The sequence below is a fragment of the Sceloporus occidentalis genome, unplaced genomic scaffold (genome assembly GCF_023333645.1).
Source record: "Sceloporus occidentalis isolate IW3139 unplaced genomic scaffold, rSceOcc1.0.p SCAF_82, whole genome shotgun sequence".
Taxonomy (NCBI): domain Eukaryota; kingdom Metazoa; phylum Chordata; class Lepidosauria; order Squamata; family Phrynosomatidae; genus Sceloporus; species Sceloporus occidentalis.
In genome coordinates, this window is record NW_028317062.1 from 3,691,423 (window position 1) to 3,763,511 (window position 72,089).

Sequence of the window (72,089 nt, forward strand, 5' to 3'; positions counted from 1 at the left end):
TCCGGGTAAACGACGCACAAACACCCCGCCATCCACGTAATGTAAAAGAAAATGTGATTAATCAGACCAGGCCACCTTCTTTCATTGCTCCGTTGTTCAGTTCTTACGCTCACGTACCCATTGTAGGCTCTTTCGGCAGTGGACAGGGTTTCAGCATGGGCACACTGACTGGTCTGTGACTCCTCAGCCCCATACGCAACAAACTGTGATGCACTGTGTGTTCTGACACCTTTCTATCACAACCAGCGTTAACTTTTTCAGCAATTTGAGCTACAGTAGCTCGTCCAATGAAATTGGCCACACAGGCCAGCCTTCCCACCACGTGCATCAATGAGCCTTGGCCGCCCATGTCGCTGGATCACCGCTTTTCCTTCCTTAGACCACTTTTGATAGATACTGACCACTGCAGACTGGGAACTCCCCACAAGAGCTGCAGTTTTGGAGATGCACTGACCCAGTCGTCTAGCCATCATAATTTGGCCCTTGACGCTTGCCAATTTTTCCTGCTTCTAACCTCAACTTTGAGGATGAAATGTTCACTTGCTGCCTAATATATCCCTCTCGCTGACAGGTGTCATGATAACAAGATTATCAGTGTTATTTACTTCACCTGTCAGTGGTGACAATGTTATGGCTGATCGGTATACATTATTAAGCAAATAAATGAATTTTTGCTCGAAATAGAGCCCTAAACAAGGACACTTGGTAAGTATGTGTTACTCTGCCAACAACCTATAACTTAGCCTATACCTGGCCAACTTTGGAGATTAGTTACAAAAACAACTATGTTACCAGTTTATTAAACCTGGTAGAGAAATATAATATATATTTCATAGAACCTGTCACATACACTGTATGTACCACAGGGGGATACCCAGAAGATACCTAAAATGGCTTTCCCCCAGGTATGCCATACAAAGAAGCCTTATAAAATTCCCTTCCTGGTTTTGTTTCATATGTTGATTTAATGTAATTCTTTATTTAACTAAATTTTACTTGGAGTTATCTTACTTGTGATTCAATAATTTAATGATATTCTAGATTTTTTCAAGTATTATAGAAAAAAATAACCTGAAAATGTAAAATTGTATTATTTTTATTATTATTACTATAATAATTTATTTGTATAGCACCAACAATTTACGCATAACAGTGTATAAGTGCAGCAACCATCATATTGAACAAGAAAACCCTTGACCCTGAAGTAATATTGATCTTACAAAACAGCTGTCACCCTTCTTATATTAGTTAATATGGGGTAATCAACGGGAACTTACAGTGGAAGCCAATATGGTGTTTTTGCTTATTGTTCAAAAACTTCATAGTTTTACCTGATAGTGTGTTCTGTTGTGATTTGTAAACTGTAGTATATTATATGTGTTTGTCTTTTTGGACACACAGCACCCACTCAACACGTGGACTAACGCATGGTTTTTGCTCTTGAAGCTCATGGAGATCGCAGAGTGGTTGAGCATCAGCTCTCATTACACTTAGAGAACTTCATCAGTCTCTTAACTGGTTATCTTTTCAGGTCACAGGGTCAAAAATATATATGACCCCTCTTCCAAAACTGCCATATGGACCAACTGCTGTTATTTCTTTTACCTAGGGTCATCCTGCAGATGTATCTTATTTCCAATGTCTTTAGCACAAAAGGGGACCTCTTGTTATGAAAGTAAAATAAACTAATGCTGCTGTTTAAATACAATTTCACACTATATTGTAATAGATAATAGAAACATTACACACATTTTATTTAGAAAGTATTTTACCTGGATACATTGAGATTTCATTTTCAAGTTTGTCCTACAAGAGGAAAGTAAGACCCGTTCACCTAAACTGTAAGTGTTGGAGTTCCAAAAAATATACCTGGTCATAGTTGGGATTTGAAAATTAGGACTGGGGGAAGTCTGAAAAGTCCTAAAATGGATCAAATTGGCCAGCTGCAAACTTGGGGTAGATCCCGTGATGATCATTGATAACTACACATTAGAGAGAAATATTAATGATCCAACTCAGTAGAGATTATTAGAATCAAAGGACCATGGAGCGTATAAACAGGGGAGAGTTGGCATCATGTCCATCAGAGTGGCCCTGTTATAAAGAGACAAAACCACATCTGGCAGAGAACACACTCCTGTACAAAATGCATTTACAGAAAGAGAATGCCTATAAAAGGTACAGAGAGAGGATTTAGTCAGATTTACTATAGACATCCTGGTGGTTAGATTTAGAACTGCTAGAATACACTTGCAAGTATTTCAGGTCGTAGCCCAAAATCTATAAATCAGGCCTGCAATGGGCCCCCTTGCCAGCCCTCTCCACTTATAAAGCCACAATACTATGCAGCATACACATATGCTGGATGAACCTTTAACTATCAGTGAAAACCAGTCTACTTCTTCACTCTTGAAAGCAATGGAACAGTGCTGTTGAAACATGTTGAGTTCATCATTGAATGGGTTAACAATAAAAAGGTCCAGTCTGTATAATAATACCAAAGCTTCCCTTTAAATCCTGATTTAAGTGCAGTAATTCTGATATTGCTTGTAATCTCATAACACCATGAGCTGCAAATGTTCCTGCCCCAGAACACAGCAAGCTGAGGTCTAACATAGGATACATTCCTGCCAGTCCTATTTAACCCATTGACTTCTGGATATGGGAAATATTACCCTAGAGTTCCCATATTATATTGGTGTGGGTCTTGCAATATATATATACAAAATGATATAGTTGGGAAATGGACAATAAGTTAAAACCAAGAAGTGAGATGCCTTAAAATTTGACACACAGAGTTTAAACTATTCTGCTAACATAACACTAATTCTGGGTAAACAAGTTTTAGAAAGAATATTTGCCTGGTTGCATCAGAATACTTTATTAGTGCGTAAGAGATTTGGAATTTTTCAATTTTAAAGAATAGATAGACATGTACTATTAATCTGTTGCTCTTGGGTGGTCAAATGGAGTTCCTGAGACTGATCTGCCGAATTCTAAGCCGACCCCCAAGGAGTTGCTCCATTCATGTTAATTCCGTTGACCAGGTAAGGTATTTGACACTTATTTCTCCAGCCCTGCAAACTGGATAAAAGAAGATGCAGTTGGGGATCTCCCACTCCTCCTGATGGTTTCTGTTTACTGTTTGCTTGATAGCAGGAAGCTTACTTTAACACATTGCATGCTGGTGTCATTTTGGGGCAGCATTATAGCGTGCGCAATGTCATGAATAGTGGGAAGAGGTCCAGTTTCTTCCTCTGTGGTTGGAACTCATATAGTCATGCCTCTCATTCTTCATTTATCACGGCCCTGATAGGAAAACCCTTCTCAACCAATGCCATGCAGGTTGCTCTAAAAAAAAAAAAAAGGAATTCTGATGCAAAGTTTTAAAATGTATCTTTTCACCATAGAAACAAATGGGATGGTTGTACTTATTAGCTTTTTCTATTGATTGCTGGTAAAAAGCATACCTGGGAACTTTATGGCTCCAGCTCCCCGGAGCTCCCCTTGCAGGATGCGGGCAGGAAGTCCCGCTGGCGTCAGTGGGCAGTCCCGTTGCGGGACATGCTGCTAGTTACAGGGGACATGGCGGGGAGTGGGGCTTGTCAGAATGCTGCTCCCGCGACCTGGAGATTTCCAGTGGCGACCTGGAAAAGCAGAGCTTCTCCCAGAGTCTCTGGGCAAAGCCAGGGGAGTTCCCAGCTATGCTGATAAGACCACTTTTAAAACCGTGTACCAGAATTACTTTTTATAAATCACCTTCTTCTATGAAGTTATAAAATAAAATCAAACAAATAATGTGTTATAGTTATATTCTACCTGGGGTAAGTAGACATCTTTTCTTTCACTGACACCATGCATGTAATGAAAAGAGATCTGTTTCAATGTAACCAACAGTACTATGTTTCTTATGCTATCCTGATACCTTAAGTTAATATTTTCGGACAGGCATAGTCAGGGCCGGCCCGACAATGGAGCTGAGTGGGGCAACCGCTCCAGGCGGCACTTTTGAAGGGGCGGCACTTTGCTGCCCCAAGTCCTTTTTTTTTTTTTTTTTTTTTTAAAAGCGAAAGAGAGAGAAAGGGGCGCCGAGTGGTTTTCGCTTACCAAGCTGTCAGTACCCGCTCGGCGCCCCTCTCTCTCTCCTCTGCGGCGAGTCTCCCTGTTCGGTCTCGGTGCCGGCTTGTAATGCTGAGTGCCGGAAGATTTCCGGCGCTCAGCATTACAAGCCGGCACCGAGACCGAACAGGGAGACTCGCCGCAGGACTGCTGAAAGGTAAGTACAAGAAGGGGGGGCGGCAGGGACGGAGGGAGAGGAAGGGTAGATAATGGGGGGGGGCGGCATTTTAAAATTCGCCCCAGGCATTTTGCCTTGGGCCGGCCCTGGGCATAGTCTAGGACACAGTTGAAGAACTGACCTTAGTGAGCTTCTACTGCAAGAATATCTTGGTTGGCCCCTTATAATACATAGTGAAATCAATGAGATTTATTGAAACTCATTGAATTATACATTATATTGTACAAGGTCAGCCAACATATTCTAACGAGATAAGCTCACCCAGGTTGGTCCTTCATCATGCATAACAAATTCATGTGCAAGACTCCTCCAGAGTCTCTTGCCAACTCCTGCTTTAGTGAATGAACCACTCTTGATTTTGGGTTTCCCCACCAATGTAAAATGTTGGAGATAAAAATAATAAAGTATATTATAAATAAAATGTGTCTTGCGCTGCCGCTAAGGACACACAGATTGGGAGGGCTGTTTAGCTTGGGTTGGAAAACAGCTTTCTTCTGTGCTCTTTTCTTTCAGTTAAAACAATCAAAGCTGCGGACACAAAACCGGAAAGGTTAACGAGAAGAACATAGTCGTTAAAAAGTGGGAGTGAGACACAAGGGAGGGAGAGTGAGGAGATGCATGGCCAGTTTAAAAACCTAAAAGCTGACAGATGGGACTCTTTCACTTCAGTATTCCCCTGAGAAGCCCTAAGTAAAGCAATACCTTTTGATCAGGCCAAGGAGAAGGGGGCATGACAAAGCAACAGGGCAATGATTCAGGAGGACTTTCAGACTCACTATGATGCAAATCCAGATATGTTCTACATTTATACAATATAAGCATTATGCATTGGTATTAGACAATAATAAAATGGGTGTGATTAGAAATGTAGTGAATGCAGACTTCCAGTGTGGAAAAGTATATTTGAAATATCTAAAAATAAGAACACTCCTCCAATCCTGTTTATACATGGAAAAAATTATATAATTACGGTACTTATAATTACTGGATTATTGTCAATTTATATGTCACCAGTAACATTTGAGAGCATTGAAGAAATTATGTAAGTTGATACACCTCCTATGCCATGTGTTTACTATATGTGAGTATACAGTATATATATATATATATATATATCTGTATATATATATATATATATATATATATATATATATATATATATATATATATATATATATATATATATATATATATGTGTGTGTATATGTGTGTATATATATATATATATATATATATATATATATATATAGTCCACAGCAAAGTGTTTTTATAAAAGGGTCCTCTTCTAGCAATTATGAAATATAAAAACAGCATGTCCACCACAATTCTTTGTGTTTTCTGTTCTAATATCATTTTATTTGTAATACACAATTTCAGGAAACAGGTAAACAGACCCCATGACACATGTATGTACTCATCATACTCTGTATAATAATATAGTTGACATAATTTGTCCATTGGCTTTTGGCTTATTTTCAATATTGTGTCCATACATTTCTTATTAACAATAAAGAAATGTAATATTCCTTATTCTATGAGGAATGCTTAGGTATACAGGGGAAGACTTTGGGTAATAGTCACCCGGGTATCTAGAGTAAGAACTTTAGGTAGAATTTACTTCTGTAGTGGATCCCTTCTGTTCTCTTCAGCAAGTGCTTTATGTCATATGTCCTCCTGTGCATGTCCTATACATTTTATTCACAAAGTATCAAGATGGATGAGGTATACGAGGATTTTACCCTCTGTAAAGACTTAAAAAAAAGATTACATGCAGATTGAGGGCCATCAAAAGCTTCCCCAAGTCACTCAAAGTAGGCATTATATAAGCACTCACATGTGTCAAGTAACAAAGCACCTATATGCGGAGGCACTCGACTCATTCATGTGTTCTGAGTGCTGATTGTGGTTAAGATTAACTCCTTGCACACTTATGGTTTTGCAGGCTGCACTTGCAGATGAAAACAGTAATATAACATTGTTTCTCTACTCCATGACACTGACGTTTCTGTGCCGCAGCCAGATCTATGAGTCTGGGTGATGTTTTTGTTATCATTAATATGTTTAGCGAATAGAAATTACAAAAATAATGAATAGTATATTGTATAGTATCCATCAAAGGGAGGCAACATATAGCAATTCTTCAATGCAGTAAATTCATTGAGTGTATCATCCAAAGTAAAAAAAAAAAAGAGACTATGTAACATAAGGATGTTTTACTTTGCTGAGATGGTTGGTAGATAACCGCAGGAGCGGTAGAGTTTAACGCAGTAATGGAATTTAAACATGCATGTGATGGGCATATGGCTATGCTGAACATAGGAAGATATAAAGGACTGATTAAGGCTTGAGACTTTGCAAATGGGCAGACTAGATGGGCTGAATGGTTCTTATTTGTTGTCAAATTATCTGTTTCTACAACAAATGAGTAAAATAAGCATGTTGATTTATGGGATTACCTATTTATGTTTCTAATTTGTCACTGCACACTAAACGTTATACAAGTTGCTGATATAGTCATTGGAATTTCAACAAGGGTGCTTCCAAGGGTTAAATTGGCAACAGAAAATGAATCGTGTCACATCCCTGAGTTGATGGCGTAGGGGACGATAAGTGGCGGAGAAAAGGGCTGGTAATGAATGGACTTTCCCCTTCAGAAATGTCGCTGGAGCCACAGCCAGGAACAGATGTGGCGGCCTTAGGACAATAGGTTTTAGAGAAGAGGCACGGGCAGGGACATGGGGAAGGGAGACAAAGGGAAGACAGGCTGACTTGTCAGACAGAAAGCAGTATTAATAGCAGTCCCATATGCTCTCCTCCACCAGTTGGGGAAAAGACATGTCATAACACTGCAGGCTGTTTTTTCTAACAACCCCATCCTGCCCCCCTTTTTTCTTCATCACCTTTATTGCACCATCATTATCATATGAAGCGGGAAAGATGAACCTGTTGATCCCATCTGCTCAGAGTTTGAAGGGAAAAGACATTTTAAAGAACAATTTATGGAAGCTAGCATGATGTTCCCAACAACTCAGGGCACATGAGTTTTCTTGGTGGCTTTTTTGAAATTTTTATGTCTTTGCTAATGAATTAATTATTGCTGGGTGCCTAGAAGGGAAAACAACTATGTACAAAGCATTTGCTCTAATGATGTAATAAGCATGGGGAAGCATGGGGAATCGCTTGCCTTCCTGTAATTACACACATATAGATGGAAAGGGGGCAATACAATTTCAGGCACTACTGTATGACCCGTTATCCAACAAATACCCATTGTATCTGCTTTCTGCAAACCAGTACCCCGAGTGTAGAACTATACTGTCTGCAAGTTCCCTATAAAATACTACTGACTACTGACATGGAACTAAACAAGCTTTCAAGTACAACCATACATAATCCAGAGGTTGCATTTACCACAATTTATCAAAAACCCTCATATTTTAAAGTTTTTGTGTCATTTATAGCTTTGGGTGTGCAAGTACAGTAAAAGTACAATGGTAGCCACCTCCTACTCAATGCCAGATTTAATTTCTGGAAATGCTTTGGGGAATTTGAAGTTTGACATCAGGCACATCGAAATTTCTTCTATTTTCCCAATTTTCCCAATTTTCTCACTGAAATCCTCAGAGACAGCATGGCATAAATTGTTTGAGCAGGTGCCCAGAAGATCTTTGCTTAGGGCTTACCAGATAGGAAGTAGGACATGATATAACCAATACCACCTCACTCCTTTAGGTGTAAATAGCTGTAATTATAGACCACTTTTATTATTATTTTCATCATTAGCTTTTCTTTATATAGCTTTTTATATAACAATTTATGCTGCTCTTCTTACAGTACAAACACAAATTGATGCATTAAGAGGGCCTTGCAAGCTTACGATCTGGAGGAAACCATTAGTTCCCTTGCTACAGATTGTGTTTCTCAGCAACAGCAAGTGTAACATTTCAATTATTCCATTTTTACTTTATTGCGGTACTAGGCTTGAAACCTAAATCATAGCGGAATACATAAAGCATGCATGAGTTAGCTGATTTTGTTGATAGATGTAAAATTGGTGAATTACTGTGTAAGCACCAAGATTAAAATTGTAAGCTTGCGAGCAGGGCTCTCTCCACCTAATGTATCGGTTTGTCTTAGTCTGTCAATTCTTGTCTGGTTATACCCCTTGAATATATGTATTGTATTGAGCGCTGCGTAAATTGTTGGCGCCATATGAATAAAAGATATTAATAATAACAATTGCTCGTGGTGGACGTTTACTGGGGTCCGTGATGGACATTTTAATGATGTTCTATGACCTTCACAAACCTTGCCACGGACTCTGGTGTCCTTGTATTGACACTTTGCCTATCCCTGGTCTAGAAGTTAGTTGGTATTTAACATCTGTCAAACATTTAGGCACATTGTACTTGGTAGTCATATTTTTTCTAATATCTTACCTTTGCAATTATTTGGTTATTTATCAATACCACTGTCTAGGTGACCATGTTTCTATAACTACATCTATAAATCAGTTTTCCTTTGTAATGTTATCTATTGTAGTAATGTTCCTCCCTCATTTACATGTTGAAATTCCTATGTTTGGTATTTCAGACATCTTCTGGCTCCTGTAGACAGGAGACATCTCTTGAGACTCTCAAGATTTTGACCTTTACTAGCCCTGGTAATATGCAATTACCAGTATTGACAGATACCATTCTTATAGATGTCTTGAGATTTGATGTATTCATTGGATTAAACCTGAGTGATAGGGTTAAATAAAAGTCCCCTTACCTGTCAGTTTTTGGGTTCCTCTATATTAATAATAATGTTTAATTTTGGATAAATATGTTTAAACATTTAAGTGTCAGAAAAATACACAATAAACAAATACATGAACAAAAATTACAAAAAAGTATGACATTAAAATATAGACTGCAATTTAGTTCCTTGGTGCATAGGAGATCTTAAAATTCTGGGTATATCCGTGTTTGTTGATATAAATAATTTGAGAATTCCCACTTCTTAGTCCTTAGCATTATCTTGTTACTTAAGAACACAAAACAGCTTAGCAGATAAAAGTTAAATCATTATTGGCATTGTAAATGGTATCCTACTAGTTACCATGAATTTTACCATCATAAATTAAAATGAAATACCTGGTATATACTTCTTTTTTGAATCTCCTCTTAACCTCACCAATTTGGTATACAGAATTTTGTGTTTGGTTAAAAAAATATTTTAAAAGAATAAAAAATATATATAACATTACTTATAATACTTGGTTTTAATGTAGTTATAGGTAAAGTTAATTCCTAAAATGTGAAATTTTAAATGTACTCTTGCTAAGTTAAAATATGCTCCATAAATCTCAGCACAATCAGGGTGCTAGTAGAATAAAATTGTTAAAAATTGTTAAAATGTTTTTTGACCCCATTCTTGAAATTATTATTGCTTTAATGTGCACTATAGCTGCATTGCATTGAAATGCTGTTTAGCATGGCATCATATTTGACATGTGTTATTTGGCATATTTTCCATATTTTAACAGACTGGGAAATAAAATCCCAATAAAAAATATGACCAAAAAATACGACAAAACCTGAGTATAAAAAGTAACTAGGACTGGACAGTGGTATGTGCATTAAGGAATTAAGTGTATTTTCTGCACATTGATAACATATCCTGAATTTATTTAATTACATAGATAAAAGCAACTGATTACTTTCCTTATATTATAAACGAAATGGTTAACTGAACCATCCTACAGAAGGCGAATGAACACTTTATGGCTTGTCCATCTGTCCGGGACATACCAATGTGGTGTTTTATTCCTTCTTTGCAGATACAAGGTTGAACTATTTTGAATTCATAGTCATAGGCAAGTATTTTAGATTCCTTAGAATAAAATATTAATCATTAATTTTGTCATCACTGAAAAAAATTGTCACAATTTCAATTATATATTTATCTTAATATAGAGTACTATATATATATATATATATATAAATAATAATTATTATTTTTATCATTACCAAAAAACATACACTTAGGAAATACTGGGTTTATTCTAGTTACAAGAAATTAATTAATTTAGATTTTTTTTGCTTACAGTCTGTTCTTTAAATCACACAAGAAAACACAAAACATGATAATCTTTATCTGAAAATGTAGATTCATAAATCTTGGTGCATTATATATAAATTGATTTCCATCATTATACATATATAAATAGATCTAGCATCATTAACATGCAGATGGCAAGTATTTTTTTCCGTTTAGTTTTTGGTTTTTTTCCGCGATGTGCAATTTATGCTTCTTATACAAAAGTAAATTAATAATGGTATTAATCAAGTGACCTTTACAGCTATATTACCTGGCTCGGTAAAGTGCAGCGGTGGGTAGGCAAGGGTTAAGTAAAGCGCTGTAACGGGAGAGGAGGCTCGGATTTTGACCCTTTAAAAAGGGGCGGGGCTTAATCACACTAAGTCAGTGAAAGGAGTCCGTGGTCCGGCAGACAGGAGCCGATTGCGAGTCAGGCACGGAGCTGTCCAACCTGCAGCATCCTGATCAACCGTACAGACCGACACTCCCGAGCTAACACGGACGGCACCGAGACACACAAGACTAAGGTGAGAAGTGGCTTTTTTATTTTATTCTAACTAAATCACTTTTAATATAGATTTAAGCACCTGGGGGAGTATAGTTTTATCTATTTATCTATCTATCTATCTATCTATCTATCTATCTATATCTCTCTCTCTCTCTCTCTCTCTCTCTCTCTCTCTCTCTCTCTCTCTCTCTCTCTCTCGCTCTCTCTCTCTATCTATCTATCTATCGAGATAGATAGATAGAGAATATATTTCACAGCACTGACTTTAGGTAAAGTCCAGAACTCCAGATATATCTACATCTATCGAGAGGTAGATATATCTGGACTTTCCCTAAAGTCAGTGCTGTGAAATATATTCTACTTCTTACCCTACCTTATTATAGTGTGCACATAATGCATGTTTACACCTTAAATGTTCCATTGACACAATGTACCTGATTTAATCAATTATATAGGCTTTCTATATTCATATTTTAACCGTTATGTGGAAAATACTGCTAATAAAGTACAATAACATTACCTAGATATAAAGTCAGGTCGCAGTCCCTGGTGTGTTTCAGAGGATAAACTAGTTGAGCCATCATTGTTTGCATAGTGTTTCAGTCTGTAATTAGCTCAGAGCATCTTTAAGACTCATGATCCTAGTTCATATAATTTTTAAGACAATATTCGTTAAACTGCCAAACTTTTTGTACAGAAAACAAGTGTTCCTTTAAATCACCCCTCTATTCACCCTTTTAAATATTTTGCAATTTTTTACATAGAAATATATAATTTGACAACAGATAGGAAATTTGATTCTTTTAGTCTGCCCCAAAGTTTTGATCCCAATATTTTGGTCAAAATAAAAAATCTATTTCAAATCTGTAATGTAATCATTTCAGCTGAAGTCTGGCTTTTTGTGAATTAGAAATGTTTAGAAATGCAATTTAGAAATGCCTTTTTCATTTGAAAACCATGCTTTGAAATAAAAAAAAATATGTACAAAATAGAAGCACATTTATCTGTCTTTAGAGGATTTAAACTTACCCCGGTTTTCTGTCCGTTTAGATCTCACCCAAAATATATTTTACAAGGAATTGTCCATAGAAGGGTTAATATTGTAGATAATTCTGCTCTTCCTTCACTTCCCCAAATAATGTTAACTTGTGTGCACTAGGCACAATAGATTTGCCTATTTATACTTTTTATCTTATTTCATCCCAATCTCTTAAGAGAAAGAAAAGGGTCTTCTCCTTCTGTATCCAGTAGGTCTTAACATGCATTAATTTTGTATACTCTGAATTCGAATGCTTGAATAGAAATATTTCAAAAGAAAATGAAAAATGTTAGATAGCATATAGTAGTATTCTTTCAGAGCTGTACCTTTTAAAACAAGTATTGTTTGAGCCCAAAGAATGGCTGTTAAATATTCTATTACAGAATTGATAGTATCCAATATGGAATTTGGTTTATAAGTAGGACTGTATACACTGCATATGAGGATATGCTAATGTTTTTATGTTTTCATAAGAATAGCTAAATACTAGACAAACAATATGTAAAAACAAGATCACACAGAATCAAACCCACGTAAATTTAATATAGCTATGGTTACTGGCAGTTTCCATAGTAGTCATTGAGATAATAAAGTGGTGGATGTGTTTGGTAATATAGCTAGATGGGGGGAAAAAATAAAAGTTTTATAATAAACATGATGAATCTACCTAATATATATCTAAGATATATTTTAATAATATGGGAATGGAACTGCAGGTTGATTTCCACAGAAATGTTGCTATAGTCATTAGTAATAAATCTGTGTATTAAGTTGTTTTTTCTCATTTCAGGTTACATTGGCATTTAGGGCAGTGAGATGTCTGAAATGGTCAGTGTACATGGGTGGATGGAGGAAGCTTTGAGCTCACAGGATGAGTTAAACGAAAGTCAAGGACAACCTACATATGACATGTTGTCGGGTCTGGATCATGACGAACATGGGAGCATAGATGGGGAAGAGGAGGAAGAAGAAGAGGAGGATGGGGAAAAACCAAAGAAGAGAGGACCCAAGAAAAAGAAAATGACAAAAGCAAGGCTGGAGAGATTTCGGGTACGGCGAGTTAAAGCCAATGCCAGGGAGCGTACAAGAATGCATGGGCTTAACGATGCACTGGACAACCTAAGGAGGGTCATGCCTTGCTACTCCAAAACACAGAAGCTGTCAAAGATTGAGACACTTCGGCTGGCCCGGAACTACATATGGGCATTATCTGAGGTATTGGAAAGAGGACAAACTGCTGAGGGTAAAGGTTTTCTCGAAATGCTTTGCAAAGGACTTTCACAGCCAACAAGTAACCTAGTAGCTGGATGTCTTCAACTGGGACAGCAGACAATGTATTTGGAAAAGCATGAAGAGAAGCCACACATATGTGAATCTACCCTTCCAGGTCACACCTACAGTTATCAGTCTCCAGGTCTACCTAGCCCACCATATGGTAACATTGAAGCTCACCACTTGCATTTAAAACCTCCGTCATTTAAATCCGCAGTGGATCCGTCTATGGTTAATCATACCTTAAACTGTACCACTCCACCATATGATGGTGCCCTTACTCCTCCTCTAAGCATAAGTGGCAACTTTTCATTGAAGCAAGATGCTTTGTCAGATATGGACAAGTCATATGCCTTCCGTTCTCACTATACATCTCTTGGGCTTGGTGGATCCCATGGGCATGGGTCACATTTTCAAACTACAGTTCCACGGTATGAAATTCCTATAGACATGGCTTACGAATCATACCCCCACCACACCATTTTCACTGAATAAATATTCTTAATGAAAGTGACTCTTACAAAAGAGATTAACCTGGAACCGTTTAGGAAAACCAGGGGAAAAAAATCAAACTATTTTTTCTACAGTCATCTCCTACCTAAAGTTTATTAGATAACTTTCTTGATTTTAAAACTGCAATAATTTCCTGATCCTTTGCATATTTATTTCACGTGGTACTAGTTGTCTTATGTAGGGCTGGGTGAAATATAACAATATATTTTTAAAAACTACATTTGCGGGGGGGGGGGATTTCTGTGAAAAAGAGGTTTCATGGTAACTCCCAAAAGCATCGACAAGTGTTAGTGGGTGAGAACAGGCAGTTTCCACACATTTTCCATCGCACTGCATACAACGTTTCCTGATCCATTTGGGTGGAAACATAGATGCTGGAAAAAGGTCCCACGTATTTGTGGAGATAGGGATTTTTTTTCACCTGTCTCTAATTTTTTGATTCTCCTTTTACATCTTATTGTAGCACCATGGTATATAGAACTTATTCTGTGTCCCCCTGAAGTAGAAAAAGGAAATGAAACAAATGCAGTGGAAAATAGAACCATTCGGATATACGAATTATATATATATATATATATATATATATATATATATATAAATATATATATATATATATATATACTTTCCTTCTTTTTATGTTGTCTTTATGGCGATATGATGTAAATAAGGCATTGATTTACAAACAAAATTAAGGGTTATTACAGCACAAAATTGCCTTCTTTCCTCGTAAAAAATATATTTTGAGCAGAAAATCCCCACAATATTTACAGAAATTATGTCACTAAAGCTAGGCCAACGGTTATTTGGCAAATCTAGAAAACAGGTTCCCGAATGCATAATGAGAATTGTCACAAACCTGGGTAAAATCAGAGGGAATGAAGAATTTTAAAAGCAAATAATTTTTATAGAAATTAATGCTACCTATGAGAAAATGTAATCATTTTTAGCTCTTTTAACACTACCTTCTCTCATCCTTTCAGCCACAAACCATATTGAAAACATATCCACATGTCATCTAGGTTTTTAGAGATCACTTTTGTCCTATGAGTTGGAAACACGTCAGGGAAAGAAAATGTTCTCTTTCTATGGGATGCTGTTACCCTGATACGGTCTTTATTGCCCTCTAATAATAGTCATAAGGAGGCAGGAGGTACAGGGAATAGTGTCTTAACCTAGCCGAGATATTCGAGACTCAAGTTTGTTGAGTCTCAAATATTGTTTGCCTGCACACCCTGCAATCTGTATCCATAGTATATGAAGAATCGGAAGAGGTTTCAATAGAGCCGTACTTGCTGAAGAATTCCCTGTCCCTACCCATGATACAGGCTGGCTAAATCCAGTCATTTTGCAAATATCATAAAAAAACAAAGAAACCAGCATTGTTAAAAGTATTTGAATTAAAAAAATAACCAAACATTTTAATTTATTTAATGATACAAGCGTAATGTAATATATCATGGGCCACGAGGTACTATATAGAACAGGTACATATGAAGAAAAGGGTCATTTGTGTGACAGGAAACTCAACTTTTTAGTACTCCTGGTTACACAGATTCTTAATCCTTATTTATTACAATTTATTATTTATTATTTATTGAATCCATATTTATTATTTGGTAAATAGTTGAAGATTTTTGTTGCTGTTCAGTTTCTGTGAAATATTTTTTATTACCGTAATTTTTTATTTTTGTATTTTTTTATTTATATTATTTATTTCCATTTCTTTGATATGTTGTACGTCGTGATAACACTTGTGCTCTGACTACCTTTTTTCCCACGTTTGTATTACAGCTTACTATGTAGTTTAGGACTACTGCTCTCAATACCCTAAACCAGCCAGTGGAAGTGTTATTCATGCCAACCAGTTCCATCTAATCTCCTACAGTTTTAGGATTTTCTCAGTTAAGTTGCTGTTCTACTTAGAGAAGACATCCATTTATTTCATTAAAATGTTTAGCTACTAAACCTTAACAGATCCGCCATTTAATTTTCTCTCTCTAACCACAAAGAAGAACATAGAAACTGAAAAAGTTTCTTAAAAGTTTGTATGACAACAAGTGTCTCCTTCGGTGTGTCGCATGACAATTGTATGTTTCCAGCAAAAACTGCGGAAAACTTTTCCATGATTTAAGGAATTATTTCTGGGAATGGTTTGGACATTCAACAGCAGTAAAAGTAATGTTTCAAATGCTGCGTTAATTGTTCTGTTCAACAAGAGCTTTTTGAAACATCAAGTTTAATGATGACAGACTACGCAAACGTAGTGTAGTTGATTAACCATGTAAGGAGAAGATGAAACTTTAATACATACTATAGAAAAGATAAATAGCAATATATATATGGTACCTGTCTTATTCTTATATTTGGATGTATCTAGGGAACAAAATCTTTTTGTAAGGTACCGGTTACAAAATTCATTGTGTTTAGGTTAAATATACTTGAGAAGAAAGTATGGCTTATAACAAGCCCTATGATGTCTGAAGGAATTCGTATTTATGGAATTTCACACCATTTTTGCAAAAAGGAAAAGAACGTTTACAGCTGGCGATGGGATCTCCATTCTGTTGGCTACACGATTTTCAATGGACGCACATACAAAAATATTAAAATGCAAGGAATAGAAGGGTAATATATTAGCAGACATTGGTGCTGATCCTTTACCAAAGCAGCAGTTAGCAATACAATAGGAACCCTTATATTAGCATAACTCTGTGTGAGCATATGGCAAAACAATATCCTAATGGTGTTCAATAGGGTGAGTGTAAGTGGCATAATTTCCCAGGAGCTAACAAAGGATCATGGGACTTGTCAGCGACTGGAGAGATGCAAGATGCCTTCACTTGAACATGACTGACCTTGTTAAGATGCAGCGTAAAGTGAAAATCTCAAAAGCGTATGTGTGAAAGTGTGAACATGCACGATTTTAATCATGTATCGGGCCCACTTGTAAACATGGCCATTTGTTGATGGACAAGTGAAGAAGAGAGCGAGACAGATGAGGCTATTTATGGTATTTTACATGAACGATAAAACCATTAACATTGGTGTAGAAAGAGAAATTATACCATGCTAACACTGACTTTATTACAATGTGTTTCTTTACCATAGCGTTATTATCAGACATACGCAATCAATGTTAACGCTGTGAATTAGAGTTCCCATCATGCTGAGGAGAAGGCAGGTTGAACATGTTGAAAGATGAGCCAGTGGTTAGATACTTCTGCTTACTATGCATATGCAGTTATAGTTATCTGTGACATTGTATTAACCTTTTCAATGCTGTATCATTTGTTGCTGTGGCATACACCTTTTTGTATTAAAGTGACCAGAAAACTGTTTTCATTAAATGGCATAAATGGCTGTTTTTGGCATTTTTCCTTGTTAGGAAGACTGATTTCTTACACTTTGTATCTATTTGTACCACCTTTTGTTAACTGGCTGAAAGCCAGAATCTAAAGACACTATGATCATCTTGCAATGTTTTGGTCGAAATAAAGTATGAGTGCCGAGAACATTATTTTATACTGAATAGGAAATGTTTATCGTTTTATAAAAAAAAGATGAAAATGTTAAAAACACTTTCTTGACTTCAATAAAGTTGTTATTGTTCAATCTGTGCAAGAAGTGTGATTTATGTCTAAAGAGCGGGCTTCAGCGGGTTGCATCTTGGACTAGACCATGTCTCTGCCTGTAAGGAAAGCACAGTTTAACCAAAAACTCAGAACATCCACACAAAGCACGAGGAATTGAGCATCAAGGTGATCAGGTTGTTGTCTACCCATGGTCAAAGGAGCGTAAATTAAACCCAAAAGACTTAATGTCTCCAAAACATTCAGTGTTCCATTCATTTTCCAAAACTTACAATTACATACAAATTAAAAAATATATTTGCTATACAGATATGTGTTTAAAAATATAGGGACTCAATTTAATTTGCATAACATGCACCGACTTTCAGTATGTAGACGCGGGCAATGTCTACTTTTCATATAGTTTCAGGAGAATAGGTACACCGGAACTAATATCCACATCATCACACTATTAGTCGTCCATGTGAGTTTAACAAACTACTGTACATCTATGTATAATTTCTCTTTAATGGCTGTGTGTGCTTAATAAATTACTTAAAATGTCTAATATAAGTGTATTTATAATTTTTTATTATACATAAATGCATAGTTTGAAATGTGATACCATGTCAATAAAAAAAAAAGATATTTGTAAAAGTAAACAATAAACACATAAATTGTAAAATGCGAGATGTGTGCGGGTTGCTCATTTGGAAGCACAAATCCTGAGTCTAGAGGAGCAACTGGCAACACTGAGATCTATTGACAACTTGGAGAGGAGTCTGCTGCTCACTGAGCAAGCTCTCTCGGGGGTAGAGGTTGGGGAGGATAGCGGGATGGAGGTACAGGACAGTCAGGCAGCTAGCTGGGTTACAGTTAGAAGGCGGGGTAGGGGGAAAAGCGCCAGGGAGGCTAGTCCTGATCTAGCACACCCCAACAAGTTTGCCCGGTTGGCAGATGAGGGGGATGCTAGTTCAGAGTTAGCAGTACTGCAGCAAGTCACTGCCTCTGACAACCAGAGGGGTGTCTGCTCCAGTAAGGAGGGAAGGAGGAGCGCAGGGCAGGCCAGACAGGTGCTGGTAGTGGGGGACTCAATTATTAGGGGGACAGACAGGGCGATCTGTCACAAAGACCGGGATCGCCGAACAGTGTGTTGTCTGCCTGGCGCTCGCGTTCGGCACATCGCGGATCGGGTTGACAGATTACTGGGAGGGGCTGGGGAAGACCCAGCAGTCATGGTGCACATTGGCACCAATGACAAAGTGAGAGGTAGGCGGAGTGTCCTTAAAAATGATTTCAGGGACTTAGGTAGCAAGCTTAAGGCAAGGACCTCCAAGGTAGTATTTTCTGAAATATTACCTGTACCATGTGCCACACCAGAGAGGCAGCGGGAGATTAGGGAGCTAAACAAGTGGCTCAGAAGCTGGTGTAGGAAGGAGGGGTTTGGGTTCATGGAGAACTGGGCCGACTTCTCTGTCGGATACAGGCTCTACGGTAGGGACGGGCTGCACCTCAATGGGGAGGGTGCAGCTGTGCTCGGGAAGTAGATGTCCAGAAGGGTGGAGGAGTGTTTAAACTAGGGAAAGGGGGAGGGAAACTACAATATAGAAGGGGAAGATAGAGAGTTGGGGCTTATAAATGTACCTGGGGGTGGAGCGGAGGCAGGGGTTAGAATAGTCAATAGGGATAGGCTTCATAGGGAAAAAACCATACACCTCTAAATTGTATGCTTACTAATGCCAGAAGTCTGACCAATAAAACTGACGAACTGGAGTTAATAATGTCCGAAGAAAACTATGACATAGTGGGTATAACAGAGACATGGTTGGATGATAGCTATGACTGGGCGGTTAACATACAGGGTTATAGTCTATTCAGGAAGGATCGAAAAAAACAAAAAGGGGGAGGAGTTTGCCTTTATGTAAAGTCCAGCCTAAAGGCCACACTGCGGGAGAATATATGTGAGGGAAATGATAATGTGGAGTCATTATGGGTAGAAATATATGGAAAGAAAAATAATAAAATACTGATCGGGGTTTGCTATAAGCCACCAAATATAATGGAAGCAGCAGAAGATCAATTATTAAAGCAAATAAACAAGGCAGCAAATCACAATGAGGTGGTTATTATGGGGTAAACATAAACTGGGAAACCGAGACCTGTGAATCTCATAAAGGAAACCGGTTTCTGACTATAAGTAAGGATAATTATCTGTCCCAAATAGTACAGGACCCGACCAGAGGGGGCGCCCTACTGGACTTAATATTAACCAACAGACCTGACAGAGTAACTAATGTGCAGGTCAGGGGGCATCTAGGAAATAGTGATCACAATATGATACATTATAACTTGTCCTTCAATAAGGGAACTCTTAGAGGAGCCACAAGAACCATGAACTTTAGGAAGGCAAAGTTTGATCAACTAAGAGAAGCCCTTAACACTGTAAATTGGGAAAATGTCCTCAAAAACAAGAGTACAGACACTCAATGGGAGATTTTTAAGAATATCTTAAATTCTCACTGTGAAAGGTACATACCATATGGGAATAAAAGAGTCAGGAACAAGAGAAAACCAATGTGGATAAATAAAAATGTAAAGGGGGCAATAAATGGCAAAAAAAGGCATTTAAGCTACTAAAACAGGAAGGCAGTGAGGAAGCACTAAAAAGCTATCGGGAAAAAAATAAAATATGTAAAAATCAGACTCGTTGCCAAAGAGAGTAAAACAAACCCCAAAATGTTCTTTAACTATATAAATAGTAAAAAGGTTAAAAATGAAAGCATTGGCCCCTTAAAAAGGAATGAGGGAGAAGTTATAGACGGGGATCAGGAAAAAGCTAATCTATTAAATATATTCTTCTCTGCTGTATTCACAGAGGAAAATGAAATGCCAGGAAATATACAGCAGGATGAGATAACTGCCCCAGTACATGTCGCCTGTCTAACCCAGGAAGAAGTGCAGTGCCGCCTAAAAAAAATCAAAATAGACAAATCACCAGGTCCAGATGGCATTCACCCCCGCGTTCTAAGGGAGTTTAGTAATGTAATAGACAGACCCCTATTTCTAATATTCAAGGACTCTATAGTGACAGGGTCTGTTCCCCAGGACTGGCGCATAGCAAATGTTGTGCCAATATTCAAAAAGGGGACAAAAAGTGACCCGGGGAATTATAGGCCTGTTAGTTTAACTTCTGTTGTGTGTAAACTGTTTGAGGGTTTCCTAAGAGATGCTATTTTGGAGTATCTCAATGAAAATAAGTGTATGACTCCATATCAGCATGGGTTTACAAGGGATGGGTCATGTCAAACTAACCTGATCAGCTTTTATGAGGAGGTGAGCTCAAGACTGGATCGGGGTGAATCGCTGGATGTCGTATATCTTGATTTTTCCAAAGCATTTGATACGGTGCCACATAAAAGGCTGGTACATAAAATGAGAATGCTTGGGCTGGGGGAGAATGTGTGTATGTGGGTAAGTAACTGGCTCAGTGATAGGAAACAGAGGGTGGTTATTAATGGTACATACTCTGAGTGGGTTACTGTTGCTAGTGGGGTACCACAGGGGTCAGTTTTGCGTCCTATTCTTTTTAATATATTTATTAATTACCTTGTAGAGGGATTGTATAGTAAAGTATCAATCCTTGCAGACGATACTAAGCTCTGTAACGTGGTTAACACAATAGAGGACAGTGCACGATTACAAATGGATCTGCATAGGTTGGAGGCTTGGGCTGGGATGTGGCCGATGAGGTTCAACACAGATAAATGTAAGGTTATGCACACGGGGAAGAAAAATCCAGGCTGGGAATATGTATTAAATGGGAAAACACTGGGGACGACTGACATGGAAAAGGACTTAGGAGTTTTAGTAAACAGTAAATTTACCTGTAGCGACCAGTGTCAGGCAGCTGCTGCTAAGGCAAATAAAATCATGGGGTGCATCAAAAGGGGCATATATGCCCACGACAAGGAAATAATTCTACCACTGTGCAAGTCACTAGTCAGACCACACATGGAATACTGTGTACAGTACTGGGCACCAGTGTACAAGAAAGATATAGTGGAGCTGGAGAGGGTTCAAAGACGGGCAACCAGAGTAATAAGGGGAATGGGAGGACTACAGTACCCAGAAAGATTATCAGAATTAGGGTTATTTAGTTTGGAAAAAAGACGGTTTAGGGGGGATTTAATAACTATGTATAAATATATAAGGGGGCAGTACAGAGATCACTCCCAGGACCTATTTATACCCAGGACTGTATCTATAACAAGGGGACATCCTCTACGGCTGGAGGAAAGAATGTTTCTACACCAGCACAGACGGGGGTTCTTTACAGTAAGATCGGTGAGATTATGGAACTCTCTGCCAGAGGAAGTGGTAATGGTCAACTCAATAAAAGAGTTCAAAAGGAGCCTGGACGTGTTTCTTGAAAGCAATAATATTACAAGTTATGGATATTAGATTAATAGGGACAGAACGTTGATCCAGGGATTTATTCTGATTGCCATATTCGGAGTCGGGAAGGAATTTTCCCCCTGGTATGGGGCAATTGGCATCTGCTTCATAAGGGTTTTTTGCCTTCCTCTGGATCAACACAGTAGGGACAAAATATGTATATAGGTTGAACTTGATGGACTTTGGACTTTTTTCAATCTTATGAACTATGTTAGTATGTTACTATGTAAGCTTTTTCCATTTTCCATCAGTAGTACCGGTAGTGTCTGTTTGTCACCTGACAATTAAGCTTTCCTTAAAAAAATGATATAGAAATATTTTGACAAACAATTATTTCTGGTAAGAGGCTGAGTTTATGTACTAGAAGTTATATTTCTGATGCTGCATTTAGATATGTAAGTGTTATGTAGAACAAAACGCTATGTATTCTACACTTTCTGCTGGAGACCAAGCAGAAATACCAATCTGTATATTTTATTATTAAAACAAATAATTCAAAAATTCCCATGAAGCACTTGTTGGAAAACAGGAACAAAATCCATCCCTACTTTCTTTTCCACGTCTTCCTCTGTGTTACGTGCCCATCACCCACCCGGACTCAGATGCCACGATGCAAAGTAATTGGTAAAGTAACTTGTGACTGGGACAAGTGGCAGCGGTCCTGGCTGTCAGCTGCACCCAGCACTGAGAGACAATCAAATTAAGATGTCACTGTTTGTGGGGCTGTGGCTGAGCATCTGCTCCCACTTTCCATGACAAAAGAAGATTCTAACTAGAGACTGCTCTGCCAGTATTAACTAAACCATTCCTTCCAGGCACATCGACGACAAGAATGCAGAGATTTATTAACACAAACCTCTGTTTGCCTCTAGAGAATCCCCTAACAGTTACTTGGGGGACAATGTTATATTAAAGTATTGCAATGAGATTAGAAAAGGTGCCAATAGTCATCCATAGCATTCAGCTTTATTTGCGCTCATAAAATTGATCATTGATGCAAAAATGTCATATAAATTCCACCCCAGCATCCAATGGGGTTACTGCTTTGCCTTTTAAAAGAGATTATGATTAAGTGCCATTAGGGGGCAAGAAACATGTTAGGTGGTTGCCTTTTTGTCCATGTCCCCTCATTGTCAAAATTATTATGTAATAAAGCTTATTTACAGTTGAACAAATAGTCTTATGGTATATATTGGGCTAGGTATGTGGATGGCTTTTACCTTTTCTGGATTTATGCTTCATCTACAGAAAAGTTTACATGGGGCAAAAGATTACCATCCAAGATATGGTAAGGCACGTTATGGGCAGAATAGGATGGTATTGTCAGGGAAAAATCCAGGAAAGGACAAAAGCCTGCCCAGCCTCCATAGCAAACTTACTTTGTGCAAGGCATACCCCATTGCTTGGCATAGAGGATGGAGGCGGCAGAGCAGGTGACCCAACCAAAATATGCCAATTGGTACATGAGAATTATTTCCTCAGATGTATACACATGAATACATAAACAGATACACAATCATTTTGGTTCTGTATGCTTAATCCTTAGACCAGATTTCAGTGCATAAAAACTACCCAAACTTGACATCTCTATTCTGCTTTTACCTAAACTTTTAGCTTCATGGGCAGTTCAATGGAAAAAGCATTTGAGGTACATAAACTATTAAATTACATTCTAGATCTTCATATGCACCCATGCTGCTGTGTGCTTACAACTAATAATTAGACTTGGGCACCAGGGGGCTCTTCGTGCTCGTCTTCAGGGGGGAAAAAAATCTTCATATTCCGTTTTTTCCGGTTAAGGGGTTAATACGGGGTTAACGCGTACCGCAGCAGCTCTGGCGCCAGGAGTTTAAATGTCCGTATGAGCAACTCTATTGGTCAACAGCAGGGGGCTCGTCTGCCAATGGTTGATGGCAGACGAGCCCCCTGCTGGCGACCAATAGGGTCGCTCGTACAGACTGTTGAACTCCTGGTGCCGTAACTTGTCTGGCAGATGCCATTGGTCTCCCTGTTCTATCAGTTAAATGTCCGTACAAACGACCAATAAAGTCGCTTGTATGGACATTTAGCTGATAGAACAGGGAGACCAGTGGGATCTGCAGGGTAAGTTGCAGCATTGGGGTTTTAAAAGTCTGTACGAGCGACTCTGTTGGTCGCTCGTACAGACTTTTAGGCTCCTGGTGCACTTGTTGCACCTTAAGGGGTTAAGGGGCTGTGCGAGTGAGCCTATTGGTCGCTTGCACGGCCCTTTAACCTACGGATTTCCTCTCCCGTTATCTAACGCAGCACCGAAGGGGTTAACGGGAGCGGAAATCTATAGGTTCGCTGTCAGGGGTTACAAAGGCCGTGCGAGTGAGCCTATTGGTCAACTGCAGGGTCTTCTGGTTGATGCCAGAGGAGGTCCCTGTAGGCAACCAATAGGCTCATTCGCACTGCCCTGTAACGGCGAACCTGCACATTTCCACTTCCGTGAACTGCCGCGATGGCGCGGTAAGTTAGAAGGGGGGGAGACTGGTAGACGAAGACGAAGACGATCACGAAGATCTTCCCCTACGTTTTACCGCTGCTGTCTTCTCTTCGGCGTGTCTTCGGAACGAACACGAAAACGCACTCTTCGTGTTCGTTTTCATGTTCGCCCGAAGACGAATGCACAAGTCTACTAATAATACATACAATAAAAGAAGAATTACTTCACTCATTTCCTTTGGGTTAAAATTTGTGTTTGGCGACCCCTAGTGGAAGTATTGTGTTTAGCTACCAGGTAAACCAAACAAGTAACGTGCAATGTTTCTGAACATTTTATTCCACCTTATAATTCAACAGTTTTTACATCTTGTACTGTATCCTCGAATGCACTCAGGGCCGGCCCAAGGCAAAATGCCGCCTGGGGTGAATTTTAAAATGCCGCCCCCCCCTTATCTACCCTTCCTCTCCCTGCCGCCCCCCCCCCCCCCGTACTTACCTTTCAGCAGTCCTGCGGCGAGTCTCCCTGTTCGGTCTCGGTGCCAGCTTGTAATGCTGAGTGCTGTAAATCTTCCGGCACTCAGCATTACAAGCCGGCACCGAGACCGAACAGGAAGACTCGCCGCAGAGGAGAGAGAGAGGGGCGCCGAGTGGGTACTGACAGCTTGGTAAGCGAAAACCACTCGGCGCCCCTTTCTCTCTCTTTCGCTTTAAAAAAAAAAAGGGCTTGGGGCGGCGAAGTGCCGCCCCTTCAAAAGTGCCGCCTGGAGCGGTGGCCCCACTCGGCTCCATTGTCGGGCCGGCCCTGAATGCACTCATTTTCTAAGCTTGTTTTATGGATATTTAAATGCTGTCCCCTGGAAAGGGGTTGCTTATTTCCTTTATTCTCCATTTAGCAAATTGGAAAACAAAATATTTCTGTATTTTAACCATTAAAGACCCTGCACTTGTCTTATTAAGAAATATCTTCTATAAAATGCCAGTGTGACCATCCTCAGAATTACTGGGTGGGTTTAGTAAGATGAAAATGTCTGATACATCAAATTCCAACCTTCAACATTATGTTATGATTATTGAATATACTGGTCTACAGGCCCGGACTGGGACAAAAAATAGGCTCGGGCATTTAAGACTGAGAAGCCCATTTTTATTTATTTATTTATTGTTAAAGCCCACCCTTCATGTACCATCTTTGCATTTCCCCAAATCACTTAAACATTCATAATAAACACAAACACTTACTCACTCATTCACACAAATCATTAACACATACTCATTAATCCAGTCTCACAAATCATTCAAGCAATTCATCCACACATTCACTCATTCATTCTTGTACGCATTCACACTACCCCCTCTCCCCATTACCTTCTTATCTGCCCCTTCTAACTATGTTTCCCCTTATCACTATGTACCCCCACTATCTATCCCCTCTCCCCCCTCCCTCACCCTACTTACCTTGTTGCCGGAGTAAGCAGCAACTGCGACCGGGTCCGCCACTCTAGAGGCGGCCTTAGGGGTGTGCGGCCGCACAGGACTTAAATTAAAACATCGGGGGTTTTTTGTTGTTTTTTTTTTACTTTATTTAACATCCTCCATGTTAAATAAAGTTAAACAAACTTTATTATGAAGGATGTTAAATAAAGTAAACAAAAAAAAAACAAACCCCGATGTTTTAATTTAAGCCCTGTGCGGCCGGGCACCTGTAAGCCCGGCCCTGGTTGGGGCTGCCCGGCCCCCTAGAGTGGCGGACCCGGTCGCAGTTGCTGCAGGTTTAAGGGGCTGGTGCCCCTTATGCCCTGTGTTAATGCGGCCGTATAGGCCCAGTCAGTCCGGTCCTGACTGAGCCTATTTTAAGGTAGGGGCCTGGAGCTGCAGCTCCATCAGCCCCTACGTCAATCCGGCCCTGGGCCGCCCGGCCCACCGGGAAAATGCCCGGTGTGCCCGATGGCCAGTCCGAGCCCGCTGGTCTATATATATGCCAATGTTTCAATTTTTGGGTAGTCTTCTCCGATTGCTTGCAGGAGAGTATTAATAACACAAAGCAGGTCCTGAATGTCCTTATTCTCAGCTTAAAATGCAAAAATGTTGCTGAGCTCATGGGAGACACAAATCAACAGTTACAGCATTTCCATTACTCTAAAACCCAAAAATGAATCCCTTTTTGATTAAAAGTGTTTTTGAGCACTTGCAACACATTAAGATCTGTAGCCATCCAATGTGCACCTGGAGGATAACACAAGAAGTAGCTGGTGGAGTTACTATTTAGCTCTACCACGTTTGTTTCCTACAGCTGGTCTTTGTTTCAAGTGAAAAAAACATTATATCCATTTTAATAAATTTGCTTTTAATTTGAAATAAAAATAAAGCTAATTTATTCTATAACTTTTCTTTTTATCAGATCATCGGATTTCTGTATCTATCCCAGTCCAGATTTGGCTATAAATGTTTAAGATTTGTTTCCTTTTTGCACTATATTATTAAAATATTGATATCACATAATTAAGCTCATTCAGGTTGGAAACTTTAAAAATCAGCTCTGACATACAAAGATAATTTAGTGTCATTGATACCTAACTGGAGAGATATTCAATTTTCTAATGTGTACCAACAGCTCGGTGCTTGTCTATCAACAATGTAATAAGGTCTGTGTTTTTGAAAAAATAATAAAAAATAGTCTCCAGTTCTTTATTTCATCCAGAAACTAATTCTTAAGGGACATTATAGTAATCCATAGGTTTATATCATGAGTAATTATTTTTAATAAAAAAACATAAAATCAAAGGGAAGATAATGTGAAAATTTTGCATTAAAATTGTGCAGCTTTAGTAATTTAGGAAGCCCGGGAGTGTACAACCATTGAATCGCATTTTACTCAAGATTGGTCACAATCATACACCATCTGAAAGGAGATGTCTTCAGAACTCATTTATTATTTAGAGGCGTTTGAGGCGGACATCCAGAAGTGGAGGCAGCTACACAGAGACAAGATTTAATCCCAGCATAACCAAGCATTACAAATATGATCTTTCAGATTATAAACATCTATAAAGCTACTTCCTTTGTATCCTAACAATACTGGATGTTTTCAGGTCCAAAGTCAACATAGAAGAGTTGCCTATTAGAGGAAGGGACAAGTGATCGGGGCCATAACAAAAGGTCATCTGTGTTGAGCCAAAGAAAGGAGATAAGGAGGACATGTAGAAATACCCCACTGAAGATATCCAAAAAGTTCTGAAACACTCTGCCTTGCAAGTCTTTAACTAGCCTGGCCAAGGGAATATCCATAAATGGGGTCATGAAAGAAACAACTGGGGACAATTTTTACAGGAAGTATCCTAGAAGGGGAAACACATTTTAACTGATGTAACAGGTAAGGCTGCTCGCATCCCAGGGGAAAGGCTCAGACAGATAGTCTTTATTATTATTTTGTCCAAAGTGCATTACATACAAAATGTTATCATTTGAAAACAGACCATCCAACCAACATAAGAAACCCATAAAGGAGCACATAATGGATCCACTCGTTATGTAAATGGTGCTTGAAGACCTTGTTACAAACGATTTGTGAAGCACACAAAATAAGGTTTAGGGTTATGTTTCAAATTCATTAATTCCACATCAACTATTATTCACATTAATTGACACAAATAAATTAGAACTCCCAGGCCCTTCTGTTGGTTAAATGTACACTACTGTGTACCATTCAGGTTTTCTGACATATTTATGACATTTCACTGCTTTGTCATCATGTAACTTAAACCACAGGGTAAGCTGTGCCAATGTACTTTTTTCCATTTCCATAAGTGGTTTTAGTCCATTCGTAGGTTTGAATGCCGAGTTCATGTCCTCCTAAACTGATTTTACACCTGCAAATGATAAGATAAACAACAATTATTAACTGATTATTATTATAATAACAAAACAATGCAATTTTGTCCAAAACCATCAATGCCGGCTTGAATATAATCTAATAGCATCTTGGTTTACCTACAGTCTTGTCCATTTTAACCATAATCCAGTAACTCTATTTAACTCTGTCTATCTATCTATCTATATATCTATCTATTTATCTATCTATCTACCATATATGCTACAGTACAGTTCCTGGTAGGCTTTATGCCTGGCTTGGAGTTTTAACATCCATGCAATTAAGCAATTAACCCTTAGAGCTGTAATTGTATTATTTCCACTGAAGAGTTAATCACACAGAATTATTTAAGAAGTGTTTTTAAGGTTCTGTGGCCACAATTGGAACAGTGCATGTATTTTTGACACAATTATCAGAATGAGGCAAAATTTACATGATTGAAAAATTATTTCTGGAAAACTTTGGGCATGTAGGGCAGTTTGGACAGTATTGAGAATTGTCTTTCTAATGCTACATTTAGCTACAAAAGTGCTATGTTCAGCAAAGTAGGTAGGACAGTATCTTTAATCCCAGTGAATGGTTACTGTAAGTAATGGTAGCTCCTGTCAATTTTACATTTTAAAATATATACATTAAAACTATTTTTTTTTCAAAAATATGAAATTTAATTGGGTAAGCAACAACAGTTAATATGAATAAATTAAGTATTATTTAATAAAGTAGAGTACTATATTTTACTTACTTCTTGCCCGGTCGAGATATAAAGCAAAGAGTGTAAAGACCTAAATCAAATTCAGGGCTTGAGCCAATGAACTGACTGCCGACTTCTTTATAGAAACCATCCCAGTGAAACTGCTGGCCCAGCAGATCAGGGTAATCTGTCCACTGTCAAAGTAAGCAAACAAAATGTAATTATTATATATATATATTATTATATATTATATATATAATATATATATATTATATATTATTATATATTATATATATATTGCTTCAGACCTGATTGCTTCAGACCTGATGAAGGGAGGATAACTCTCGAAAGCTTGTCTTTTTAATAATATGTTAGTCCAATAAAAAAGGTATCACCGCATACTCTGCAATACTCTATTTTTTGACATCGTGTCTACTGGACTAATATGGCTTCACCCTTTTACATATATATACATATATATATATATATATATATATATATATATATATATATATATATATATATATAAAACGCTACCTCACTTTAATAATGGCTTTCTTAGATATACAGAAAACTATCCTTCAGGATAAGCTTTGCATTCCCAGAATCAGTCCCAAATCAATGCAAGGTATCACCGGAACACACAGGCTTAGTGTTAAAAGCACAGGGAGTTAAATAAATGAACTGTTATTGTGCATATGTTTGAGGACAGGCATCATGTCAGCCTCAACTTCCCCCCTGCAGCTGACTTTGGAAGTTTTACCATCACAATGGGCATAGCCAATTTAACCTAATTTGTCCTCCTGAGCCACCAGATCTAAAGTGTCAACAATACAGGATACTGCAGTGTTATAATTAAATTGTGCCCCAGCCATTCAGGACAAAATCTAATTGCCCTGTTTGCTCTGCTGCTGTCCTCTGGAACAAAGAAACTGCGTACCAAACAAGGGTTTTGACATTTGCCCTCTGTTGAATGGTTAACTTAAAATGACCTGTAATCAAGACACAGCAAACAGAAAATAACACACAGAGAACAAGCAGTCTGACTAGCCTATAAGAAGCAGAGCGAGGAGATAAAAAGAATATGTAGCCAATATGTGTCCAAACAACATTGGAGTTGAATCACTTCGACTCAATGAATGGAGCAAATGTATTTTTACTAACAGTACGTTCTACTATAGGATCCACTTTATATACCTACTGTGCATAAATGTTGGAAAAAAACTCACCGGTCCATCATAGTTATAGCTGTAATAGTCCATGAGACCTTCCTTTTCAAGCAAGTAGAAACGTATCCAGCTGTGGAATCCAGAGACTTTGCCTTTCTTTACTTCACCTAAGAACACACATGTAAAGATTGTCATGATTACGCACATTCGCGTTCCAAAATAACTGTATTTGGCAAGGTGGTGTTAATACACAAACATAACTGGAATGTGGAGTGCCTCCTATCTGCAAGGATTGGCCATACCAAGCAGGCGAACAAGGTGGTTATTGCGTTATTGGGGCACCATCATGATGTGCTTTCCTATGTTAGCAAGTGACTGTAAGAATTTGGAAACATTGTTAGCCAGGAGTGCTAGAAACCCTAGGGCAGGCCCTGCCTCTCATCATCGCAATAATAAGTTACACCTGAAAATGATAAATTACAAAGCACACATACCCATAAAGACATGTTCAAACCCACTGGAGTCTGCTTCTCCTGATGAGCGGGAGTAAAGTCCAAACCACATCTTCTCCAAGTCATCGACAAATTCCTTCTCTGTTTTGTATAGACCTAGATATAAAAAAATGCCAGTGTATAAAATTAGGCACATAGGCAGCCATCTCCATAGGCAGACACTGGGAGTAGAATGGGTTGTGCTGAAGAGCTCAGTGACTTTAAATGCAGCATAGGATGCCAAAAGTCAGATTCTGGCCAGCTACATCGGCAGCCTTCCACTGTAACTGCTGTTATTTTGAAGTGGAGTAAGAGTAACAACAGCTAAGCTACAAAGTGGTAGACCATGTACACTCACAGAGCGGGGCTGTTGAGTGGTGAAGTATGTGAAACTCGCCTGTCCCCTGTAGTGTCACTCACTACAGAGCTCCAAACTACCTCTGAAAGTAAAATCAGGACAGGGTCTGTTCTTCATGTGCTTCATGAAATGGGTTACATGACCAAGCAGCTGCATACAAGTTAACAATCTCTTTGAACATTGTCAAACGTTGGCTGGAGTGGTGTAAAGCACACCACCAATGGACTCTGGAGCAGTGGAAACATGTTCTCCAGAGTTATGAATGACACTTCAATATCTGGAAATCTGATGGATAAATCTGGGATTGGTGAATGCCAGGAGAAAGCTACCTACAGAGTGTAAGTGAGGAAGGATATACTGTAGGGCTGGGGCTATTTGTTAAGCTTTGGACACATTAGTTCCAGTCAAGGCTATAGTTAATGCTACAGCATACGAAGACATTTTAGACAATTGAATGCTTTAAACTTCGTGGCACCAGTTAGGGGAAGGCCTTTTTGTTTTACAGCATGGAGGAACTCAAGTTGCCTGCACTGGGCCTTGACCTTAACTCCATTGACCTTTGGGATGAATTGGAACTCTGATTGCAAGTCAGCCCTTCTCTTCCAACATCAGAGCCTGACTTTACAAACGCTCATTTGGCTGAACGGGCACAAATTACCACGTACACACTCCAAAATCTTGCGGAAAGCCTTCCCAGAAGAAGATGGTAGAGCCATCCCCATATTAATCTACCATTGATTCTTGTGCTTAAATTAATAACAGCAGTAGAATTTATCATATTTCAACTTAAAATATGATATTATTTACATATATTTACATACATTTACATCTCTTTGTAAACAACATTTAGGGTATAAAATGCTTAACTTGCAACCCTAAGTGAGAGTATGAAGAATTTTCACCTTGACTGCCTTTTCAGCTGTAGCTCTAGAAAACTGACATACAATTGTTCCGGACTAAATACGGGTTGGGACAAATATATTCCAACCTTACTTAAAGTCTGACCCTGACTTTTGTTTTTTGCTCATTGCAAAAAAATTGAAGCAAAATCGCTATCCGAGGGTGCCAAATCGACATGGTATCCATGCTGCTATAAAGGACAGTGTCCCCAGCCACAGGTTCTGTATCATTTAGATTACCTGACATTACTAAACCTTTCTCCATATGAATCCATACTAATATAAGGATGACTTCAAAGTTAAGTATTTGCAGTGAATTTTGTAAAAATTTTTGGGGAATATTAGCAGAACCTATAGAAGAAGTAAAGAGGTTGACATACCTTTTTTGTGGAAAAAATTGTAAAGTTCTTTCATTAGCTTGGTCTTCATGATCTCCTCTAAGAAATCTTTATGTTCCTTTAATTCTTCTGCTGTATAGGTCTCGCCTGTACCGGTCTTTCTAACGTAATTGTTTGTGAGTTTTATAAATTTGCTATAGGTTGGACGTTGAAATATATCTTCGTTCACATACTGGTATAATCTGTGAAAAAAAAGCAAATGGAATGAAGTATCTAGTAAAAATCCAACGTTAGAAAAATGAATGCCTTCAACCCCAGTAATGGCTAGTAATATTTGGATTCATAATGTATTGACCTTGGTCTATAAAAAGAAGATTTGTATATGCAGATGAGAATATTACTAGAAACGGCTATACAGATCATACAATGTTTCATGTATATCTTCCGCTGTGACTTCACTTACGGCTGTTCGCTTAGATCATCTTGGTTTCTTGTGTGTTCTGCCATGCTCTGTTTGTTTAAAATGATGTCAGATTTCGCTGCCTTGTTGACATCCAATTTATATATCAGCTCTGAGATTTCCTTTATCTCCTGGTTGCTAATATCTGTTCCTGGAAAGGATAACACGTTCCAAATGTAACCATGGTGGGATTAACTAATTTGTTAGAGATAAGATTAGTACTTTAGGCAGGAAACTATGCATACACACTAATCCTAAACAGTAATAGGGGTTTGCAGTTAGTGTATTGATATAGGTCTATAATGTTTCCTGAGACTCTTTTCTCTCTAACCTAACTTGCCCAGAGGTTAAAGCAGGAGTGAGGCTAGGTTTCCACTTGGGTTTTTGTCCTGCGTTTTTTTCTTGATGAAAAACCCCAGGAAAAACGCCAAGAAAACTGCCACTGCATTTTCCTGCGTTTTGGCGTTTTTTCTGGAGTTTTTTCTGGCGTTTTAGCCTTTCTGTGGAAATTGCTTTTTTGACCTTAGGCAGTTTTTCCAGCCTTTACACGTTGGAATTGTCACCCAGCTAAAAGGGATTAGGATAAATGGCAAGTATCTGCCCCCTCCTGATGTCATTTTCTTGGTAGAGTTCTACTTAAACGCCCCGGCGGACCCTTTTGTCTCTTTCCTGTGGTTTGTAAGGCATGCTTTATTCCGAATGTCTGCTCCTCTAGGAAGATTGGCCCCAAATGATGGTGCAAATTGTTTGCTGTTGCTTTTGGCACGCAGGATCCAGTTGGGTATGTTTGTTTGTAATGGCATGTTTGTTCCAAATGGTGTAAAATTCAATATGAACTTTGTTTTGTGAAACTGTTTGTTTCCAGCCTATTTCTCTGCATTGTAACTGTGGAAAAAAACGCCATAAAAAACACCAAGGCAAAACCCACATGGCTTTTTCATGGCGTTTTTTCTCTCCCATAGACGTCTATTGGAGAAAAACGCCAAGATTTCCTTGCAAAAAACGAGTGTCAACATACTGCGGTTTTGAAAAACTGCCACAGAGCCCAAAAAAGCAGTAAAACGCCAAAGAGGACTAACAAAACGCCAAACAGAAAAACGCCAAGTGGATATGGCATTGTGCGATTTCCTATTGAAGAACAGCTAACATATGGCTGCAGCGTTTTTTCACTAATAAAACGCTGTGTGGCTGAATTGACGTTATTAGGCTAGGTTTCCACTTGGTTTTTTTTAGCTAAAAACGCCCATAAAAACGCCAATAGCGCCACCTGGTGTTTTTTTAGTGAAAAAACGCTGCAGCCAGATGTTAGCTGTTCTTCAATAGGAAATCGCAGAATGCCATATCCACTTGGCGTTTTTCTGTTTGGCGTTTTTTCAGTCCTCTTTGGCGTTTTTCTGCTTTTTTGGGCTCTGTGGCAGTTTTTCAAAATCGCAGCATGTTCACACTCTGGCGTTTTTTGCAAGGAAATCTTGGCGTTTTTCTCCAATAGAAGTCTATGGGAGAGAAAAAACGCCATGAGGCTAGGTTTCCACTTGGTTTTTTTATGCTAAAAACGCCCATAAAAACGCCAATAGCGCCACCTGGCGTTTTTTTTGTGGAAAAACGCAGCAGCCAGATGTTAGCTGTTTTTCAATAGGAAATCGCAAAATGCCATTTCCACTTGGCGTTTTTCTGTCTGGCGTTTTTTCAGTCCTCTTTGGCGTTTTTCTGCTTTTTTGGGCTCTGTGGCAGTTTTTCAAAATCGCAGCATGTTCACACTCTGGCGTTTTTTCAAGGAAATCTTGGCGTTTTTCTCCAATAGAAGTCTATGGGAGAGAAAAAACGCCATGAAAAAGCCATGTGGGTTTATTGCCTTGGCGTTTTTTATGGCGTTTTTTCCACAGTTACAATGCAGAGTATGGACCCAGTATCTGTGTGTCCTACGAGAAATAGGCTGAAAACAAACAGTTTCACACAAAACAAAGTCCTGGACTGGTTCATATTGAATTTTACACCATTTGGAACAAACATGCCATTACAAACAAACATACCCGACGCATCAACTAGATCCTGCGTGCCAAAAGCAACAGCAAACAATTTGCACCATCATTTGGGGCCAATCTTCCTAGAGGAGCAGACATTCGGAATAAAGCATGCCTTACAAACCACAGAAAAGAGACAAAGGGGTCTACCAAGTAAATGATATCGGGGGCAGATACTTGCCATTTATCCTAATCCCTTTTAGCTGGGTGAAACTGCTAACTTGTAAAGGCTGGAAAAACTGCCTAAGGTCAAAAAAAGCAATTTCCACAGAAAAACTCCAGAAAAAAACGCCAAAACGCAGGAAAATGCAGTGGCAGTTTTCTTGGCGTTTTTCATCAAGAAAAAAAATGCAGGACAAAAACCCAAGTGGAAACCTAGCCATAGAGTAGCTCCTGAGAGATCGTGCACACAAGGGAATAGGTGCCACCCTTGCTTATTAGCTCACTAGCTCACTAGTGTTTAGCCCCCTTTCAATAGGAATAATCCTCTTTGTAGTGGATCAACTAATTATTCAATGAGTCAAACTGTAATAAGTAAGATCCCTTGTTCACAATGGTATATTACTCGCCTTAATCTACACATTGAAAATAAAAAATTTTTTAACCGCATTACTGCATTGTTATACATAAACCATCCATTATGTGTCAATTGGACCATTTAAAGTTGTGCATTAAGCATCATGCTGTTTATATATATATATATATATATATATATATATATAGATAGATAGATAGATAGATAGATAGATAGATAGATAGATACACTCCTGGACCTGTGTAATGTCTGTGTATGGTTCTCGGAGAACTGTGCTGTCTTACCTTTGTTCTTCTCATGGCTACTGCCGCTGCTATCACTGTCACTAACAGTATCGCTCTTGCCACCGCCACACAATTTATTATAGTCTGAGCAGCAGTTATTGAATTTATCACATTTCTTGTTGCAATGGCAGGAGTCTTTTTTGTTAAACTTCTCCCCACACCTTCCCTGGCAGGTATTTTCTGAATGTAGAATTCAAAATATGATCAATGATATTACATACTTTGGCAATTTTTGGGTAATTAAGACATGTTAAAAATACCTATCATAAAAATAAACAGGGTATCCCACAAAAAAAGCTACTCTTTTGTAAGTATCCCAGCTGGGACATAAATGCCGCCATTTAAATATGCCACAAGGACACATTTTCAGTCATTTTTGTGTCTGTAATGCAATATTCTATTTAATTACATGTTCCTGGCAGCTTAATCACACACAGATACAAATAGGGGCTCCAGACTTTTAGATGTACAAAGCAAAACTATTTAACTGGGCCCCTTCTTGAACACAAGTAATAAAATAAATTATTGCGCATACACTAAGTAGTAATATGTATGACTACAAGTTTTATTTATTGGAATTCTCTCTTATTCCTGTATAGGTGTCTAACTTTCATCCTCTATGGAACCCCTAAGCTACAACTCCCAGGAACAAGGATTTGTATAAAAAAGTGATTCTGATACATACATTTAAAAAATGATAGAACAGGTCCACCTGAATATGTACTAGTCTCTCATTCTCCACATGCAACATCCCCAACGAATGAATCTTTTGGGCTCTGACCAGTGGGAAAAGTTATCGTTTATGAAATTCAGCTTATATGAAAATAGTGAGTATCTCACTTTTGTGAAGTAAATATGCATTGGAGTTGAAATTCAAATTCAATAAGATTAAAGTGGTACCTTTTTTGTCAGCAGGGCGGATTACTTCATTAGAGTCATAGTCATTATCATTATCTGTTAGAATAGATAAAAAATTATATTTAGAGAGGAAGAAGTAAAATATAATGGAGTCACCATTTGCGTTTACCTGTAGACCATTCACATGGACATTAAACAAATGAAACAATGACAATGCAGTCCAAGTTTCTACACTAGGTTAATTTGACAAATCTATTTTCACGGGGAAGGTTATCGCTGCTGTATCTGTTCCACCTACCACATCAAGCAGCTGCATGTACGTACGATCTTGGGGGCATTTATATAATTAGCAAAACATGAAAAGCTAGTATAAGAAACAGCACCCAGTAAGTAGTACAGTAGGTAGAACTATATTCATACATTGGCATTTTTTTCTGCATTTTCTCTATTGATTAAAAAAAAACAATACCCTTTTGGCTACATAGTGACAGACTTGACTGTAAGCTCACTGGAGCAAGGAACTATTCTCCTTCTCTGTATCAGTATGATTGACCTATGTTGATGGCATTGTTAATATTGTAATATTGTTAGATATTATATTGTGGTGCCAGTTTTTCTCAGTACTACAGATACAATGCCAATAGTCAAATAAAACAGCACAATACCAAAGCTTATTGTCCAACAATGTTCTGCTCACTGTTTACCTGCACTTGTCTATAAGTTATTAAGAAATAACGGAATAGATTTCCCAATGTAATATAACTAAGCCTAAAGAAATTTGAAGTGAGCACACAAAAAACACTAGTTACCTGATTCATCAAAAGGATGGGTGACTTCATTTAAAGAAGGGTCCACATCTGTTATATAAAACAAGCAAAGCATGTAATTTAAGATGGAAAAAAGTAGATATAGTATTTGTAAAACAGAGTTCCAATTTTTATCTCAATATAGTCTTAAAAGAGATCTTTATGTTTATAACATTTCATTTTTTATCTCATCATTCATACTGCAGGGCTTCACCTAGAACACTGCAGTCCTGCACCATGCTCTATAATAAATGTCCGTTAAAAGAAAGCTGTTATGTAGTTACAGTAAGAATAGGACACACAAGCTATATTTATTCCAGATTCAACCCCTATATGTAACAGTAAATGTTAAATTAAGTGCTGTATATTCTATGTTTCAATCAATCAATTGGATGTCTACATGTAATATGACTAATAGATGTTACTGCAATTCCTGTCCATGTAATTCAAACATTTAGTTATAAGCATTTGTTAAAGAAGGGACATCTGAGGTCTTATAAGATTTGTGACTTTATATCTTACTTTATAGCACTGCATTTCGCAGTTACTGGATCAGGCCACTAGGGGGGGTCGTAATGACACACAATAGAAAGTCAAAACTACGTGTCAAGAAAGAAAGAAAGAAAGAAAGAAAGAAAGAAAGAGAAAGAGAAAGAAAGAAATTAGGAGGGATGAAAAAGAAGAAGAATCAGAAGAAAGTAAGATGGAGAACATAAGAAAATAAAACAAGAAGGAGGAAGAGAGAGGGCGAGAGGATATCTATATGTTCAATGTTTCAACTCAGGATTTTCAAGAAATCAAAATCGAGAATGTGAAAGAGGCATGCATAACATGAACACTATTATTATTCATATTAAACGGTTCAGGGATTATTGGCATTTCATTTTCAATGTATTTACAGACAGGCCAGTCAATTAATAATGTTAGCAGGTCAGTGTGAGATTTCCATAGCAATGAGCAGATGCTTGTAATGTCTTACACAAACACAGATGGTAGTCTTTGCAGCAGTCATGGAATCTCTCACAGTGTTCATTGCACTGGCAGCTATAAGACTTGTCCGGTTTGTGTCCACAGCGATTCTTGCATGAATCCTCACAACCTGCAGACAGAATAGAAAGAGGTCATGTGTTTTCCTTTTGAATACGCTAAATAAACATATGCGATGTTGTTTAAAGATTAAAATAGTTACCTTAAAGGTCCACCATTTTTCTCCACTGGTTGGCTTGAAGCAGCCAATCAATAGCAGGGAAGTTCTGCCATTTAAAGCAATCAGGTGCTTTCTCCACATGCACCCGGTGGAGTCATTAGACCTCCCCAACCAGAACTTGTGTCAATGAAAGTGACAACATGGAAGTTTAAAGGGACCAATCAGCTAACGTTTGCATTAAAGTGTTTTAATTAGAATATAATAGAAGATATATCTATCTATCTATCTATATATATATATAGAGAGAGAGAGAGAGAGAGAGAGAGAGAGAGATCTATCTATCTATATCTATCTATATATATATATATATAACTTTTGTTAACTTTTCACCAGCCTGTGTCTACTGCTAGAAGGGCTGAGCTGGCCTGCGTAAAGTATAGTTAAATCAATGTTTGAAAATTCTAGATTTATCTTAGCATTATACAAGGCTACGTCAACCCACTTTGCTGAAGTAGCTTACTGAGGATTTTTATTTATAATGCATGATTATGTATGAGAACTGAAATGTTTCAACTCCAGGCAATTCAACCCCTTGCGAGATGTATTCAATGTCTGATCTTTTCTTTTACCCATTTACTACTAAGTATTATAAAAAAACTTAGTTGTAGCAAGTTGTAAAAACTGAAGTTACAAAACATAACAATGTCATATGTCCTTTGTATAAAAGGGATTTCTATCAATAAGTGTTACAAGCTTTACATCCGTATTTGTAGCTCTTAAAAGATCAAGGAGCAAGGGTGTACCCTCCACGTAAAAGACAGATTTATAAAGTTGAAAGTAGTTGACAAGGCTAGACATGTAAGCTGCTCTCAAATTGTCAAAGAGAAGAGCTGGTCCCCAGCATTAACCCTGTTTGACCCTGACAGCCTGACATCATCTGACTATTTCCACAACCTTGGGTTTGGCTGTAAATTTCTAACTTAAGGTCTGGCCATATCTAGAATCTGTCTTTATCTAAAGTCAATGCTTATTTTCAGCAGTCTCCTCTGGTTGACAAATTGGCAGGAATAACAGAGGAAGGATCTTAGTGTCTTCCCTGCAACCCAAGTAGAGATCACTTTGTACCTCTCAGCATGCAACAGACCAAAGTGCCCATGGGACTTAAGCTTGTGCACTGATGTCCCTTTCCTACGCAACATGGCTGAGTCCAGAATTAAGTGATCTGGAATGTTTTCTTCTAGAAACTCGTCTAATTATGTCATGATTGCCTGAGTTGTTTGCAAGACCTTTTGTGTAGTGTATGCATGTATATTTGTAGCACAGACTGTTAAAACATTATAGCTTACAGTACAATAAGTAAAGTAAAGGCAATATACCCCATATTTTATAGATTTATAGATTGAATCTTTAGGTGAGGCTAAATCTCCCTTCCACTACTGACCTTGAACTCCTGTACACCCCTCAGTGTCTTATTTTTATTTTACTAATTCATTCATGAAAGAAGAACCAAAGCCCATCAACGCTTCCCAGTACCTACATATTTACATACCTAAAAATCTATACACTATTGTTTTAAAGGGTTAAAAGTTCCTTTACAACACCACTTTTTCCCATGGTAAACATTACCTGAACTGAGGTTAAAATTATTTTATCCCATTAAGTCCTGGAAACCATTGAGTTGTCTTTTTAAATAACTAACGAAATACACATCTTAACATAACTGCCTTAACTACAAAAATAAAACATGTTCCTTAACATAACCAGGAATTTAATTCTCTCTAACCTTAGAGGATTTAGTCGTGTTGATTGTGGGGTTCTAGTTTTACAGACTTGACAGACTGTATCTGCGCTTGTCCAGGAACATTGATTGAAAATCTGCATTATAAGATAGTAGGACCTGACATGGTAGGTTCAAGAAGTTACATTCCCTGCCTCCAAGCCACCATTCTTTGGGAACCAACTCAAATTAATGTTGAAACCATAATGCATAATTTGCATTAATTGTAGTAAATAGGAAATACAGATGCTGAGAAACCTCTATCCTTCAATATTTGTGATTAGACCAGGATGCATGTATAGGTGTCAGTACTTTATTTCTTGAGACTTAAGTCTACAAACACATGGGCAGCGCTGGTGGAGTAAGACTTTGCATTGAAGCTTGGACCATGGATGTACAGTAAAACCACTGTGTTTTATGTTATACTGCACATTGCTGCAGGAACCACCAGGGAAATGTCATTATGTGAGACCTCAGGCCCCATCTGCTAGAACAGCTGGACAGAGACTGCTGGAGCCTGCACTATTATCAGTATGTAGGGCAGAGTAACGCATCTCACCCCTTGGCAGCGAGCCCCACGTAACCAGGCTGCCTGTGTCCAAATGCTGCTCTTCTCTAACTGGGGACAGGAGAAGGACTCTGGAGTACTGACAATTACACAATTACGCAGCTACTGGATGCACCAATACAACAATCCTGTTGCAGGGCTATTTATTTACAATAAATGTTCTAATGTAAAATAGCCATATCGACCTAGTTATTCACAGTGTTCGTTGGTATGATTTATCCCATATACTATTATGTATCATTTTATTTTTGTTTTAAATATATAAAGCACCGTATTTTCTCAAAAAAAAAAAGCAAGAATTGCCTTCATTGGAAAATGGGAAAAAACAGGACACATTTAACTTTGCTATTCATTAAGGCAGGGGCGTACCTAGAGTATTTGTCACCTGGGGCGGATCCTGTATGTGGCACCCCCCACACACACACTTTAAAACTGCATAGCTTCTACCGTTATATACCGGCACAGACACTGAAGGTGGTACAGCATTACTGTTATCATTATATACTGAGGCAGACATTGACGGTGGTACAGCATAACACTTATCACTATATACTGAGGCAGAAATTGACGGTGGTACAAAATAACACCTATCACTATATACTGAGGCAGACATTGACGGTTGTACAGCATAACACCTACCACTATATACTGAGGCAGACAATGACGGTGGTACAGCATAACACCTATCACTATATACTGAGGCACACATTGACGGTGGTACAGCGTAATCCCTATCACTATACATTGAGCCAGACATTGACAATAGTGCAGCATAACCCCAATCACTATATACTAAGCCAAACATTGATGTGGTGTAGGCCTACCACTTCATTAGTAGTAGGGATGCACCAAAACGAATTCTGGACTGAAACCGAAAATGCAGCATTTACCTGGCCGAAACCAAATATGACCCCCCCACACCATAAAAAAAAAATCTAACACTTTTATTTAAAGTAAGTAACACACCAAAATAGGACAAAACAATGAAATAACAATATTATATATATATATATATATATATATATATATGATTGATAACAGCAATCACATTCCTACCATGCCCAGGCATACCCAGATTCCAGGCTGTACTCGCAGACTTGGCATGATAGGAGTATGATTGCCCTATCTACCCTTTCTCACTCCCTTCTGCCCTATCTACCCCTTCTCACTCCCTTCTCCCTATCTAACCCCTCCTAACTATCTACCCTCTCCCTCTTTGAAGTTCACTTACCTTTCAGGTGGGTTTGCAAGGCCTCTGTCTCCAAGCTCTGCCACTGTATGGAACAGTATAGAGTGATGGGAGTTATGATGTACTTTTAGAGCATAATTATATCATGAAAAAGACACTTACCAATCCACATTTACCAATCCACACAAATACTAATCCACATTTACCAATCCACACATTTACTAATCCACACATATACCAATCCACACATATACTAATCCACACATATACCAATCCACATATATACCAATCCACATATACCAATCCACACATATACTAATCCACAAATATACTAATCCACACATATACCAATCCACACATATACCAATCCACACATATACTAATCCACACATATACCAATCCACACATACACTAATCCACTCTCACTGTCACTCTCACTGAATGCTTTCCTACCTTTCCTCTTTCCGCCTTACAGCTCCTTTTGCTCCTCTTCGCTTCTCTTCTTCAGTTCTTCTGTCTTCTTCCGGTTCAGAGGGCACGGACAGCTGTGGGCGCGGCTTCAGTGTTGTGCGCCGGGATCTGACAACAAACCCCGGCGCACAGCAGCTGTTGCTGCGCGGATCGCAAGGGAGCGGTATTATCCTTGAACCGTCTTAAAATCACTCAAGGGAGCCGGAGGTCTGCTAAAGACCTCAGAATACCGCTCGAGCCTGCTCCTCCAGTGGCGGACATTACTGTCCGTCTCTGGAGGGGTGCTGGCAAGTTGGCACCCCCCTGATGAGCGGCACCCGGTGCGGACTGCAACCCCCCCCCACCCCCCGCTAGGTACGCTACTGCATTAAGGTGAACTATGTGAGGCTGAACAACCAAAATGTACAAGTCCATTGGAAACTTGGACCCTGCTAAATTCATTGGCATGTTTATACAGGAATTTAGGAGTTTGTTCTTTTTTAACTGCTGTAAAATTCTCAAACCAGTCATCGGAAGTTGTTTTATAGTAAGAAAATGTAAGTTCTTTTCCTGTTTTAACTGAACAGTGTCTTGAATCTAGATGTCTTTTTAAAAGGCCTTATTACAAAAGTTATCTCTTTTTTCTATTTTTCTATTGAGAAATAAGTATAGCCATATTCTAATTTGTATTTGGTTTTGTTGTGTTTTTTTTATCCAGACTAATGAAAAAAGAAATACTAAACCCCATGCTGACATGTAAGTGTTTCAAATGCCACGGAAGATTATTAATTCAAGTATTAGAAATTAAAGTAGTGGAACAATGTTTCAATTAAGCTAAACTAGCCATAAATATGGTAGATTCCCTTGATCACGCCCAGACTGGCCATCTGGCACACCGGGCAAATGTGGCCCGACATCAATTCATTCGCATCAATTCATTTGCATCGGTGATCGGCTAGTTATGCCTAACCGCATGCTAACATAGTGTGCAAGCCTTTAGCTGTGCTTACGTCATTAGGTGGCGGCTGGCCTTAAAGTGCCAGGGCCGCCTTGTTATGACTACTCCGTCCCTGCCCATGATATTAACCGAAACTAATACAAGACAAATACGACCTCTACATTAATTGAACAATCTCCTGCTTAGCTTTGAAACATTGTAACAAGTTTAGCACAAAAATACTCATGTGGTTTTCATCTACTGTGCTGTACCTGCCATCCATACCTTCCAACACCTTCTGTCTAATTTCTCCTGAATTTCCTGATACATTATAAATTTGTAACAGAAGATCCCTCTTCTAATTCTGTACCAGAATGCACGTGTGTCCATACCGCTGCTGTCCACATTGTATTTATTGTAATAGAGGTACAATATCTGCTGGCACTCTATAAATAAACTGTCTTTGTGCGTATGTACACTATAGTACACATTACTATTCATGATAAGAGCAGAAGCTATTTATACAAGCTAATCCTAAAGGCTTATACAATAACATACTAGTATACTTCTCTACTGACCGACAGTATAAGCTGTAGCATTCGATAATTACAGGGCTGAGCCATCTTTAAGCCACTCTAAGTATGCATACTTTCTCGCTAATGCTTCTACCTTCCTAGTAGGTGTTAGTTGTATACTTAGGATTTATTGTTATATTTTGATTTACATATGAAGCCGTACACCACAGAGATTTTACAATCCCCAACACTGAGCACCTGATTAATATATCCCATTAAGAATAAGCCAGGACTTGAAGTAGTTTCAAAACAGTATGAAACTCCATGACAAGTTAAAACAAGTATATAAGTATACTTGTTTTTAATTCCTATATAAGCGTTTATAAAAAAAAAAAAATTCACATAAGCTTATGAAAAAACTAAGCAATGATTTTCCACAAAACAGATTACTTTAGTTATATTTAATAGTCTTCATTTAATTAAATGATTTTGATACTTACTGTCACTTGGACATGTCTCAAAAGCAAAACTACCACCAATTACAAGGAAAAGAAGGAAGACCAGCGGGCTCCTCATTGTGGATGCAGATGTTCCCTTAACTCTTCTCTGATTCTAAATAATACTAAGACGTGCTTGTGGAAGGGTGAGGTTTAAATGCTAATTTCTCAAGGAGGAAGTTATTGTAAATATAAAAGCCCTTTTTTTGAGACACAACAGTGATTAATAAGAAACCAGCCCAGTTGAGCGCATCATCCTGTAGTTATAATATCACCTTCCATTATCCCTGCCTAGAACTATTTGATTATTCAATAATTTAACCGCTTGCATGCCAGATGTAGAAGCTACAATTTACACCACATGCAAACATTTGTTCTCATACATACACTACATAAACCTAAAGCACACACACAGATTTTTTTCAGTCTGACATGCGGTGATGTTTACATAGGTGGTGTTGACTTAGGTCTAGCCAAACGCTGCACCTCCGTCTGTCCAGAACCCTACTGCCCTATTCTCTGTCCTATTCTTCCTATACCATGCAGAACGACATCTCTTATGGGGGTATAGACTTTAGAGATGTGAACCTCCATAACGTGATCCCCTAGTTGCTCTGTGAGAAGCACCACAATATGACATCATATTTCAGAGATCCATCCAGTTCCGATAGACAAGGGATCAAAACCCATAGACATCAATGACAGAGTAACACAGACTCCCTGTTATTTGAACCTTGTGGGCAGCCTACCACCCCTTTGCTCCCCAGATCTAATTCTAAACACAAAACGATTTGGCTAACAAAACCCAGATAGGCTTCGACTTGTGTCAAATAAACCCATGTGCATTTTTTAACCAAGCATACAAACAGAGAAACACTAAAGAGCACACCAGGAGTATTTTAACGCAGTCATACTTTTATAGCAAAATGCAGAGGCCACTAAATTTCCATCCCTATCCTGGACTTTTACCAAGATGGCGGGAGGAGGAATATTTGCAATGTCTACAGACAGATTATATTTCTCCCTGCAAAAATCTTAAACTCTACCAACTCTTTTTCATTGCAACAAACTATTTAAGAAACTGATAATACAATACTAGCATTAAATAATTTTAATGAAGGGTTGCATTGCAGAATAGTGTGTATATATTACCTTATTTTCTGGCACAGAGATTATCATGAGATAATATTACACCTGCCCACTGTCAACAAACCCCCAACAAATCTGGGTAACCATTACTTGAGTAATGTGGTTTACAATCCCAGTGTTATAACCAGAGGCAGCAGAGGGATCCCACTTAGTCATCATCTACCAACTACTGCTCCTGGATCATTAACTCTTTTTACTGTCCTTATCAGAAAATGTGTTTGTTGGGTGCGATGAAAACACAATGAAGCTCTTCAAGAGGCCTATAACTATTATTTTAATTCTAAGACTACACGCCCTATTAAGCCAAAATAGCCAAAGCATGTTAATGTAACTATAAAGCTAAAAACATTTGATCCTACAATACAGACACAATCTTTTCGAGATATATGTTTCTGTAAGTTAGTTTTGGAACAGAATTATTAATAACATACAGAAGGCTGATATTAGATCATAAGTCATAGTCACAAGGTGATGGTAAACATATTCACTATATTTACTTATTTTTTGAATAAAATATGTTGAAGCAATACTTTGACTTTACTAAGGTAATTGACATGGAATGTTTCAGCCTCAACCCAAACTTCAAATTCTAGCTGCCTGTAGTTTCATAATAACATATCTTTGTTTTTGGTATATGCATCCATGTCACGCCTCTGTGGTCGTACAAATGTGTGTGAAAACTTCCTTGTAAGCGTCCTGAGGCATTATCTCCCTATACAGCTGTCTTAATGTCAGCCATCCCATCCGTGGTTGACACTTTCCTCTTACACAACCTACTGACTCATTAGACACAATTGTAGTGATGCACCCTGAGACATCTTCTGAAGTTTTATATATTTAGATGCCTAGCTTCAAAGAAAGACTCCTCTCATTTATATAATGTTGGGTTATTATTAATTACGGAACCTTGCAAACTTGCATCATGTGATCTTTCATGATACATGTAAAATGAATGTGAATAGTTTTGTTAACAAATTACCAAACAATGTGTAAGTGACCAATTCAGCCCCTGTTTAGGGTATGTTTACATTTGGTGATCTCATAGTCTTCATAACCCTGCACCGTTGCCTATAAGGTTTTTAACCTCTAGGAAATAAAAAAAAATGTTTTTGATTGAATGTGCAGACTCTCTGCATCTTAAGTGTGATATTGGACAGGCTTTTTATATGGACACTTGCCCCCTGTCAAATTGTGCCGCAATTAGCAATGTAGGGGTATTTGAAATTGTGGGCAAGCAATTAAGATTTCAATTAAAGTAACGAATGAGAGTGAACTGTAATAGTGAAAAGAATAGAAAGAGTGACATGAATGAAAAGGTGAATGTGGGGTAACAGAAATAAATGTGTGGCAGAAGTCTGCCTGAGCAGAGGTGCTATACACAAGATAAGGGGCTTTAGCCCATACTAGCTTCAACAGACCTTTAACAACTATTACCAATGAGATAGCAAGCAGGAGATAACCCTTCAATGTGCACTATACACACAGCTTTCCTTCCTACATATGTATCATCCAATATTCTTAATTATTCTTCCATATTCCTATACCCACCAGCATCTCTGGAGCCTGAAGGGCTGCACGTGGGAGCTGCAATTGAGGTCTATACAGCAAAAACACATAGTTTGACTCATTTTACAGCTCCGTAAGGCGACCATGAGAGATTGTCTGATCTCCCTTAATGCCTGTGTCATCATCACTGGCTGGGATAGTGGGGCAGCTTGGTGGGACATCGTGACCTTCGTCTTGTTTCAAAATGGACACCTGGGTGGTATGTATTCCTGATTCCAAATTCTATAGACTATCTAGAATTGATTGGCTTTAGCCCTCTAAGCCACCTCCTAGAAACACCTATGTCTCTGAGACATGTCTTAGAACTGCATGTACCATACAAATGCATAAATGAGAGAGCGAGGTAGAACAATTATCAGGGAAAGGGTGATACTTCCTTTGAATCTGAGTAAAAAGACATCTTACCAAAGAAAAACATAAGTGGAACATGAGCAAAAAAACAGATATATAAATATAATAAGTGTATGATTCATTTCGGTGGGGCTATGTTACAACCAGCCTGATATTCTTGTGTGAAGCATGCCACCATTACTCCTTTTCCTGATTAAGTGCGCTTATTTTTTTCTATTCACATGCACTGTCCGCTCATGGGAAATATGCATCCCTGGTCACTGGATCAAACAGCTATCTATCTGTCAGATCACTATATATTTTAGCAACCTCCTGCCTCAACTTCATGAATGGGACACTTATCTGGTCAAATCTGCTTTAAAGAGCACCTGGCATTCCCAAATTGTGAAAAAGACATCTTATTTACTGCAGTCTAAGACAAACTGTCCAACTATTATTTTGTCTGTATAAATTGATCACATAAACCACCATTGTCCTAGTTGCTAAAAATACAGATAAATAATCAATATTCAAAATTTTGCATTTATGGGAATTTTTTTTTCTTATAAATAACAAACCCTATTTACCTTGGCCTCTGGGGAATGTTTGTCTATTTACTGCACTAAACGGCAGAATGACATTAATTGGGGATGGTTGCTTCACTAACACAGCTCCCTTAGGTTTCTACTCCTGCCTTTTGTTCCTGTATTAACTCCTGTCTCGCAGCCAAAAAAGATGCTTCGTTTTATCCCCAGTAATCTCTGGCATATGTCGATCTATTCTATAAGCAAGGGACATGTCATTTGGATGAATTGTTTTATAATGGCATTTTGTCCATTTATCCCCCTGAACTACTTTTGTATGTCACAGAAAGTTCCATAAAATTAAGCAAGAGGTTCATGGCTTGGTCCTTAAAATCTATTTACTTATAGTATGGGCTTATTTACTTGGATGGACTTCACCCTGGCCTGAATGACACCATCCCTCCCCTGTATAAAACTCACCAAAGCTTCTATAAAAGAGGGACACCAGAGAAGAAAGACAGATAGGAGGATTTGGGCCCCAATCTTAATCAGGGTCACTTGGGAGGTATGAACGTTTGCTTACGTATCCTTTGGTTCATGTATAAGTAAGTAATATAGTTGGTGTCCCCATTAGGGAGAGCCTGAGAACTGCAGATTCTGGCACAGAAATATAACATTTCTTGTTTGACTTGGTATTTTACAATGTGCGGCGGTATGCGGATTCTACTTTTACCTGCAGCAACTTGAATATTTAATTACAACTTCAAGAAAACATAATTTATTTTACATTTCATTTAAACAATGACAGATAATAACCCTGTGACTAGACTTGTCCATTCTGATTCGTACAAACCTTATTTCTAATGAATTATGTTAATTTCTTACGTTCTTATGAATCTCTGACAATGTCACGGTTTGGCAGCACTGCTCTGTGTTTTTACAATCAGCTAATGAATAACAAGCGTTGTGTCTGGCAGACTCAGTTGATGTTTAATCCCTTAAGAACCAATGAAGTGCCAGGCACATCACACAAAAACAGCCAGTTAATGACCAATGACGTGCCTGGCATTAAACAAGCTCAGAATGTTATCTAAGATCGCTTTTTTCTCTTAAACAGTGTTGCTGTAATGCCTTGAGGTCGAGACAATCAGAAACACTGAGCGATCATGCCTCTCGCAAGATGGCGACACCATTTAAAAAAAATAAACAAGTTTGCAAGAGGGTCTCTCCAGACACTCTTGACAACTAAATGTGATTAGTAAAATATAACAAAATGGAAAAGCAATAGAGTAACAAAAAAATAAATACAAATGTGGTAATATTTTGCCTGAATGTGGCATTTTACCTCCCAAACAACTCAGGAGATATTGACAGTGACATATACCAGGAGCTGTAAATTTGTACCTGAATTACAATTTATGTGATAAAAAACACAACATAAATACACAGAATCATATTTACCTCACGACGAGGGCCTCTACACCTACTCATATTGTTGGCACACACATTAACACCTCACCTCCTCTCCGTGGATCTCTATCCGAGACTATGTCATTCGCCCTCAAATATTGGGAACTACTCATGCTTTTGAAGTCTTGATGCACTGCTGTTATCTCTGTTACATATCCTCAGCTTATATCTATCCTTAATTATATTTATTCTGCGACATTTGAGATTTGCCATGGACTTGAAGGTGCATTATTTGTAACCCCCCCCCCGCTTTTTTTTTTAAGTTTAAAAAAAAAAAAAAACAACATAGATTACTACCACAAAGTTTGACAAAGAAATGTACTAGAATTAGTGCATTGAATGGGTTAAAATGCCAGCATTTGAAATACTTGGGGTGTCTAGTCTTCAAGTTACTAATAATTGCTCTGCTCTCCTCAGTCTAAATCTAAAGTTCTTGGTCAGACCATGAAATGTAAGTAAAAAAGAAAAGAATAGACTGCTCACTGACATTGCTTTTCTCACTAAAACCCAATCTACCCCTTCAGCACAATTGATAAGACATAGGAAGTGTGTTGTCAGCCCAATAAATGAGACATCGGTAGTTTACTGAAACTGGTTGCTGTCCAAACTTATCTAACATAGCTTCCTGTGCGTTATCGGAAGAAGGAGAGCTTGCTTCATTTCAGAACATTCAAAGCAGTGGACATAGTCAGCGCCACGACATTTGGTAGGTGAATTCTGCATGCTGTGGGGGTCTCTGATTAGTAGTTGTATAGTTATAGTTGCTACCATTTCGGATAATGACAGACATTAGAGAGAGTATTACTTTATGAGTTAAGAGACAGAGGTACTATCTATGATTGACTAATTCTGTTGAGCAAAACAAGCACTTACTAAATGCCAAATTCAGCAAAAAAGTCAAGTAGAGGTGTAAGAGTATCTGTAGGACTTAAGAGACGAGGGGCTTGATTCCATTACCATGTTTCCAAAAACAATGTCTAGGATGGTTGCAAAATTTCAGTATGTGATAAAAATGTCACTTCCCTCGATGGATATACACCCATAGAAACTTAACATGAATGCAAAGTGCATTTGCTATCCTATTCCAATACCTTAGCGTTAAAGCATGTTAAATTGATATATAAGGGTTAATGTACCTGTGATATTGATATGGCAGGTAACAGGCCCTCACAGCCATTGTCCCGTGCTATCAATTCACCAAAATCACACACACATGCACTGCAACACTTCACAAATAACAACACAGGTACATTAACCCTTGCAAAGCCAAATTCAAAACAGGAAAAATAACCCTTGCAATGTGCTTAGCAGGTTTTTCTTAGTACTCTATGTACCATATGTTTTTGGCCGTTTTTACCATATGTTCGTTTAATCAAGATTTTTTCCATGTGTGATGTACCCACACAAATTATACATCCTTTTTTCAGAAAATAGTTCTTTTGTTTGAAACCATAGAAACATGCAAAAAAAAATGTGAGTGCTAGTAAGTAAATAACATTTACGAATATAAAAAAATTATTTTGTTTGTAATTTTTTCTTAGAATTTCATCTACACAGTAGATAACACTGATGACCAATGACCCAATCTATGTTCAGCAACATCCCTTTTATGTATCTCTCATTTATCTTATGTATGTTAGAGATGTCATAATAATGGCTCAGCTTCTAATGACGTACCGGTACGTCCATATGGCCGTGAAGGAATTAAATATGTGTTATATGCATACTTGGGAACTCTTAGGATTTGACCCGAGTATCAGGGTTTTTGCCCCAATGTTAGGGTCTCAGGGTGAAAGGGTAGATTTTCAGTTAGACAGTCAATGCAGGTGACTAAATGAAGTGTATCTTGTGTAATGACAAGTTAAGGTTTCCATGAGGTCTGGGACATCAAAAATTTATTTTTATTAAAGTAAAATATTTCAAGAATCTCAGCTTATTGAAAAAGTTCCCAGGTATGGTTACGTATCAACAAAAAAATTTAATGAAATCTGTGTGGGTGTATTATATGCAAAAGTGTCTATTTGTGACAAATGTAACTTAAATCACATCTCTCGATAATAACCCTTTCTTGTGCTCTCTATCTGATAGAATCTTATAGATTAGCAGCCTAAGGCTGGAATTAAATGACTTTTTACAATAACAGGCGTTCATTGCACAACATTGTGTATTAGACTTGACTGCCAGTCAGTGTATTTTTCAAGAGAAGTGGCTAATGGAATGACCAAAATAGAACGGTCCTACCAAAATCTTTAATTTACAGACGGATCTGTTTAACATATATATATATATATATGTATATAATTACCAGACAATACCAGAAACAAGCCTATAGTAATACAGAAAAATCAGGTTAGGTGAGCTTTACTGGCCCACACCCAGTTCACGAGGTAGTTCATGAAATCAGTATGGTGATCAAATAATTCTTCTACTACTGTTGCAGTGATTTACCATGTTAGTACTTAGTATTTATGCACATAGGAAATGGACCCCTTAACTATGTGTTGTTAGTGGCATGTTAATTTACATATTCTGCTTCATTGCTATATTTGCATTTAAGAAATGCACAGTGCATATGTAATAAGAAAAGGAATACATATGTTTAGTACATAACTACAAAAAAGAATCATGGGAATACATCAGTTACAGCATATTTGCAAAATGATAAAGCATATAACAATACACACTGATTATTATTAGTGTTTTTATTTAACGTTGCAGTCCATTCACATTTTGTGTCGTATATTCTTCAGTGAAAATGACGGAACAACGCTTAACTTGGATACAGCAATGGAGTCGGAGGCAAGTAACAGCTGATGAGGATGACACTTTAACTGATATAATTGCTCTCCCAGAATTCACTTATGAAGATTTGGATGATGCCTTTTTGGAAGGTGACTCTTTAAAAATAAAGTTATTCTTATTTGTATTAACTTTGCTAGAAAAACTAGATTGTTTATTTTTAAATGGAACAGCGTTCTATTGAAGGACCAAGTAATATTTGATCTATTGCAGAAAGAAAGAAAATGGACACTTACCCTTCAATTCCATATTTATATTTGTGAATTGACTTGTGGAACAAAATGCTATTGATTCTGAGATACAGTGAATCCAATTTATGAGGGCATCTTAAATATTATGCTGGTGTGATGAGACAACGCAAACTTTGCATTGAAATTAACCATATGGCAAGGGTACCTGGATGGGATTCTAAATACTAAATATAACAAAAACATATATTTTCAGAGAGATGCTCAATGGAAATGATCCAGGACTGGCTTCAAGACTGCAGGTTGGTCAGTATTACTTGAAATACATAAACTTCAACCTAACAACACAAAAACACTTGAAGCTACCTATAATATTGTGGCACAACCTTAGTAAGGGTTATTATCACGTTTGAGCAGCTTAATAATGTAACAAATACACCTGAATTTTTGTATATTATGGGCAAATGTATCACATAAAACCCATAAGTAAATTAATTTGGTTTAAATATTCAAATATCACACACATCTATCTATCTATCTATCTATCTATCTATCTATCTATCTATCTATCTATCTATCAGTCAGTCAGTCAGTCACAAAGTGAGTGAAAAGGTAGACCTTCTAGAAAACCAATTTAAAAACTACATGGGCTGGCATACTATTTCAAGCTGTCCCTGTCCGCATATCATCTCAACTCATAGTTAGGCAATATTGCTTCTTGAGCAAATTATTTTTATTAGATCTTATAGAATCTGCTACAATGCATTATTTCTCAATAAGGTTGATAATAAATGACTTGCAAAATATTCTGTGGCCAAAAAAAGAAGCAACATTAAACAAATATTACATCTCAAAACAACATGTAGCTACACAGTGCAAGTATGTGTTCGAAATGTCCCATTCATTTGCAAATGTCCAATTTAGTGAATATGCCTCATTGTCAAACATCAGTAAAGCAGGGGCCCTGCATGATGTATAGTTAAATCTGCAAGATGTCTTGAATATTTTATTGTGCATTATGACTGTTCCTCTTTTGATCTGTTACTTGTACAAAGAGAATATAGTAACAGTAAAAACAACATTACACTGTATATTAGAAAGCAGGGACAGTGAAATCTCCTTTTAATTACGAGTTTTTTATGAATTATTATAGTAGCCCATCCATTGAGAATCCATCTGAAGACAAGCACCAGTCTCACATCAAAGGTATTAAGAATAATAGCTCAAAATAACTGAATAACATTTCTGCAGCTTTTCCTGTTTCTCTAAAGCGCAGTAGTTGCACTCCCTTTGGTCTTCCTCTTCTATAGGATCTCAACATGTTTTATTATGTTTGTGCTGAAAAACAATAAATTAACTAAGGAGGGTTGACAAGGAGAAGAGGGGAGCAATTGAACCCTTGGCTGCTCTATCTTTTTTATATGCTTTTCTGTGATTTTCATCTATTCCTAATGGGGTGCCTAGTTAAAACCAGGCCTAAGGTGGCAAGTCTAGGGTGGTGGCAGGCGTTCCTCCACAAAACAGGGGAGGAAGGAAGGTCACCATTAGGTCCCCTGGTGTGCCATTGCTCAGTGGGCTGGTTACAAGGGAGATCTCTGCTCTCCCCAACTATGAAGGCTATGTTGATATTCCACGAGGTTAACACTTAAAGGAAATATTCTCCAAAACAAAAAGCAAAAGCTGGTGATAGCTTTGGAAAATGATTTATTTATGCAAATAGTTGTGATGGCAACAGTTCCTCTTTAAGGATATGCTTTTTAGATAAAGAGTGTTTACTAAGAACATGTTCTTATCTTTTGTCAAAGTCTGTGTCTATGATAAAACAAGGGTTCATGATAAGTGAATAATGATATGCTGCAAATCATTTTATGGTGAAGACAGTTTTTTGACTGTGCCCCAGTGCACAAAGCAAGGTCCATAAAGACATAGTTTGATGACTTGGGTGTAGAAGAACTTGACCGGCCCCACAGAGCCCTGACCTCAACCCCATCGAACTCCTTTGGGATGAACTGGAACACTCCAAAATCATGTGGAAAGCCTTCCCAGATGAGTGGAAGCCGTTATAGCTGCAAAGGGAGGACCAAATATATATTAATGCCCATGTATTTAGAATGCAATGTCATAAAAGTCCCTGTTGGTGTAATGATCAGGTGTGCCAATACTTTTGTCCATGTAATGTTTAAACATACATGCATCCACGCACACATGCACACTGTAACACCATACACTTTAACATACATGCACACACAATCTAAAAGAATATATTTACATATACACAAAGACACTCTCTCTGATAATCTATTAGCACCATGAAATATGGGGCTGGCATTCACTTGTTTCCAGGGCTGGCTTTAATTACCAGTCCGGCCCTGACTTTATTTATTAAAACGGTTTAGCTGCTTTTGGGATGCATCCAAATTGTTTAGGTTTAGAGTAGTGACTTCTATTTCAAGGGTTAATTTGTCAGTGCTATTTTTTCAGTTGTTGCTTGTCTGCATATGTCGGTAGATGAATTAAAACAGAATCGGCACAGCAGGTATCTCTCTCTCTCTCTCTCTCAATATTTATAGATATATCTCAAGATGAACCTAACCATGCTAGAACCATCCCCAGGCATTCCCTCACTAATGCAGTGTTAAAAATCTGTTCTCCACAGGTAAAGTAAACAGCTTTGAAGATGATTTCAATCTGGGTGCTGAAGGTAAATCTACAACATAAAAAGATTGATATATGCATGAATGAAAACTGAACCGCAGCCATTTGAATACTATGATTGGGCTCTTTGTTATGTGATTTTTTTTATGTTCAGTTCTATAGCAGCTCCTCATTTTATTAGAAACCACTATAAGTTATAATTTATCGCTTATGTTAAGTGTCAGCGCAAACAACCATGTAGTCCTTTCATGGGGTAACATACATACAAGTAGAAATTATTGGTGCTCAAACCCAATCCTTCAAAATTCATACTTTTAATAAACACGAGATTTATTGAATATATTCTGGTGCCTTCATGGATGAATTTACCTTTAGCGTGACCCTAGGCCTAACCCAGGGCAGTGCTGCCCTCTCAATGCCACTGTCCTTACTACTGGGTGTCTGAATATGACATAATTTGGGCATTCCCTTCCGCTGGGTGTCAGCGCTAAAAAAGACCCGGGAGAGACTGTCCAGTGGAGTCAGTACAGCGGAGATTTTTTTTTATATTATATATATATATATATATATATATATATATTAATTAAAATGAAAACAAATGAACATAATTTAAATAAAAAACATTATAGGGAACTTTTTTTCTGATGAAATATGCTGTGAGAGCATCTCATAGTAAATCTGGTTCTTACATAAGTCCATGTTAAAAAAACAAAAATTTTCAAATGGTGAAAGTTTTAGCTCAAATGCATAATGTTTGTTTATTTTTTGCTTTCCTTTTTAGCAATATTATTGTTTGACAGCTATGAAAGCAGCTCATGGTAAGAGAGATTGCAAGTAATACCTCAACATGCATAATTAGATCATTCATAATAATGATTTATTGCAGAATACAATAATATTACAATTATACATTACTGGCCTTTATACTGTCAGGCCTGCATTCAAGGCACAAAGACCTACCTCAAAAGAAAATATACCTAAACAAAATACAGTTAATGACCACAGTTTTATTAACAAATAGACCATACAGTGTTCTTGCCATATAAAATTCTTATAATTTACTTATTATGCGCTAACATATTCTGCAGCACTGTACAATTGAAATATGTACAATTAACAAATATGCATTTACACATATAGATATAGCAGAGGTTGAGGACCTTGCCCATGAGTTAGCTAGCCATCTAGCCTTAAGGTGGTTTGATATAAAGTTCCTGTGCAGAATGGCAGGCTTATGAGGGCATGGGAGGGGTCGGAATGTTCAACAAAGAGAAACAATGACCCCAAAACACATATTTGGCATTTATACGGGAAAATTTATAATACGATTAAAACATGAATTAATACATTTGCTTGCAGGTCGGGTAAAATAGTAGAAATGTGGTTGAATACCATTTCTATATTGCAAGTAGCTTACGGCAAGATGGTGGTTTGCAGGCATCTTGGGGTGTTACAGGAAAGAGCAATGGCTAGCAGTCATACCCCATTTCATTGTTAGTCTTGGTAACCTCCTTAAATAACAGTGTGAGGGCTCTTTAGAGCCCCAAAATCAAACACCAGCTTAATGCAGCACTAATTACATTAAAAAAAAAGGTTTGGTTTCACTTTGATCATCAAGAGACCATATTTGTGAATAAATGTGTTTAGTAGTACATTGATGTCTTAAATGTTTCTTCTAACAAAGAAAATGTGTCTTTAGGTCGGGGAGCTCTCATTCAAGGGCCAAGAGCTTTAACCTGAATAACAGTATGACATCTACCAGAACCACCAAGACTTGTTCCAGGTACTGCATGTTCCTGTGTGTTTAACTTAAATTACAAAGGACACTGGTCTGCACATGGTCTTCTGAAAACATTTTGAAAAGGAATCTTTATACCAAAAACGTCAAGGCATAAAAGAAGAAAATATTGATGATAGATGCTAAGTCATTTCAGCTTACTTATTTTCATCGTAGTAATTAAGAGGGTATGAAAAGCATAATATGCATATATATACTATAGCTGGGCAAAGTACATGGGCAGACCACTGTCTGGCACATGAAGAGTAGAAGACTACAAGATGAGAACTTAAACTCTAAGCATTGGAGTTGCATCTAATACATGTTTTTATTTCTGTGAGTGTTTCATTGAATTCAAATAAAATAACTACATTCATTTATATTTTTTTGTCTTGTCATAAATTTCTGAAATTGACATTTTGTTATTTAGACACACAATAAAAATGATATGTTTATATAGTGTATATTATATATATTATATCATATATCAGCAAGAGCTCCACCTTCCTTGTTCAAAGTTATAGTGCACAGTGCTTTTAGTGGCATTTTAGAAAACATTTGCTACTTAGTGAGCTGACTTAACATGAATTATTGAATTATCAATTTGCTTTTGATAAACCATTCTACTATTTTACCCAACCTGCAAGTAAATGTATCAATTCATGTTTTAATCATAATATAAATTTTCCTGTTTTGGGGACATAGTTTCTCTTTGCTGAAAAAAACTTTTTTTATAATAAGGTTTTTAGAAACAAAAACTATCAATTGCTGATTCTGTAAGCTTTAATTCTTCACCCAAATGTCATAATGATAAAATACATTATCAATGATGTGTGGGTGACATTATACATGACATCATAAACAGCACCCATGAATGTCAGCCATCTGCTTGCCTCGATATCGAACAATGTAAAAGTGAACTTTCTTTTTATCAGAATACAATTCCTATCTGGTCTAGGTCACTATATGCAATTTATTTTAGACTAGTTTCTTTTTTACTTAGTTCATCTTAAAAAGATTGCTGTTTCTTTTGTCGAAACCAGAAAATCTGTGCAACTATCGAGTTTTCTGAAACATCTATTCCAATTGTCTTATAACTCATTGTTTCACCTACCTTTTCATTTTTCTCAGTGTTTCTGACATACTAACACTCTACCAGAAAGACCCAGAAGACATTCTTTACAACCTGGGATTTGCCATAGAAGATCCATGCACCACACTAAAGATTCCTATAAGGTTCTTCAGCTACCACTCCCACGCATCAGGAATTGATTTTAAAGTGTTTATCCACTCCCAAATGCAGAGAATGGAAGTAGAAAATCACACATTTATACAAACATGTCAGGTAACATTCTAATATATATATATATATATATATATATATATATATATATATAGTTGGGATTAATAGAGTGCTAAGGTTTGTTTTCAGATATTTTTTATGACTTTTTAAATGCATACAATAAATCATAAAAGTGTTATCCTTTTTGTGGAGAATGTTTAGAAAATGTAATACTATTTTGGAAAAGGAATTTTCAGGGACCTTCTGATACTATTTACACACCTATCCAGGGACAGGGATATAAAAATGCTATCTTACAGAAACTGCACAAAGCTATGATAAGCTAAGCAATGTTTGTCTTTCTCTATATGCTTGTGTGACGGATCGTCCTGTGCCCCAGACTGGACACATCCGCCAGCCAGCTCCTTCCCTCTCCCAGTCAGCGGACGCGCTGTGGCTGTCCGAAGAAAGCAGTCACAGACCAGCACTTCCCTCAATCATGAGACAGGACTTCATGCTTTGAGGTTAAAACAGAACTCTCCTTTTATTACAAACACAGAATTTATATACAATCTCAATGCAATGAGCACCGAACCCAACCCCCAATCCCATCAGCCACATCCCATCACAAATCCCATCAGCCACATCCTATCACAAATCCCATCAGCCACATCCCATCACAAATCCCATCAGTATACAGGGGATGTATCAGGTGAGGAGATTAAGGGATACAATGGGTTCCCCCACCTGTGTTATCCCCCCTGTACTGCGGGTGCCGTCTGGGCAGACAGGGCTGTGCTGGCTGATTAAGAGCCCCAGCCAGATTACAGGATCGTCTCTTTGAAGGTTGGAGCTGCAGCCCCATTCAAACAGGTTATAAATAAATATAATAATAATAACAGTGAAGATCAGACATGGTTCTTCACAGCTTGCTCTTTTCAAAATTGATACACTGTTGCTCCCAATTATTATAATTGACAGGTGCCTAGTGGACAGAATAATTAACCCCTTAATGACAAAGCCCGTACATGTACGGGCTAAAAATGCATTGTTTTAAATGGGTTTACGGACCGTCCATTGTCCTTAAGGGGTTAAATACTCCCAACAGTTTACACTTGTTTTGAACAGGTGTTGTTTACCATATCTGTTGGTGAGGAGTGAACTTGGAAATATAATTCAATAACCGGTATTATTATATTCTCATATATACTGCATATTGTATATATAACATTATAAAACAGAATTCAAATGGTTGTATCTATATACATACACACTATATGGACAAAAGTATTGGGACACGTGACCATTACACCAATAGAGACTTTTATGATATCATATTCTAAATACATTAATATGTAGTTGCCCCTCCCCCCCCCCTTGCAGTTATAACAGCTTCCATTCTTCTGGGAAGGCTTTTCACAAGATTTTGGAGTGTTTCGGTTGGAATTTTGGCTCATTCATTCAGCGTTTGTGAGGTCAGGCACTGATGTTGGATGAGAAGGCCTGGCTCGCAATCTCCAGTCCAGTTCATCCCAAAGGTGTTTAATGGGGTTGAGGACAGGGGTCTGTGTGGGCCAGCAAGGTTCTTCCACACCAAACTCATCCAACCATGTCTTTACGGACCTTGCTTTTTGCACTGGGGCCACCGTCACGCTGGAATAGGAAATGGCCCTCCCCAAACTGTTCCCACAAAGTTGGAAGCATAGCATTGTCCATTGTCCTTCCTTGGGCAGCTACAAACCAAGACCACCACAAATGATTATGATTTGAGGTTAGATTTCAATATGCCTTTTAATGATTTGCCTTTGTAGCAATATAACCATATCAATATTTCGATCAAGATATTTAGATATATAGCTCAAATATCAAGAAATTTCCAGGAAAGTGTCAGGAAACTATAACTAAAACCTGCAAACAAATCCCTCAATTGCCCTGATTTGTGCACCACCCAGGTTAAAAATATTAAAACTCATATACAGAGAGCTAAGAGAAGAGAAGGTGGCTGCTTGAAAATATTTTTCTCTGGAATGACATGTGTAACATTAGTGAACATTTGCTAAAACATCCTGAAAAACATCTGAAACTCTCCAAGTCAATATTGTATGACAGCTCCGTTTTTCTAAGAAAACAGTTGTCATCAATATAACAAGTTCTGTTCTTACACGACAGAGAATGATGGATCTCCCATAAACAGTCTGCACTGTCTAATAGCTGTATTGTCTTGTGTTATAACAACATTGATTTCTTCTGTATAAATGTCTTAGCAGTGAGTCAATGCAGTAAGTGAAATATTTATTTCTAATTCCCAGCTATTAAATTACATCGTTATAAGGGTGGACTGTTTTCCATAACATGCAATAAACTACACCCTTTTTGTAAAGGTTGCTCAATAAATGTGTGGACTTTTTGTTGAAGAACAAAGCATGTCAGATGCTACATTTTATATACAAATATAATATACAATGTCATGACTAAACATAATATACATGTCTGAGGAACGAATACAATGAATAGCTACTTTTTATAAAATATTATTTTACTATGGGTAACTTTTAGACCCGGATTTGTTATTCAGAAACTGCTGCATGTGGCAGAACTCAGTGTGGAAGCTCTTAGTGTGCATTGAGCCCTAAAAAAAATTGGAACCCAGTGGATTCTTTTCATCTTCCAGAAGAGCTTCCCAGCATGGTGGTGGAGGACAGTCAGTTCCTCTATTCTAGGGTGAAGCACTGAGGTCTGTGTCTCTTCTGGCACAAACCTCTCTGCTTTTGCTGACCCCAAAAGAAAACACAGAGAGCATAGGACTATGACACAATGACCCTGTCCTCTCATGTCCCTGGCAATTTGTAGGAGTAGGAGAAGAGATATACGTTCTGGTGGAGGCACAGGTCTTGGTGCTGCACAATGGACCCTGTGACCCCTATTCTTACATAACCATGTAGATGGATAGTGGGGTCTTAATTTGGTACCCAGATGAGGGCTATAGAGACACTTTTAAAATGGCTTGTTTACAAGAGTCCCTTTAATTCCAATTTAAATCTGGTTTACAGTTAATACTGCAGTAGAAGATCTAGTTATGTCAATAAGGAATATGAGCTCACCTCTGTGCCAGCATAGGAGATAATGTTACATAACTTGCTTTAAACATATTTTATTCCATGAAAGGCATGCACCTGTTCTCTTTAGTTAGAAACCACCTCTAAGTATTTTGTGCATAATTGGATTACCATCACAAATCTATCAGTCATACAATATGGGTTTTACTCCAAATAGATGGAGGGATTGGGTTAACATCCTCAATGACAATACATTTATTCATGATGACCTCTCCGGAGAGTGGCATTTAGTAAAAAAATAACTTAATAACTGTCCAAATCTCAAAAAATTAAATTTATCGTAGATTCATGGATCATGTATTTCAGATCATTATTTTGGCTTAAGGCTAGACTAAAATAGTGCAGTCTCTGCACTAATAAAAAGTTATAAAAAATACAATGTTCTCAGTAATTAGCGATCCAAGCCCTACAATATTTTAATGTGCCCACTAAATATTTTAGTAATTAAAAACAGTGTTTAATCATACCTCCCTAGAAAGTTATTGTTTATTTCAACACTTACCAATCCCACTAGGCACAGGGTATGCCTTCTCATATTTGTTTTTTTTAATTTATTATATTTAATCTCTCATCAGACATGTGAAGGTACTACACCTGACTAATACTTTTTTGTTTTTTCTCAGGTCAAGAAAGATTGAATACTTTGTCTAAAACACTTTATTATGTACTCCCATGACACAAGAACACACATGCAAGATCTCGCCTCCAGGTTCAAGCACTGTAATTATGTTGATGTTACCAATATGGATACACCTTAATTTAAAGAATATACTTTCTTATGTGAAATGTTTTATTTTCAAGAAGTGTCTTCCTAGTCCTCAAAGAGCTTTGAATTAACTGCAGATGGAAACATTTGTGGGAGAAAATAAAAATATGTGTTAGTGAGAAATATTTTATTTGCGCTACTTGCATGGCAGGCATCTAATAAAAATGTGCTGTACTGCATTTGGCACAGTTCCATCACAATAGCATTCCTTTTTCAGAATGATCTATTAGTTGATGAAATAGAAACCCAACTTTTGGATGAGGAGTCAGTGAGTAATGTTTATAAATGGGCAGATTTATCATTTAAGTCTTCTGTGTTTGCAAGTTCAATGCTTGCAACAACCATTATGCAATAATCATATATTCCACCAGGTGGAGCTCTATAATGTTATATGAGACTTTTAAGGCCCAAATACTGGGAAGATGGAACAGAAGCTGATAGACCTGCTCAGGAGCCTGGGTGACAATTACACTCCAATGATACAAGAACACATATGCAAGATCTCGCCTCCAGCTTCAAGCACTATAATTATGTTGATATTACAAATATGGATACACCTTAATTTAAATAATATACTTCCCTATATGACATGTTTCGTCTTCAAGAAGTGTCTTCATACTCCTCAAAGGGCTTTGAATTAACTGCAGATAAAAACAAATGTGGGAGAAATTAAAAATCTTTGTAAGCGAGAAATATTTTAATTGCACTACTTACATGGCAATTGTCAGGCATCTAATAAATTTATGCGCTGTATTACATATGGCACAGTCCCATCACAAGAGCATTCCTTTTTCAGAATGATCTAATAGTTGATGAAATAGAAACCAACTTTTGGGTGAAGAATCAGTGAGTCATGTTTAGAAACGGGCAGACCTATCATTTCAGTCTTCTGTGTTTGCAAATTCAATGTTTGCAACAGACATTATGCAATAATCATATATTCCACCAGATGGAGCCCTATAATTCTGTATGAGACTTTTAAGGCCCCAATACTGGGAAGAAGGAACAGAAGCTGGATAGACTGGCTTAGGAGTCAGGGTGACAATTACATTTTGCTGAAGAACCAGTTCATAAATCAGAGAAGTAACAAACAGAGCTTCATAACAAAATATCTTAATGAATGTGAGCAACATTGTTTCCAACCAGTCAGCATATTTTAATGGAAATAATAAAGGGGATCACAGGAGTACATTTGTATCCCAAAGCAAAGTGAAATTCTAACTTCTGTATGACTTTTCTTTTAAAGACCAACGCTTTAATAGCCCATTGTGAAGATCCTATGTAGTCACTCACCAAATGTGTTAACCAAATGGCTCTAATACCAGTCCTCATGGAAATTTTGATTTACCATTATTTACAGATAAAATCACCTGCGTTCAAGCAAGGATACATATTGGTAGCAAAAGTACCAACTGGGAGTTTTATATTTGATCACACCAATGTAGAATAAAAAGTCAGTTCCAGACTCTGTGACCCTAGGAATCTGCCTCTTCACCCTGAGGCCCTGAGATTAAGAGTGAAACCCTGAGAGTTCACAGATATATAGCAGATAAAATCTGTATAACATCACGAAAATGTATGAATGATCCACCCAAAAAATGTGTGACAATGAATGATCCACCCAAAAAATGTGTGACAAGTTTACAAGGCTGACTTGGTCTGATCTTTTGATACAAAACTACATGTTTATGTAGTAGACTGCATGTGTAAATTACATATGAAATTTAAATCCCCAGTGTAAACTAACATAACACAAATCATCCCGAATATGTATAACAGAGTATTGCGCATATCATATAATTTGCCAACACAGTATAGCTCATACACACAGGGCCGGCCCTGCCATGGAGCAGAGTGGGGCAATTGCCACAGGCGGCACTTTTGAAGAGGCGGCACTTTGCCGCCCCAAGCACCGTTTCTTTTTTTTTTTTAGTGGAGGAGAGGGGTGCCGAGTGGTTTTCGCTTATCAAGTTGTCAGTACCCGCTCGGCGCCCCTCTCTCTCCTCTGCGAGCCCTCTTGCTCGGTCTCGGTGCTGGCTTGTAATGCTGAGCGCCGGAATATGACATCATTTCCGGCACTCAGCAGTGAAGCAGCGCGCACTGCGACAGAGCAGGGAGACTCTCGACGCAGGCTTGCTGGAAGGTAAGTGAAGTACAAAGGGGGGAGGTGGTAGGGTAGATAATGAGAAGGTAGGGAGAGGAAGGGTAGATAATGAGCAGTGGCTTCGGCAGAGGGGGGCGGCGTTTCAAACTTCACCCCAGGCGGCACTATGTCTTGGGCCAGCCCTGCATACACATATCTAAATGAAATGTATCTTGTTTTGTGCATAGTAATTAAATATCCAGGAAAATATTTGTCATTTTGCCTACTTGTTTTTATTGCTGTAAAAAGCTTAAATCTTATTTAGTCTTGTCTTATATTCACAAGAGCCTTGTTTATTCCATACATGTTTGATTTCCCTCACGCTATTAACCTTCAGCACTTCTGCTTAAAGGCTGTTTCTTTTATCTACTACCCTCTCTGTAAATATTTTTTACATCTGAGCCTCTGACTCTACAGTTTTAAACTAAGTTGTCTTGTCCGAATGTTTATTCTGATTTTTAATATACTTTCCACTTGTGCTGTGTTGAATTGGCTGAGACAGCCTTTGTAAGGGTGTGTAAGCAGGGAGAGAATGTAACTAGATAATGCTGGCCCTGCCATACTGAGATACAGATCTCACCTTCCGTGAGATTAACGATTAAATGAAATATCCCCAAAAATGAACTTTTTACTGAGCAAGCACAAGCTGTAGGTGGTTTTAATAAATTAACACTGTGACAATACCAGTGTTTTACCACTAGGTGGCAGACAATGGCAACGAACAAAAGTATATCCCATTATATCCCCTCACATTGATGCTTTTTAATATTTATTTACAATGCACTTGTTTATTAGCCTGTATGAGCTTGGGTGGCACATAATTACTTATTAAGCTTATTTTCCAAATTAATCGCCAAGGCTAATACAGTAAGGCAGGGGCGTACCTAGAGTATTTGGCACCCGGGGCGGATCCTGTAAGTGGTACCCCCACCAAATGTAAAGACATCTACAAAATTATGTTAAGAATATTTATTGCACCAATTTGTAAACTGTATGTCAACTGTAAACAACAAGAAATCTGAAAAAATAAATTAATAACTTATAAGTAAAATAAATATGTTTAAATAACATTTACTGAACATATAATAGTGCTTTCTTTAATAACCCTCCAAAAAAAACAGCGTCCACATTGCCCACATAGAACCTGACCAGCACCCAAATTACACACACATCGGACGTGCCATCTTTGCCCCCAAACAGCCCAGCATGAGTCAGCATTGTTCCCAAACAGCTGAGTGTACGCCATCTTTGTCCCATAAACACGCTACCTGTGCCATCTTTGTCCCATAAACACCCTGCCTGTGCCATTTTTGTCCCATAAACACCCTGCTTATACCATCTTTGCCTTTTTGACAAATCAACTATACACCTATGATTAACACAAACACTTTTACAGTCACTCACTAATTCACTTTCATTCACACAATTCATTCACACAATCATTTATTCTTTCACACAAATTATTTACACATATTCATTGATGCATTCTCACAAATTCATTAATTCTCTCACTCATTCAAACAATTCATCCACACATTAATCCATTCATTTTCACTCTCTCATTCTGACTCTTTATTTCAATATTCTTGCTACCCTCCTTTCTCCCTATCTACCCATTCTCACCCCCTTCTGCCCTATCTACCCCTTCTCACTCCCTTCTCCCTATCTACCCTCTCCCCCCTTTGAAGTTCACTTACCTTTCAGGAGCCCTGCGGTGGGGGTGCAAGGCCTCTGTCTCCCAGCTCTGCCACTGTATGGAACAGTATAGAGTGATGGGAGTTATGATGTACTTTAGAGCATAATTATATAATGAAAAAGACACTGGAAATGGTACAGCATAACACCCATCACTCTCACACATTTACCAATCCACACATACCAATCCACACATACCAATCCACAGATTCCACACATACCAATCCACAGATTCCACACATACCAATCCACACATACCAATCTACATTTACCAATCCACAGTTACCAATCCACAGATTCCACGCATACCAATCCACAGATTCCACACATACCAATCCACATTTACCAATCCACAGATTCCACACATACCAATCCACACATACCAATCCACAGATTCCACACATACCAATCCACAGATTCCACACATACCAATCCACTCTCACTGTCACTCTCACTGAATGATTTCCTACCTTTCCTCTTTTCTTCTTACAGCAGTAAGCTCCTTTTCTTCCTCTTCTTCTGTCTTCTTCGCTCCTCTTCTGTCTTCTTCCGGGTCAGAGGGCACGGACGGCGGTGGGCGCGGCTTCAGTGTTGTGCGCCAGGATCTGACAACAAACCCCGGCGCACAGCAGCAGTTGCCGCATGGATCGCGAGGGAGCGGTTCAAGGGAACCGGCTTAAAATCACTCAAGGGAGCCGGAGGTCTGTTAAAGACCTCCGATACCGCTCCCTTGCGAGCCTTCTCCTCCAGCGGCGGACATTACTGTCCGTCTCTGGAGGGGTGCCGGCAAGTTGGCACCCCCCGGATGAGCGGCACCCGGTGCGGACCCCCCCCCCCCCGCCCCCCGCTAGGTACGCTACTGCAGTAAGGGGTTTACATTTTTACAGATGGAGGCTATTAAAGTGAGGGAGTAAAAAATGGCATAGGCATATGGCTATCCTGAATATACGACCCAAATTCCAAGACTAAGATTACGTTTTGAGATTTTACATCAGGAAAAATGGACAGACTTGATGGGCTTGATGGTTCTTATATGCTGACTAAGTCTCTGATTTTATGTAAGCAAATTGAAGTTGAAGTTGTGGTTATTTATAGGAATTACCCTTTACATCTTAAAATCTATACTACATTTGCAAAATGCTGTTTAGAGAGATGTGAGAGAAAGATGAAAATCTGACACTAGCTCTCAGCTGGCATCTACAAGGCCACAGGATCAACCTGACCCTGGTGCATTTAGCAGGATGACCTTTATACCTCAGTTGTCAAAAATCCCTTTAAGTGTATTTGCTTCACATTAGGTCACAGCCATAAAGGATTTATAATGCCATTTATGTATGCATTATTTTTTTTCATAAGCTGGAGGGGATGTGAAGAGGAAAGTTAAGAAATCAAGAAACACTTATTTAAAATACACATTATCGCTACGGGTTTATCCTACAGTGGCATGAACTCATTCAACAAATCTACACTCAAAGCTCCTTTCTTAATGAAATACTTCCAGCAAATTACACTTAAAAAGGATTGTGGAAAAAGGGAAGATATTCTATAAAACAGTCTGTTCCGCTTTAAAAAAGGTGCAGGGGTTAATATTTTGAGCTGTACGCCATGAGGACACATGGCTTCTCTATTCAGATACAATGCAGAAGTAAGAAGCATCGATGAATGCACGAGCAACATTCTTGGCTGAGTAACAGCTAATTTAAGTAAGTCTTTTCTGTATTGACAGAAAAACCTAAAATATCTGTCCTCCTTTCATCAATTAAGGATCGATTTCATATAGCTCTATGTAATATAGATTTACAAATCTAGTGTCATATTCTTTGCTTTGTGGCCTATTGATATGAAATATGATGAGCTAGATACAGGTATTCTTTTACTACCAGATTAGGCACAGAGGGCAGAGTATCTTTGCTGGGCACACTGGTATGGTGCTAAATATTGTTAATCTATGTAAATATCTACAAATATTTAACATTGGTATAAATGTGACAAGGAAGAGAAATGTATTACATTTTGGGTTTAATTAGCTTACATTTCATCATGCCACAGGCTAGGATATAGTTACAGAAATGAAAATGATCTCCGTGGGGCACCTTGTATTATCACACAATAATAGCAATAGTAATCTAAAAAACTCAATAAAATTAACACTTCACTAAGAAGACCTTTGAAACCAACTGAAGAGCCAACTTAAAACATGATATACATGTATCTATTGGTTTTTAACAATATGTCAGCATAGTAAGCATTGAAGAACTCACAATAAAATTGACTAAAATTCACCAGTTGTGGAAATAGATGAAAGAAAACAGCTGTACCTTACACAGATATTCATCCAAAAAAACAGTTCTAGCAAAATAGCCATTATTAAGGTGAGCATCAAGACTTACTAAAGAGGAAATTATCTTAGGTTTAAAGAAAGCAGCCTACAACTGTCAACACTGAGCCCGTGGGCCCAATAGTCCCAGCCAAGTGGCCTATTAATAGATCACATCAACATGTTCAACGTGCTACAAAATCCTGTTCAACACGCACGTACCTAAACAGGGACTAAACAGAAAACCCATAAAGGAATGTAGTACCGTTCAGTTACTCTAGAGTCCTCTTGGAGGAATTGCAAGTAAAACACACAAAAAAACTTCTGGTTGTGGTTCAAAAAAGTCAGAGGAGCCTAGAGGATAACAGCCTCCTGACAAGCCTTTCCCTATACAAGGGCCAATTCCAGCCATTAACCCAAACATGAAAGAACATCTAGAATGTAAAGACTCAAACCTTAATCAGTCCTTGGTCTTGTCATAAATTCAGTATGGTTTATACCTATATCACAAATGTTTAATTTCCCTCACTGTATTGCTATTATTATCATTATTATTATATTTTATTTATATTGCCCCAACAATTTACGCAGCTCTTCTTGCGATACATACATTAGGTAAAGAGAGCCCTAGTATTGAGGTTACATTCTAGACACAATAGAATAACAGTAAAACACACAAGCTTTAGGTAGTAGCCCAAAATCTTTTAATCACAGCAGCCCAGAAGTCAACTGTCCCCTTGGTCATCCGCATAGCAAAGAAATAGATATAAATATGTCTCCACCCTTAAAAGAAATGCCCGATGATTAGGCATTTCTTTTTACCAATAGCACATAACCTGTCCTTACTTTTGGTTAAAATTTTGCTATTACTTTTTTATTTTATAAATTAATATTTTACTTTATTAATAAAAAAAAAAAAGTGAATAACACCACCTAAGTGTGGAATGTATAAATTGATCATAATTATTCATCTCTAATGAATTCTGTTCTAATAAATACTCGCCTTGGCTTCATGTTCAGTTAGCTTGTTCTATACAGTATCTGAAACGTTACTTTCTCTAAATAGAGAGAGGTTAAAAGAAATTAATTTAAATTAAATTGCAATGTGAGATTTTTTGGGGGGGGATGCAAAGCATATTTTAAACTTTTGCATATTACCTGCTAAATAACTATATTCTCACACAGAGCTTTAAACTATACAGGGAAGTGCTTCATTTAACTACATTTTAGCTGTAAAATTAATTAAAACTAGACTATTCAGGGTTAGTAGTTTGATATTTCATATGATTAACTGCTCTTTTAAAATTGTATGACTATACTCAGTAATGTATTTGAGTCCCTGATACTTCTGCTTGATCTTCTTCTGATGTACAATGAGCAGTAACTTTATCTTTTCTTAAAAAACTTTCTGCAGACTCCAAAGGAAGACATGCCCTTTTCATTTAACAAATATGAGTCTAAGCTTCATGCAAGGCTGACATCTTGTAAGCAACCCACCAGGCAGCCGGCTTCTTCTTCACCCCAATCCAGAAAAAGACTGTCGACTGCTCCAGATGCGGCATTGAACCACATCAATCTCTCACCGTGCGGCTTCCGTGCGGAAACATAGAAGTCCACAGTTTATGAATATTTATAGGGTGGATTAAGACCACATTATGGTGACAGAGGAGACATGATCACGCGGAAGGGGCTGTCCAGTGCCCTATAAAGCGTCCAGACTTGCAACTGGACAGTGCTCAGTTGTACTGTGCTGACAGAGAGGTTTTTCCTTGTGCCTTCCATGCTTCGATTGTGCCCTTTGCTGCTAGCTTTGGCTTTCTGGTCCCTGGCTTTGGATATGGCTCTGCTGACTTCTGGCTGCCTGACCCCTGGCTTTTGGGTACCAATGACCTTTAGCTCCCTGATCTTTGACTTTGAACACCAATTCTGCTGACCTTTGGCTCCCTGGCCCTGGCATTTGGATTCTGATACTGCTGGTCTCTGGCTCCCTGACGCTTGGCTTCTCACTTGCTGTTCATTGGTGCTTTCAGCTACACAGGAAGGCTCTGCTTCCAAACTTGGTTCCTTCTGTTATACTAGATGATTATATACCTTATATATTCCTTGCTTCCTGTGGCAAAATACAGACATTTATAATAGAAGAGTCCTTTTAGGTTGCAACGCAGTATTATCCAGGATTGGGTTCCCTGTTTGCTCACAGATGTCCCAAGTTCTGTAGAAAGTAACGCAAAGTGCCCTGGAGCACCGGTGTCTTTCATTTACAACCCTGGCTGATTGAACAAAAGCACTGAGATCATTTACCTGAGTACAGTTGTTCATTGCAGTTTATATTAAAATGTTGTATTGCAGGGGAAGTGGAAAAAATAATGATATATTTATAATTGTTGGCAGAATTCAGTCGGATGTGTATATAAAAAAAAGGTTAAAATTACAACTGCATAAACCAGATTTGTTTGTCTATCGTTAATCATAAAGGTGTCTGCTTTTTATACTCTTTGACTTTTGTTGGAGTTCAAGTTTTTACTTTGAAACACCAATCTCACATTGAGTTTCTATAAAACCTTAATTTTATGGCAAGACAGGAGGCTTCATATTTGCATAACTTCTTTACTTCAAGACCTCCAGCAGCAAAGAAACAGTTAAAAAACATAGAAACAAAAGGACCAATCAGAACATAATAGAGTCCATAAATAACAGTCCGAAACCTCCAACTTCCTCTTCTTTGCTGCTGACCTCCAGGTGAGCACCCTCCATTCTAGTGTGCTACACTGATTTATTGTTCTTTTACAATATTTCATATTTTTTTTTTTTCATTATTTTGCCTTGTCTCCTTATTTTCTTATCATGTATAGCCTTGTTTTTCTGTCTTTTTCTGTGGTTTCTCTCCACAGGGATTGCTTTTAGGTTTTTTCACTCTTTCCCTGTATCCTTCTTTTCTTACTGCGTACTAGGCCTATCTGCGGCCTTTCTTCTGCGCCGCGCAGCCCGCGCCGCGCCGCGCCGCGGCCTGCCTACCCTTTTCCCCGCGGTTCAATCCTAATAATAAATAATAAATACAGAACATCGGTGGACCTCCGCTGTGTCCTGGTTAGCGGGGGGTCTCGTTTTGCTTACAGGTGCGGTATTCCGCTTTTACCCGGCTCCCCGGGCCGCCGCCAAGTGTGAGAACTTACCTTTCCTTCGTTCCCGCGTTTCGGCTACACGTTGCCGTTCCGCGCTGGAGAGGGTGACCCCCTCTGCTGGTGAGAGTGCCTCTCCACCACGTGTGCTGCGGCCGCCGCGCCATACAGCCTGGACCGCTACCGTGCTGTCATTAACTTTACACGGTCTTTAAGTTTACACGGTCATTAAAGTTTCATAAAAAAAAAAAAAAAAAAAAAAAAAAAAAATATAATAATAATTATTCATTGCATTCATGCACGTTGCCTTATATATATGATTGCTGTCTGCTCATACAGCACCACCCTGTGGCTCACCCTGTTGGTGCAGTGCTCTGAATGGATTTTTTGGTCCTGGGTTCTAGCCCAGACAGTGACACATGTCTTGCTGTCCTAAATAAATAATATTACAAAAAAAAAAAAAAAAAAAAAAAAAATTTTAGGCACTGAAACACAATATTGTGTACTACTTGAGGTTGGATTATACTTATGTGCCACTGAATCTGTCACTGGCTGACAACACATATAGGAGCTGTTGCTCCATCCTTGTGCGGTGCCTGGTCACTGCTTTATGTAGGGGAAACCCCCCTTATTATAAGGGACAGGCTTTGCCCTGGTTCCCAGCCCTTTGAGTGACCCTCTTTGGTGCCAGCGGATGACCCCCGCGATTGTGTCTGGTCTCACTGATCTATCTTTCTATACGATTGCAGATACGAGTTACACGATCCATCATGTCTGAGTCAGACCTTCCCATGTCATCGGCCCTTCAAGCATGGCTGAGGGCTGCATTACAGGAGTCCCTTCCAACAGCCCTGGCTGCCTTGGATCGTACAACCCCTTCCCAGGCGGCGCCGCCTTCCATCAGTCGGCCTTCCAGAGAAGGAATGTCGGACTCTGAGGAGTCGCAGTCTGCAGTTGAGCCAAGTCGCCCACGCAAGCGTCAGTGGGCCGAGGGTGAGGTGTCCCGCAAGGGCAAGGCTCCCCTGAAGAGGTCTAAAGCCCCGCTTCTTGACCACTCCCAACCGTCTTCACATCCGGTGGAAGCAGAGGATCTGACGGGGGATTATGAGACTGTGGACGAGTGTACAGCTGT

General features: G+C 38.2%; 2 protein-coding genes across 2 annotated transcripts; one reads left to right on the forward strand and one right to left on the reverse strand.

The window, feature by feature from the left end:
- The first annotated feature begins 12,744 nt into the window (after positions 1 to 12,744).
- On the forward strand, positions 12,745 to 13,695 carry LOC149285279 (neurogenic differentiation factor 4-like). Its single transcript, XM_089495643.1, has one exon. The coding sequence runs from the start codon at positions 12,745 to 12,747 to the stop codon at positions 13,693 to 13,695; it is 951 nt and encodes a 316-aa protein (XP_089351769.1).
- Positions 13,696 to 27,957: 14,262 nt separating this feature from the next.
- Positions 27,958 to 38,269, reverse strand: LOC149285280 (uridylate-specific endoribonuclease A-like). Its single transcript, XM_089495625.1, has 11 exons — positions 38,171 to 38,269; positions 37,961 to 38,080; positions 36,880 to 36,889; positions 36,218 to 36,271; positions 35,318 to 35,497; positions 32,481 to 32,622; positions 32,060 to 32,259; positions 30,426 to 30,539; positions 29,992 to 30,098; positions 28,814 to 28,956; positions 27,958 to 28,069 (listed from the first exon to the last, which is right to left on the reverse strand). Exons 1-11 carry the CDS (start codon positions 38,267 to 38,269, stop codon positions 27,958 to 27,960), a joined length of 1,281 nt encoding a protein of 426 aa, XP_089351751.1.
- Positions 38,270 to 72,089: the final 33,820 nt, after the last annotated feature.

Coding starts and splice junctions, on each gene's coding strand:
- LOC149285280 (XM_089495625.1), bottom strand. CDS start 38,269: ATGTGGAGAAAGCACCTGATTGCTTTAAATGGCAGAACTTCCCTGCTA. Junction 32,260..32,480: donor GATGATCTAAGCGAACAGCC/GTAAGTGAAGTC, acceptor TTTTTTTCACAG/ATTATACCAGTATGTGAACG. Junction 30,099..30,425: donor GTTTGAACATGTCTTTATGG/GTATGTGTGCTT, acceptor GTGTGTTCTTAG/GTGAAGTAAAGAAAGGCAAA.
- LOC149285279 (XM_089495643.1), top strand. CDS start 12,745: ATGTCTGAAATGGTCAGTGTACATGGGTGGATGGAGGAAGCTTTGAGC.